Genomic DNA, 60,948 nt, shown 5'->3' with positions numbered 1-60,948 from the left:
TGCTGGCAACTGAACGCTAGCGTGCCATGTGCCCGTCGGGGGCCTCAGCGCACGACGCGACCATTTTATAAGCCTCCTGCGGAAAGCAGCACATCCCACTCGGCCATCCTTCCTCGGCCCAGTGCACTGGCAAACATATCCTGAGTCCTGCGTGTCTTCTCAATATGAAACCAGGCTGGTCAGTGGGAGGCAAAGTCCATACCTCCCCACAGAGGTACACGTGAAAATGATCCTGATTAAAACCTCTGGGGTACTCAGACAAGGGTGCTGAGGACCTAAGCACACATTTCCTAGAGCAAGTTTCTTTTCAGCAGGAGAAACCTAGTAAAAGCTTACTGAGGAAGAAACAATCCACAATAACCCCAGATCTAGAGACAATCTAAAAACAGAAGCTAATTTTAAATAAAATATAAATATTTTCAATTTAGGCAGGACTTGATATCTTTCGGAAGCTAAAGCATCTAAGAATACAACACTGTGACCCACACGAGGAATTTGGAGGAGGTGTTGCCAAGGGTCACAGGCAGAGAGAGTAAAGATTAAAAGCTCCAGCTCTGGAAGGCTGGTTTTTAACTACTAGGTAGGTCCAGGCACCTCCTGGAGACTTGAACAGGTTGGAGGAAACTGAGGTAAAATATCTGGGAGAGGTATGAGAAAGAGAGAGGCCCAGCCTTCCCACTCATTTAATCCAGGCCTGGGCCTGGAAAGGAGAAAACAGGAGGTGGGGGATGCTAAGATTTTTAAATAAAGTGAGCTGTGCAACAGGAATAATTGGGTGAGGTGGGTCAGAAGGAGGGAGGCAGGTAAGGGAGGAGACAGGATGAGGGAAAAGAGTTGCAAAGTTCTGGGTTAATGTAAGTACAAATGAACAGGGGTGGCCCTGCCACTAAGAGGGGCCTCTGCATATCTGCTACCCACTCTCTCCTGTGCCCTCAGCCCTACCTGGCCCAGGGCACCCAGCTGCCGGGTAGAGGGGCTCCTGGACAGCAACCTCGCCTTTCCCCAGAGCCCGGACCCTAGCTGAGGCTCTGGGGCCAGGGGCTGGGGAACACACAGGGGCGGGGCGGGCAGATCGCTATACAAAGGCACTGGTGGAGTTGATGAAGACAGGAGCACTGCTTGGCTGGATCAGCTCGTAGAGGGCCTCATACGTCCCCACCACAAAGCCCACGAAGCCCAGGATGCTGATCAGGGCGTCCTTGGCGATGGTGATGGGGCTCATGCCCTCCGAGTAGTAGGTGGTGATCTCCAGGAGGGGCGGGATGATGAGGGCCAGGGCGCTGCTGCTCACGGACCCCACCAGGGAGATGACCAGGTCCAGGCGGGGGATGAGGATGGCCAAGACGCCTGCAGGAGAGAGAGGACACGCCTGCTCAGGACTGCCCAGAGCCGGGAGAGACCTCCTCACTGCTGAGCAAATTTAGCACGAGTCCTTCTTCCAAAATGGAGAGCTCCGCAGAAACTTAGACATTGTCCCATCCAGTGTCTCTTTGCACAGATAAGAAAACAAATGGCCACAGGTGTGGCACAACCTGGGTCTCACTGCAAGGCTGGGACTGGAACTCAGATCTCCTGGCTTTCAGCTTTTCCCACTACAGCATACGACCTCCATCTTTCCGAAGCAAAGGAACCAAATTACACTCCTGGGCAGCCTGGTCCCTACCAGAGGAGGGAGGTGGACTGTTTCTGTGTGACTGGTCTTTTTCTTCTGCTGAGGGTACCTCCCCCACAAATATCTCACTTAACTGACAAGAAACAAAATCGGGGGGGGGGGGGGGGCGGTGGGGCCATCCTTCTGGAATGCTATCAGAATAAACCCCGTCTCACAGAGCATTTTCCTACAGGGAAAGCAGATGTAGCTCAGAGTGCAGGCTCACCTGAGGGGCAAGGCCCCACACGATGGCCTCGCGTCCGTGGCTCCCACACCAGGCGGAAGTGACGAAGAACCAACCGCAGGCTGCCTTAGGAAACCCCGTCAGCTTCCACCCCGTGGCAATGACAGTGCTGCTGTCACACCAGGGGGAGGAGGCCTCGCCGACCGCACTTACTCCAGTGCCCGTTGAGCCCGCCGTTCTCATCTGACTCAGTTTTCCGCCGGGGGCGAGGCGCGAAGGCCACTGCTCCACAAGTGCCCAGAGGACCGCGGGCTCTGGCATCGGTGACACGGGGGGAGGTGGGGGGGATGTTACCACTCCTTTCTATTCCCTGGTTTTCTTGTTGGCAAATGAGGATACAAATGGCTCCTATGTCACAGAGATACCCTGATGGCCCAACGGGGTTGCACAGGCACCTCACAAAAGGCCTGGGGTACAAGAGGCTCACGCTAGAGTTCAGAGCATCATTCTACTATATATGCTGCTGCCCATGCAACTGCATTACTGACTCATTACTGTCTTCCCCACGGCAGGCTCCAACCGGAGGTCCCCAGCATGGAGACCGTGCTCCAGAGCACATACCTCACTGGCTCCTACGAGTCACATCTTACATGGGGGGGGTTCAGTTCCCCCTTCATCTCACAAAGCAGTGTAGCCAAGTCGCTCTGAGCAAGGCATCACAGTGGTGAGACTGCCAGACAGACACCTCAGGCCGACGCACCCCATTTTACCCTCAGATCAATTTTACTCCTCAGATGGGACTGTCCGCATCGATGACTGTTTCTTTGGCTAAGCTACAGACAAATGGACTGGGTTGCATGTAGAAGCCAGGTTTTGTGAGACGCACTTGCTTTTAAGCTGGAATAGCACTCCCTGTAGTAAGAGAGGAGGCGATGTGGGATGGGGGCTTACCAGGAGAGGGACAGGTACACGTCTCCCGTCTCACACTTCCTCTGAAGCGATGTCAACTTAAACGAATCCAGTTCCTCATTCACAGCGGCCATATTTCAAGGACTTAACAGTTGCCTGTGCCTAATGGCTACCGTCCTGGACAGCACAGACCCAGAATACTCCCCTTGCGGCAGAACATCTAGCGTCTGATAGGCAGCACTGCGACGCAGACACTCGTTGGCAGAATCTGCCTTGGGTCCATGGGTATGTAACTTCACAACATGGTTACTGTCCCCAGGCAGATTCAATGATAGGAAGGGACAGAATGCAGGCCCTCAAGTGTCTGGTCACGTCACACACCTGACGATTAAGAACATACAGAACGACACCTGCAGGAGGGAGAACAGGGACGCTGGCTGATCACACAAAGAGCCTGTCTGTGAAGAACTGGGGGAGTCAGATGTCGGGCTAACTTTCCCAGGGACGCACTGCAATCATTTAGCAGAGAACCGGTATACAGTCAGCCCTGACCTCTCTCTGCTTTGCAAAGGAAGTAAGACAAGTGTTTTGAAGCCTGATAACAAAAGGGGGCACAAGGATACTGAGCCTCAGATCTGCTTCTAGCATCATTTTATAGCCCCGAGGCAATCCCTTCCTCTTTCCTTATTCTAGTGTTCAACCGTAATGGCAATTATCCGTCAACACCCTCGCTGTTCTGAAGCCTTCAGGAAGCCCATAAAAAGTGTAGGCTTTTAACTTGCACTGCAAGTTAAAAACAGTATGTTTCAGCCCTTAGCTATTTCTACATAGAGTTGGTGATATCCCTCAAATCTTCAGGGTTGAATTTGGAGGAAGGATAAAACTAAATTGTAAACTAGGGCGCCTGGGTGGCTTAGTCAGTTAAGCGTCCGACTTTGGCTCAGGTCATGGTCTCGCGGTTTGTGAGTTCGAGCCCCGCCTTGGGCACTGTGCTGACCGCTCAGAGCCCGGAGCCTGCTTCAGATTCTGTGTTTCCTTCTCTCTCTGCCCCTCCCCTGCTCATGCTCAGTCTCCCTCTGTCTCTTAATAAATAAACGTAAAAAAAAAAAAAAAAAAAAGACTAAATTGTAAGCTGATGACAAAATGGCGTTCTCATTACGGACAACTTTGCGCTCAACGAGAATTGATCTGCCGTGTGGTCCGTGCTGTGTGTTCCCTTCCCCTCTCTGGGGTCTGGGTCTACATCTGCCTAATGTCAACCTCACAGTGATGGCTCCCACGGTTCCAATGTGGGTGAGGGGTGTGGTGGCAATAGCACTGGGGCAGCAATCAGATCTGAACCCCGGGAGAGGCTGCTAAAGGAACGTGGTTGAGAGTGCAGGCTCTGAACTCAGAACCTGGACTCCAATCCCAGCTCCACCACTAACCAGCCAGCTACTTAACCTACCACTAAATAGGAATGGTCACATGAGACCGTTCACATCGAGATCTCAGAGCACTCAGAACTTAAGTGCACAATAAATGAAATGTGAGTTAATACAATCACCAGTCCCAGCACCAACGGGTTCACCATTTGGAGCCTCAGCTCGTTCACCCATGAGGTTAGGTGACCATACAAGCCCTGGATGAGGACTGAAGTCTCACCCACCTCTGACATCTTAAGGAACTGTACAAAGCAGGTTTAGTCACTTAGGAGTGTGTTGTGGGATCCTTCAACTCACTGTCAAGTGGGAAGCACCATGTCCTGCTCGACTGTGGCACAGCAGAGCAATGGGATTCCTCTCCTAGAACAGATGGGCATGCCCTAAACACAGCTTCCAGCCTGCCTGGTTTTGTGCCATTAAAGGGAGTGTGAGTTATTCTTCCGGTGCCAGCCCCTGATCTCCATGGATGCTCCACCCCACTCAAGAGAAGGGTGTCCCTTATCAGAGACAATAAGCCCGAGGAGGAAAGAAGTCAGATGACCTGCCTGCGCCCTCCCAGCTCTGAGTCTGACATCCCCTCTTCCTCTCTCACGTTAACCTGGGGGACATATGGTACATCGTGATAGGACTTAAGTGAGGTCAGATGTGCTCTACTCTATGATAAGCATTAGGTGGAAACAGTGACACAAGCTCCTGCGATTAGAATCTTTTCTCAGATTAGACAGAGATGTTCCACTTCAGCATGACATTTTAAAAGCAATCTAAAAACTTGCCCTTGTGTTTGCTACAAAGGATATACACAATAAGCGTGCCTAACAAAAATATCTCTAAATAGAGATTTTTTAAAGTGGCAAAACTTTTCTCTTAAGGCCAGGATCACAGGGCTATCCTAGCTGGACCAGATACCACAAGCGAACCCCAAATAAAGCCTGACATTGGAGAAAGATAATGAGGGGGGTGGGGAGAAGGCAAGAACAGTAAGCCTCACACTAATAATGCAGGGGGAAGGGGAAGACAAGAGGACCCAACCAAATTAGCACAAATAGCCCCAAGGGCTCAACAGCAGGGATGCCATCATGCAAAGTGTGGCCAGCTAGCTTCAGCTAATTCCAGACATGGGAATCATGTACTTAGGAAAGATGTGGGAGTAACCAAAACCTCTTCTAGCACTAAATGTCTTCACTCGGAATTAAAGCCCTCTGGAAAGAGAAACTCCAGAAGGTAGAGATCTCAAAGCAGCCAACCAGGAATATCCTCTCCCTTCTCTCTCCCTGCTCCCCCACAAGCGCACCCCATACAAAGAGGAACACTCCCACAGCGCACTCCCAAACAGCAAGGCAGCGCCCTCTGTAGCAGCTTGGCTGTGGCATGTGCAGAAATGGGGGACTGAGGACAACTCAGCTAGTCCACGTGATTAGTCAAGAGGGCTCCAACGGTATTACAAAACATGTTCCCTTTGGGTTAAGAGACACTAAAAATGTGACCTTTTGACTGCTGAAGCACCAGGGGGCAAACGACCATGTTCAGAGATGGAACTGACTGGGATTCTGGAGCCTGTGGTTTTAGACCGGCAACCGAAAGAGCTGACGTGTGCACAAGAGAAGACAAAGCACTTTAGAGAACACACACTTACAGAAATATGCTGGACACCTACAGCCAGCCCTATGTCTGGAAGCTCTTCCTGCTGTTTCGTTGTGCTCAATGCTGCTGCAGCCCACCTGTGTTACTCTGAATGTCTAGAAATGTACCTTTAAAATTAATACCAGCCTTGGACACAATATGTCATTTCATTTAGGGGGAGTATAAATTTAAAAAAATACAAAAGCAAGGAAAACAACTTACATGTCCCACACCAAAGGAGTAGTTTAGTAAATATGATCCACTAATATAATAGAATATTATATGGTCATGAAAATATTTATGAAGGACACGTATATTCATGACATAATATCAAATAAAAAGCAAAAGACAAAGTTTCCTGTGTATACTACGATTGCAGCTATTTTTAAAAGCACCTACGAGGATGAACACAGAAAATAAAATGCAAAAAAAAATTATTTTGTTAAGTCAGTGGGATATTTGGAATTTCTTCTTCAATCTAGACATTCTTGAAATGTTTCTACATTAACTTTTTTTTTTTTTGAGCAGTAGTTTGGTAGAAATTTCAAATCAGGCTCAAAGCACCTGTGCCAAATCACAGAAGTTTAGACTTGAAAGAAGTCTTCGCAATCTGGTACCCTGCACATCTATCTTCTGGCTGAGGAAACTGAGGCCTCGGGAGGGTTCCCCAGGGACCCACAGTGCACAGCTAATTAACACCACTGCCCCTTGTCATTGTAGCTGCAAGATGGAGGGATGGGAGGGAGCACAAGCTGCTGAGAAGCCACTCTGTTCGGACCTGGCAGCTTCATGCTTGACAGGGTTTGGCTGCTTGGAATGTTCCACAGCTACGCATTCCAGTCCAAACAGGCCTTTTAACTGATAAGGCTTTATGTTATTACATCTTCAACAATAGGTTTCTGAAATTTTCATATGTAACCGAAGGAAGATGCTTCACGTGGGAAATGGCACAGAGAATTAGTTCAAAGCACTGAAGGACAGGTTAATGCCTCATGGAACCCAAAGGAACTACTCTTTCTACACTTCTGAACTCCCTCTGACACCAGCCTCTTCCAGCCTCTCCTCCTTGCACATAGGTGACCTGCGAAGTCTGCAATTGAAACATAGGGGCTGGAAAGAAATACTGTTTCATATGAAATCGCAACACAATGAACACCATTCTCTGATGCATGTATTTTCCCTTCCCCTCCTGTCCAAGAGTCTGAAATTAAGCACCAAAGAGTAGACACAGAAGTCTTTGCAAAAAGGGGGAGAGTGGCGAGAAAGTCGAATTCCCAGTGCAAAAAAAATTGAGTCTGGACCAAATTCCCCTGCTTCCCTTGGTGGGTGGAGGGTAAGGAGGAGGAGGAAAAAAGACAAGAAAACACTATAAATAGCAATAAAATAAGCTGCTATTAAAATGTACGGGTGTAATAGAAAACAATCAGTTCCAGCAAAGTTCTAAAATCATACACCAAATAACCTTATGCAGCAAAGATCTGAAAGTACAGGAAAAAAACAAAAACAAAATAAAGTCACATAAATGCATTTAAGTTGGTGCTGCAGTGAAATGTCTCTCCTGAATCCCACAATCACTTCACAGTCTCCAGGGAAGGGAAAAGAAGCCCGGGTGTTCAGAGATGAAAAGGCTGCATCATTTAATAGGCTGACGATGCAATGCTAAGTCACAATAGATCACAGAAAGGGAAATAACTGAATGCACTTGCAGATCAAAAGCAGCTTGAGTCCTTTGAGCATCATGCTGTAGAAGGGAGATGAGACCCACAGACAGAGTCAGGAAAAGCAAAGCAAAATCCAGGAGACATCTAAGGATAGCATGAGGTCTATGAATCAGAGACTCCTGGCTCCTGCAGGGCGCGGTGGAAAGAAACCTGGCAGGAAGCAAGACATATGCTACCGGAGGCTAAGCCAGGTTTGAGAAGAAAATGGGGCCAGGACAGGAATCAGGCCCAACATCACCGCCCCAGCTCTCTGGGCAAGGAGAAGCTGGTGTCTAGGCAGTTAGAGCACATTTTGCCTAGACAGACCTACCTTTTCTAGAGAAACCACTTTGAAAAAAGCCAATTATTTGAACCATCCTATCCTTGCTTCCAGCACCCTTTGGATTCCAGAATCAGAACACTGAGAGTTGACATTATACACTGTGCACATGAAGGCTGGACTTCAATCCTTAGAGGTAACCATCCACAGAGGAACACACGTATCTGTGTTGAAGAATGAGAGTTGCAGGCAGAAGATAGGAACAAAATCCAGAGCATCTTAGTGCACATTAAGGCAAATTGCTAGAAAAGCAAAGATACACTACAATTGTTTCCTTTTCAGTTGCTCTAGGGCAGCAGTGGCCTGTAGGTAGCTCTGGGCACTGGATTAGCTGCTGAGTGGGCTTTTTCTATAGGCTGGACTACAGAGGTCCAGAAGGTCTGCCAAACAAAGGCTATAAGGAGAAGTCAGATTCTTGGCTGCCATCAACTTGCTAGGGTTGGCAAATGCAAGCAGTCCACTCGTTGCCTGGCTCTTCCCCAGCCCCACCCTGCAATAAATCCTCAGACAGAATATGCCCAACATTAAGTCAGAAGGTTTGGTTCCTCAGCTCTAGTGACCTCCTTCCATACAAAGATTCAGGACGCTGAGCTTCACCCACATCCTTGAAATGAAATGAGAAAGAGAACTGCAGGTGGCTTGAAGAAATCTGTTCCATGACAGGCATCAGTCTGTTCCCCTGAGACAGTTCACTCTGGGACAGGTACTAGTCTATTCTTTGAAGAGACATTCTAGGACAGGAGCCAGTCTATTCCTTGAGCAGATGAGTCTGAGATAGGCACTGTTCAGTTCCCTTGAGAAAGTCCTAGCTGGTAGAGCCACCAGTCTATTTCCTTGAAAGGTCCATTCTGGGATGGGCACTAGTCTATTTTTTGGAGAAGGACCATTCTAGGATAGGTACTAGCCTGTTCCCTAGGAAGCCCATTCTGTGGTAAGCAATGTCCGTTCTATTGAGAAGACCATTCTGGGGTTGGCACTTTCCTTAAAGAGGTCCTTTCTAGCACAGGCACTAGGCTGTCCCTTGAGGTCCTTTCTAGCACGGGCACCAGGCTGTCCCTTGAAGAAGCCCATTCTGGGATAGGCACTAAGTCGTTCCCTTGAGGAGGCCCATCTGGGATAGGTACTCATCTGTTCCGTGGAAGAAGCCCATTCTAGAATAGGCACTAGTCCGTTCCTTTGAAGAGGGTTTATTCTGGGATAGGCACTAGGCTGTTACCTTGAAAAAGTTCATTCTGAAATAGGCACTAGTCTGTCTCCTTGAGACTGGTGTCTCAAGTCCTTTCTAGGGTAAGAACTATTGGTCTTGCTGAGGAGACCATTCTGAGATAGGCACTAAGCTGTTCTCATGCGGAGGCTGATCCGGGATGGGCAGTAGTCCGTTCCCTAGAAGAAGTCTGTTCTTGGATAGGCACTAGACTGTTCTTCTGAGGAAGTTTATTCAGAAATACATACCAGAATGTTTCCTCAAGTAAGTCCATTTTGAGATAAGCACTATCAGCTCTATTGAGGAGACCATTCTGGGATGGGAAGTAGTCTGTTCCCTTAAAGAGGTCCATTCTAGGTAGGCACGATACTATTCCCTGAGGAGGTCCATTCTGGAATAGGCACTAGTCTGTCCCCCATGTCTAACCTCTACTGCCCTTCTCTTGTCAACAGTTAACCCATAACATCATTTCTGATCTTCCACACTATGAGTAAATGCTAGATAACTTTCACACCATTTATCCCTAAAACACTCCATTCTGGTTCAATTTAAAAATCATACAGGCCTATTTTTATTCCAAAGATAGAGCCTTGGACTGGATAATTTAAGAAGTTCCCAGGGAAGTCTCAATATAATAAGTCAAGATAATTCTTTTCCCAAAATAACACAATTTTTAAAAATAAAATAAAAAGCCCAACATAGCCAAAAAGTAACATCTAGATTCAAGTACTGTGATCTGGAAAGAAGTTGCAAATCTCCTAGAAATTTACATTAGGTATTATAGACCAATTTATTCAGGGGTTCTCTATTCTATCAACTCACAGAACCTACCAAAAAAGAAAAAAAAAAAGGAAAAATTGATTTTTATTTTAAAATGTACATCGGTTTCCACCAACAGCAAATAGAGTAATATCTTGTCTCTTAACTCACACTCCGGGGCGTGTGGTCAGGGAGGAGAAATAAAACACAAAGGTAAAAATCAAACACCTAGATTAATCAGTATACATTTTCTAAGAAACACATTTAGTAAACGTCTAGAAGGGTATCATATAGGCCCAACATGAAATCTAAGCAATAGATTGTCACACTGGAAAAGGATTATTTGAAAACACAAATAAACATGTAGTGGCTATCAAAGTAACCTATACTCATATGCATATGGTTTAAATGGCTCTCTTTTACACTGTTACCTTATTTTACCCCAAGGACATGGGATAGTAATTGTACATCTTTACTATGAATTCTGACCACCACTGTAGCATTTTACGCCATATCTACAAATAAACTTGTGTTCTCCTTCCCATGCCCTTTTGAGTACATATACAATCAATTCACTTCACCGTCTGGCTGGGCCTCAACTACGCACCTGAGACATCAGGCCATGTTCCCCGCTCACACACTACAACTGTTTCAGTACACCAGGCTCTCCCTCAAGAAAGCCCTGAGGACTGGGTGCCCTTTGGGGAGGAAAAAAAAAAAAAAAAAAAAACCAAAGCAATTATCTCGTCTTCTACTCACATGTCAGGCAGACCAGCACAGTGCGCACGAACAGGTCTACCACCAGCTCGCAGTGCTCGGGCACGCGGGACACGAAGAAGGGGATGATGATCTCGGCCGGGACGTAGAACTGGAGGGCGTAGGTGAAGAAGATGCCAATGGAGTAGAGCAGCTTGACCGACTGGTACAGCCTGCAGAGAGAGAGCCGAGACCCATTCCAAAGCCTGCTCTGTGCCACAGCACTAGCAGTGAGGGGGCAAGACGGTCTCGCCGTGGCCATGTCTATCCAAGTCACCAACGCGCATGTCCTTCAGACCCAGCAATTTCATGTCGAGGCATTTACCCTGCAGATACACTTGCACGTTGTGTAACATTTTTCACTCCAAGTATGTCACTGTCGCATTGTTTACGTATGGAAGGCTGAAAACAGTTGAAATGTTAGCCAGTGGGGAACTAGTTACATCATAGGGTCCCATACAGCTGTGAAAAAGTAGGAGGCAGAACTACAGGTGCTGATACGGAACCAGCGCCAGGATACGTAAGTGAAAAATGCATGAAGCAGGACAGTGCCTACAGTGTGCTACAAATTGTCCAAAAAAAGGAAAAAGAAGGAAAAAACACTCCCTCCCCCCCCCACACACACATGCATATGACATTCTTACATACTCTAACCATCCCCAAAAGGAAACACAAGAAATCGGGAATGTGGTTGCCTCTGAAATGGTAAACTGTAAAACTGGGGACTTGGGGAAGCAAATGGAAACAAACATATTCTGTCTACACTTTGAACAGCTGGAATCTTTACCATGGACATATAACCTTTCAAAAATCAAAACAATTAAAAATGCAATTAAAGCGTAACAGGCCTTTTTCTATCCTTCCCCTTCAATTCCCTGTTCCCTAGAATCAGAAGGGGACCACATGACCAAGAAGCAAGAGCAAAACCCATCTTCCCACACCACTGTGGCTGTCTTCCTACCATGTGTGGCTTCCTATCATGTGTGGCTCCTCAGGGAGACGATTAACTCACCAACAGATAGCTCTGTCTTATCTCTTGCCTAGAACTGTGCAGAGTAGAAAACAAGCCTGATCCATAAGTACTCATGGATCTGAAATGATCAGTCCAGGGAAGGCTACCCTGCCCCTTAGCAAAAGCTCCCCTTCAAGCAAGACCTTCATGCCTTCAGCAGCAAGAAACACTGGCCTCCCCCACCTTGTTGGAAATCTATTTAAAAGTGGTGATTGCATTGTGTATATTGTGCATGGAGTTTCTCTGTGGTTGAACTTAATGCCTAGAAGATGTTCTGATGCTATAAACAGGAGAACATCCTGGGAGAGACTGAGTTTGACAAAAGGTCTTACTTGCTCCAAGAATAGATAATAAAAACGCTTTGGAAAAATCAGCTGGTGCCTCTATAATTAAACTCGGTACAACACCAAAGCCTTCTGGAGTGCTGGGAAGTCTGGAAGCAGGATCGTCACCTGCAGGGACGGCTAAATAAATCGCGCCTGAATGGAGGCAGAAAGATGAGAGTAGCTGGGTTTGGAGTGTCAAAGGGACGATGACAGGTGCTCATCCACGGCTTTAGATTATGTGGGCTGCTTCTGCTGTTCCTGATCCATTCATCTTCAGTTATGCCAACCTACCACCTGGCTCTTGAAAGGGCAGGAACATTTGGAAACTTAAAAGCAGGCATCAGAGCGAAAGGGAAAGACTTTCTGAAAACAACAGCCCATTGCAGGACTGCCACTTGGCTGGCCACACCACAACCCTTGTCCCCAGACCCCTGCTGATTAAGGGCACCCTGGGCTAAACACTGACGACACAACCGAATAAACACTCTTCTCAATTTTTTCAACCTGCCTTTGTACAATGCCTCGCTGATCAGAGCTCTAACAACATGCACAGGCAGGTCAGCCAGGGCAGCCTGAAAGGTTCCCTGGTCCCCAGGGCACTCAACAAGCTTCTCAGTGTCTGCTCAGCTGCCCTCCACAATGAAATTTTCATCTTCAAAACAGAACTGTTGCTTCAGACACACCCTGCGACAGCTACCTTTTCAGGAAGCATTTCAGTATGTCTCAGTGTTTCCCTGCAAGATAGTAACCAAGAGTTAAGCAAAGTGAGATACAGAAGGGCTCCCCACAGCCCCAAGTCCACTGTGAGAGGCCTCCACCCACTCATCAAGCCGGTGACTGCCACGGGAGAGGCACAGCAGAAGCTGGGAACCCAGCCTATTCGCCCTCTTTTCTCCCTGTCTGGAATGCTTGAGGTGAACCGATGGGATGCTTGGCCCTTCCAGGTTCAGATTTCTAGGGAGAAATGGCATACTACCTGATCAACCAATCCATGTGGCATACGCCTCCAGAGGAGTCCCTCCTCTAAACAAAGAAGAAAGCTCAGGGCAGACTTCTCCTTCTGATCGTACCAGGAGAGTATGACGAAGCACTTTCTCACACATAGCATTTGGTCTTCCTGACAATCCTGGAAGAAATGACTACTCCTGGTTCCCCAAAGTGGGAGCTGAGGCAGTGAGCAGCTGTGACCTGTCCAAGGCCACAGAGGTGAACATGGAAGAACGCCCCTACCCTCTATGCCCCAGTTGCTCCCTGAAAACATCTCTTCACAACATGCCTCACAGTTCTAGCATTTAGTCCTCCTTTTTGTTCAAAAGGCACCTACTGGGTGATGATCGTGTGCCAGGTGTTGTGCTGGGGGCTGGGGTAGAATGCAGAGCTTACGGTGGAGGGAGATCACAGTGCAGGTAAACAGAACATTATAGCGCTTTGGAACAGGAATTAGGCTAGGGTCCAAATGGGATCCTGTAAGAACAGAGTGAAGGGGCATCTGACGTAGCCTGGAGGTTGTGGCGGGTGGAACAGCAGAGAAAGTTTCTCAGAAAGAGTGGCTCCTTGGCTAAGTCTTCCTCACGGACTAGGAAGGAGGTGCAGGCAGGGCTAGAGCCCGAGTGGTCCTGACAGGGACGTTGCAGATTTTTGTCTCTGCTGGAGGAGCAAAGGGAGGCCCCTGAGGACTCTCGCCAAGGGAATGCACCCATGACTGGAGTCCTGGCTCGTACAGGGAATGGGAGAACAGACCCGGAGAAGGATTAAGGCTAGGACAGGCAGATGGGTCAAAGGGCTCAGTGGGGGGCCAAGGAGGGACGGTGCTGGCTGGGGGCAGGGGCGGGGGTGAGTAGGGGGTGGCAGTGGTGGGCTAAAGTGAAGTAAGCTGATTTAAGGGGTGACTAGGAAGAAAATCCACGTTCTGACCCATGAATTTAAAAAAACATCCAGGGGTATCCAGGTGGCTCGGTCAGTTAAGCATCCGACTCTTGATCTCGGCTCAGGTCATGGTCTCACGGTTCGTGAGATCGAGCCTCACATCAGGCTCCGCACCGACAGCATGAAGCCTGCTTGGGATTCTTTCTCCCCCTCTCTTTCTCTCAAAATAGATAAGTAAACATTTTAAAAACTACAAACTAAATGAAACAAGTGTCCAGGGCTCCCATGCTTCCATCCTTCCCCACGTACCAACAATTGGGCAGGTTGAGGGTTATGCTGCCTTGGATGTTAGCTCCAAACTGCAGGTACCCCAGGCACCCCAGACTGATGTACAGGGCGGTGATGATGGCCATTCCCACGTACAGGATGACCGGAAATTTCTGAGGATCCTTCATTTTGTTTTCAAGGGGCAGAACCTATAAGAGTAGTGAGAAAGAAGAGAAAACACAGGAAAAAGGAACATTAATGGTGAAAAACAAAACTGTAATGGGCTCAGAAATAACTGCTTTAGCCCCAGGAGACAGAAACAAATCCAAGCTATTTCCTCAGAGCTGGAGGAGAGGCAGAGCCCACTGTGTGAGCCGGGAAGTGCGGGGAGGCGAGCGTGGGCCGGACTGGGATCAGGACCCCTGCCCAGGCCAGTGCTCTGCCTCCGGCTGCAGGAGCCCCATGGGCGGGGGGGGTGCTCTCTGCCCCTCAGCACAGCCGCACGGCCACCGGCAGCCCTCCCACCTCATGCCCACCCGGCACAATGGGGAAAAGACCTCGCCTGAGACCACAGTTCTGCTAACCTGTCCGAAGAATGCAAAACACAGGTCAGGGAACACTGCCACTCTAGTTCCCGGAAACTTCACAACCTGCTACCACCTGCACCTGGCCAGGCTCACAAGGCAGAGTGACAGTGTCGAGCTGTCCCACAAACCATCTTTGATCTTGTCATGACACTCATTTTCCTTGAACGCTTGCGGTCACGAGGCAGAGTGGGTCTGTGCCAGACATACCCCGGCGGGCAGGGAGGGCCTGCTGCAGGCCCGGCGCCGTGAGGGAGCCACAGCCCTGCACTTCCAACCGGCCCTCAACACCACCCCCCCTCCCCCACCAGCGCAGGGGGCCTCCAGCTTCGGCTGATCCACATCCGGTTAGAAACAGTTGCTAAGCTTGCTTCCGGTTACCTTTCGTGGACAGTCTAGAGAGCCAGAGGGCAGGCAGCCCATCTCCCCCATGTCTGCCAGGCCTGGGCCAGTGGCACAAACACAGAGCCTACCATGAACAAAGAGTGAGCAGGGGCCCTGCACCCACACACGCTCAACAGCCCTCAAATCCAAAGTAAGAGTCGAAACACAGAGAAATCTCAAGCAACAGATAATAATGATCACAGGATGACTCCACATCCAGGCCTTGGCTAATGAAAGGAAGCAAAGAACAACGTCTGCACTGTGCTGCCAGGGAAAACTGGTAAGTTCCGCACAATGCTCCTTCAGAACCAGGATCTCCAGGCAGCTTTCCACATTTACTCAATCTCTTCTTTCCAGTCCCAAGCACTTGAGAGCTCGTTTCTCACTGCTACAATACGGGGTTCTGTTTGTGTTTGTGAGTCAAGGTGAGACCATCTTCCTGGGCAGCGAGAAGCTCCAAGAAAGAGCAAAGGGAAAGGTGTAAAACCTCGGGACAACAACTTACACACTGATCCCTCAGAAAGTCTCCCCCGTGATGTTAGGGCCTTAACACATCGCACCAATCCCACCAGGGCAACTCCTTAGTATTTTGACGAAAGAATCGATCCAGCTTCTAGGTTTTCTTAAAAGTATATCAAGTGACAGGGAAACCAAATGGGGCTAAAAAGATATTCCATGAAAGGAAAAGTGTCTTCTTCCCTTTTCCTAAGCTGTTGGCCAACAGTACTACTAATTTTCTTCAAGGAAGAATTCTGGAACTTTATTATGAAAAAATATAAATAAAAATCAAATTAGGTGCAAATGAGTGGCAGATTCCTCTCTTTAGGAGAAGAACTTGGTGAAATCATAGCAATGGTGGGGGAAGCTAACTAGCAGTGAGAGCTAAGGCCATCTATCTACACACAAAAAAATATAGCACACCAATGTTCCAGGGCAGAGACATTATTTGTGCAGCTACTGATTTAATTCTAAAATCAACAGTATTATTAATAAAAATTATTAAATGCTTACTGTGTGTCAGGGGCTACGCAAAGCACTTTACACACATCTCATTGAATCCTAACAACTACTAATCATTAAGTTCACTTTTCAGAAGTGAACAACAAAGAAGTTAAGTCCTCACACAAGGTCACACAGCTGTTCTCTGGGAGAGCCAGGACTCACCCCCAGTCAGTCTGACTCTAGACCCTGCTCTCCCAATTGCCATGTATTATTGCTTATTGCCCACATAGGTGATAAATATGCAACAGAGAGGGTTTGAAGGCAAACATTCTCAAATCACATACAATTTGTTTCCAAAACCCCAGTGGAATCCCTGCATTGCTGTTCAGGAGCTGGCCGATAAGTTTCAGAAGATAATTTCTAACAGCATTTCCTCAGCCTTCCAAAGAGCAGACCTCAAGGACACCAAGGGCGACACAGAATCACAGCGAAACTCTTACCATCCCAATGCCTTCAAACGCAAAAATGGCCGTGCCAAAGAACAGAGGGTAGGTCTTCCAGGGAGCCACCAAGGGGAGGCGGCTGGGGTCTGGGATATTCTGAAAGAGAAAATAAAACAAAGCAAAGGCTATACAGAGATTCGAGATTTGAACTCCAACATCAGACAGGTCATAACCTTTTCCTAGATTCAAGATCCTCTAAAAGGAGAAAGTCTGACGCCTGACATGGTTCGGGGACATTTAGTCTTTGTATTTTTTTTCCCTTCAGGCTTAGAAAACCCCTATTTGCTTTGGGGAAAGACTATATCCCAGTGTACTATAAAAAACTCAAATGCTGGAGCTTGCATAAAAATAGTCACATTCTTTCATTAGGTAATCCCATCCCCAGAAATTGAATCCGAGTAGGGAAAAAAAATCAAAATATACATGCTTATTTATTTTTGAGAGACAGAGAGAGAGAGAGAGAGAGAGAACGTGAGCAGGGGAGGGGCAGAGAGAGAGGGAGACAGAGGATCTGAAGCAGACTCCAGACTCCGAGCTGTCAGCACAGAGCCCGACGTGGGGCTCAAACCCACGAACCGTGAGACAATGATCTGAGCCGCAGTCGGAAGCATAACCAACTGAGCCACACAGGCGACCTGATTATGCGCTATTTTTGAAGTAAAAATTGAGATAACTAAGAGCACATGAAAAACCACTTATGATAGTGAGAACATTCACTTTTAAAATTTGCACATTCACTATAATGCCACTACGTAAACACTCCACATGGATAAAGCTGCTTTTCTCTTTCTTTTAATTCTTATAAAAGAGTTTGAACACCTGAAAAATTTTATTGATACACATATGATAGGAGTATCGGAACATTAGGGATAAAATGGCAAAAAAAATAAAAAGCCATTTAAAATTATAGGCAGATGAAAACCATAGCACTTGTTAACTGCAGGTTAATGGAGGTGCAGACACAGAATCCTAGCTGGCTCACCACTGAACAACGGCCCCCAGTGACGGAGCATCAAAGGAACAGGACTCAACAGGGACAGGAGCTGTCCTTTCAGAATGCAGCTTTTGAAACCACGCGAATCCACGGCTTAAATATAAGAATTGCTTTTTAAGCTGCCTTTATAATGTTTTTTGTGGCACCTGGGTGGCTCAATCGGTTGAGCATCCGACTTCGGTTCAGGTCATGATCTCGCGGTCTGTGAGTTCAAGCCCCACGTCAGGCTCTGGGCTGACAGCTCAGAGCCTGGAGCCTCCTTCGGATTCTGTGTCTCCCTCTCTCTCTGCCCCTCCCCCACTCACGCTCTGTCTCTGTGTCAAAAATAAATAAACATTAAAAAAAAATTTTAAGCTGCCTTTATACTGTTTTAAAATTGATTTAACTATAGAGGTATTTAGACAAATATGGGGCATGCTCTAACAGTGTGACAGAATAGTACCAGTGAACAAAAGGAGATCTAACGTTAATCTCTATAATAGGCTTCTCTTTGAAAGTTTTCAAAGCAATTATACTATAGTTTCCCTAAAATATAATTTTAAAAATGCATTTTTTTTCCTTCCTGAGCTTCTTCTACTAATAAATTGCTCAGATCTCTTTATAAGAAGTATTTCAGTACCTGGAATGAAGACAGACTAATAAATATTTTTGCTCTACGATGAGACAAAGAGTGAAATTACAGTGCCTTGAAATTACTCCTGAGTCACGGTGTAACTTCTGGAAGCTTCCTGGAAACAGGAGCAATCTGTTGGTTAGCGGCTGACTGTTATCCAGGCTCATACATCAGATCTGGCTGAAGTATCAGAGAGGGAATTTCAGAATCCATGTCTGGGGATACTAGTGTGAATGAGACCAGCAGAAGGAATTTATAATTTTCCATACTTAATAATTGCTACTGACTTAAGAGACCAACCACTTAAGTGGAAAATGTTTAGGGGCACTTGGGTGGCTCAGTCAGTTGTATCTGACTCCTGACTTCAGCTCAGGTCATGATCTTGCGGTTCATGAGTTCAAGCCCCGCATCAGGCTCCGCACTGCTAGTGCTTGGAATTTTCTCTCTCTTCCCCTCTGTCTGCCCCTCCCCTGCTTGTGCGTGTTCTCTCTCTCTCTCTCTCAAAGTAAACAAATAAACTTTTAAAAAAATGGAAAAAGTTTAACGTGCAAAGAAACATACAAATTAAAATCAGCTCATTACCGACATATTACCTCCTCGGTTCTATGATATTATTAATTTCAGTGATAACAGCTTCCTGAGAAAATGCTGTTAAATGTACATAAGGATTGCAAGATCTACTCCAATTTTGGAAATATCCTAACTATGAAAAACATTGCATCTCAGAATTAAGGAAATGCAGCGATAAAAACATTTACTGGGAGCCCCCTCCGGGGGAGGCCCTCTGCTCAGAACCATGCCATCTGTCATTCCAGGTGGTGAAGATATGGGGAAGCCTGCACAGGTGGAGGATCTCAGTTGGCTTCCAAGATGGTGTTTGCACGAGGAGCAAGCGCACCGGTCACACACGTTCGGGACTGCGGAAGGGTTCGGAAACACCGGACAGCAGAAGACGCCAAGACAAGACAGCAGCAACACAGCCACAAAAACGACCCAAAGGGAGCATCTTGACCTATGCACATCAAAATGATGCTGCTCGACTCACAGCCACAGCACCGTTCTCCCAAGCCACCCCAGCGCTGAGAGCACTCTGTGACCACACACGCCTCCTGGCTAAGCCCAGAGGCAGGCTGACACTCACGCTCAAGAAATTGGCGGGGCTGCCTCATCTGCAAGGGTAAGTTTGCTCTACGCACAGACAACGCTCTAAACGGACATTGCCTTCCACTGGGGCGGAGACACTGTTGGAAGCCACGTTCCCATCCCGGCCCGCTGATCACGGTAACCACCGCAGTCCAATGACTAAATGCAGTGTGTGTGCACGTCTATGTGAGGTGGCCTCGCTCGCTTTAATGTCCACTGCGGTGTGTCCTAGGCACTGATTCAGATCTCTAATTACAACGTTAAATCATGCATTTATTTACCCTTCCTTGTTTTAACTTAATTTGCCAGAGGTAGAGAAGAAAACTCTCTGGAAATGGTCAATCATGCGTTCATGGGTCCTCCTTCCATGCTCATCAAAAATGGGACATATCCAGATAGCAGTTTATTTTGTTCTTAAAAAATAGTTCTGCGGAAGAAAAGTCAGTATCGGCCACCCATCTGACTCACTAAGACAGAAGAAAAACAGTAAATGCTCACTGAGTACAATGTTAATCTAAATTCATTATGTCATTTCCTCAGTAGAGGAAAACCTGTTTCACAATGTGCTGCTTTCCTAGAAACCGTATCAGTGAGTGACCTGGTCACTGTTAAGTAGACCGTGTGAAAATGAGTTAATGTTCACCTGTCAGATTGACTAATATTAAAAAGATTGATATGTCTAGTGATGGCTACTTACATACTATGGAAGGGAGCCTATATGAAATTGGTCAAAAGCTTTTGGAAAAAGCGACTTGGCAAAATAAAAATTCAAAAGTGCAGGGGCGCCTGGGTGGCGCAGTCAGTTAAGCGTCCGACTTCAGCCAGGTCACGATCTCACGGTCCGTGAGTTCGAGCCCCGCGTCAGGCTCTGGGCTGATGGCTCGGAGCCTGGAGCCTGTTTCCGATTCTGTGTCTCCCTCTCTCTCTGCCCCTCCCCCGTTCATGCTCTGTCTCTCTCTGTCCCAAAAATAAATAAAAAATGTTGAAAAAAAAAAATTAAAAAAAAAAAAAAAAAGTGCATACTCTTCAACAGCTACACCTCTAGAAAAATACCTTGGGGGAGTATTTCTACATGGCCACAAAAAGAAAGGCCTCAGAAAACTCACTGCCAGAATACTAAAGTAACACTAAAAAATTATAAACAACCTGACGGTCCACTGACTGGGGACTGGTTAAATAAACTAGGGCACATCTATTCTCTGAGATACTATGCAGCAATTAAAAAGGATGAGGTAAAACTACGTGTAACAACATGGAAAGCTCCCTGCCACGCTGGTGCTGTCCCGGAAACAAAAAAGCGAAGTAGAGGAACAGCACATCTAATAATTTTTAAAATCAGGTTAAACACAAAACAAAACATTCTTTTTTTTATATATTTCTCTACGTACTAGACACAATTCAAACCAGGATACTGTCTGTGTTATGCGTAGATGCATTCACAGGACCTAGACGGAGACAGACCAATCACACACAGTGAGTCTCTGAAAGAGCCTCGGGGTGGAGATGTGGTTTTCGATGCTCGTGTTGTCTGCATCTTAATGAGTATGCACTGATGAGTCCTTTGAGTAATTACATCTAAATACCTTTTTTTAAAGTTATGCTTTTATTCACCTGCTTTCATTCTCCTCTTTTTCTGGAGTGTTGGCAAAACACATTGTCTCGTCCATAGAGGGCCACGCTGTTTGAGGGCACATTTTTCTCGCCTCGTCTTCTACCCATTCACATACATCTTCTCTTGCACTGCCCCACAGACCTGCCCCCGTGGGCTAGGCAAGGGGAAGCAATACTGGATTTATAATTTTGACAAATAAATACATAACTGGAGTGGTAAGGAATTACTTTATCTGAATATCACGTTACAGGGGCCCCTGGGTGGCTCAGTCGGTAAAGCGTCCGACTCTTGATTTCGGCTCAGGTCGTGATCTCACAGTTCGTGGGAGGAAGCCCCATGTTGGGCTCTGTGCTGACAGCACGGAACCTGCTGGGGATTCTCTTTCTCCTTCTCTCTCTCCCCCTCCCCCTGCTTGTGCTCTCTCTCTTCTCTTTCTCAAAACAAACATGTAAAAATAAATAAATAAATAAATATCGAGTTAGAGAAGTTGATTTTTCTTTTCATCTTAATATTTGTCTATTTTCCCATTACACAATGATCCATATATTAACTATCCAGTTGAGGAAAAGTCTAAACCAGTGATCTCAATAGGGGTGACTTGGCACACGCATACCCACCCTCAGCACACTTTGCAATGTCTGGGGATATTTTTGGCTGGCCTAACTTGGGGAGTGGCTGCTACTAGCAGCTGGTGGGTAGAGGCCAGGGATGCTGCTAAAATCCCACAATGCACAGGACAGTCCCCACGACAGAAAGCTTATCTGGCCCAAAATGTCAACAGTGCCAAAGTTGAGAAGCCCTAATCGAAATATACCACACATAAGTAACATATCCCTATTTATGTTCCACTTACTTGTTTTGTTTGCTGCTTTGATTATATAACAGGCGGAGGGAGAGCCTGGGCTCTTACCTGGACAATGAACTGGTAGAGCATAACCAGGCTAACCAGCATGGTGATGTTGGCCAACAGAGAGAAGATGGACAGGGCTCGGAGGTTCCTGACAAAAACCAGCAGCACCAGGAAGGGCAGGAAGGTGAGCATGTAGAGTCGGGAGTCCATGGTGGGCGTCAGAATCACAGTCTCATTGTTGTGGCAGTTGTTGGTGGTCCCATTGGCCGCTTCGATCACCTAGAATGAGGGGAAGGAAAGCGACAGAAAAGTCTCTCAAATGACAGAGGTCGGTGGACCTCCCACCCAAAAGGGTTCCTAACTGGGGGCTCAGGAGGAAAACAACGCCATTCAGGAGTCTGTGGCTGGTGAACCATCTTCAGAGATCTTCATAACTGTCATCAGCAACCCAACTGTCTGAGCTGGGTTTGAGCACATCTTATCTAAAGACAGGAGGATAGACAAGGTACCTGGAAGTTTCTCAGTGTCATAGGTCTTTAGACAAAATTACACAAAAGACACCGTTCTACATAATGTGTTAAACTCTTAATTCTTTTGTTGACCAAAACTGGCTTAGAAGGAATCCTAAACTCAAAATCCACTTATCTCTTGCCATTCTCTCTCTCTCTGTCTTTTTTTTTTTTAAACCAGGGCCCTACCTGTTTAAAGTTGTCAGCCAGAAAGACAAAGTAGACACAGCAGAACCCCAGCTGCGTGACAATCAGGAAGAAGTCCACCAGGTGCCTGTAGAAGGGGAAGGAAAGAATACAAACATCATGAGAATGAAAAGCAAGAGAGTCCCGGAGACAGAGGTGTTCCAACAGTGCTTCTTCCCAGGCCGTCACAGCCCCTTCCCACCAGGTGACAAGGATGAGGGTGCCCTGACAAAAGGAGAAACCGTGCAAGGTGCCACCAGTCTGGAGCTTTGGAGGAGGGTGAAGACGACGCTGAGGTCCCCTTCCTCTGTCTTCTCTAGAATGCTGCGTGGGGTCGGGTGATCCCGAGATCAGAATGGCTAGAGTGGAGCACACACCCCAGGACCAATGACCAGCCCTTGGCCTCCCCCTCCCCGCGGCCTGCCTATCCTGTCTCACACTGTTTGTTCTAAAGCTACAGGGAGCGCTCAGCATAAAAGCCCAGGAGGTGGAGCCCTTTACGCTCGCTTTCTATAATATGGATCTAAGAAACAGCCTACTTTCACATAAGTACACAGAAACAGATGTACCAAAACAGACAACTGATGGAAGCCCTGAACAATAGCTGGCAACAACCTAAAGGATCATCAAAAGGAAAATGAGTAAATGCAAGACCATTCTTAAATGGAGAGGTATAAAAAAAAAACGTTGAAAAAAAAAAATTTAAAAAAAAAAAATAAATAAATAAATGGAGAGGTATACAGCAGGGAAAAAGAGTATGTTAAATCTATATGTGCTGATAGAGGTAGGTCCAGGACCTTTAACTGAAAAAACAAACAAACAAACAAAGAAAAAAACAGCTTCCAAATAGTACTTATAGTACTGTCAATTTGTGTAAAAAATGTTAAGAACATGTGTATGTTTGTATACGTACAGAAAATGCCAGAAGTCTACCCAAGCAAGTGTAACCAATAGATACTTTTATTTTTCACTTTATGAACGTGTATCTTGCTCAAAAAAAAAAAAAAATTTACCATGAACAGACATTAATTTCATTAAAGAAAGGAAGGGAGGAAATAAGGAAGGAGGGAGGAGAAATGGGGAGAGAGAGAGAGAAAGAGAAACAGAGAGAGAGGAGAGGAGAGAGAAGAAAGGAGGGAAGGGGGCGGGGACAAACAATCAACCAACTACCAGCCAACCAAATAACCAATGGTGGCCACTTGGCACGATGGCTTCTCCCAGTCACAAAAAATGATTCTGCTAAAAGAATCGCAAAATAAACCTGTATCACAGGAGGAAGCTATGTGTGAAACTATAAAACCTCCCTATGAACACAAAAAGGGAGTTTTCCTGGAGAACATAGATTTAATGCAGTTCCATTTAAAAAGAATTTAAAGGATTCAGCCTTTGATGTCAACTCTCTACTTCTAAATATACCATTTCCTCAAACAGGAAACAAAAATTAGAATATTTCTCTCCCGGCATCTGGAAACTTACCCTAAGGAGAAATTTCCAAACACTCCCCGCCCCCCTCCCCCCTTGAAATGTCTCTTTCCCCAACAAACCCATTTGTTCTAGCTCAGCTCATCTCTTCCTTAACGCCTTCCTTCTCCTGCCCGGTGCCCTGCCCTTAAAGCACATATCATGTGCACTTTGCATCTGGCACAGGTAACCGTCCTTAAATCTCCTCCCCGTCTGAGCCCCTAGGGTGCGCTTCTAGCTTCTGACACTGTTTCTACAGGTATAGACTATTCCTGATCTCTTGTCCTTGAGCCTTCCACATACCCTTCTCCTTACAGAGACTACAAGTCCGCAAAGGGCCAGGACCACACTATTCACCTCAGGGGGACCCCCTCCCTGTATCGAGAATTATTCTGCATGACTTATAAGAGAGTGCTTAAATATCTTTACTGAACAAATGAGTGAATAAAAAATAATCACTGGTCATAGATTTGGGAACAGCCAGGTTGGCCAATAAGGAAACTGAGGACCAGAGAAGAAAGGGGTCACACAGCCAAGGTCACCAGATGACTGCAGGCAGAGCTGAGCTAGGAGCCAAATCCACTGACCCAAACAATGTTCCTTCCACTGCTTATACCGTGTGCCGCGCCCCACCTCCCTGTCGGAGGGCCTCCACTCTGCGAGGCCACAGCTGCAACAAAGGAGGGAAGTGGTTACCTTCCCCAGTGCGCGTGGTTCCGGAGCCAGGAGCTGGGGCTGGATTCCAGTCCGTACATCACTGTGTCCCCATAGTCCACAAAGGGCTTGTTCAGTCTGGGAGGAGAGGGAGAGAGGGAAGGCAGAGTGTGTGGGTTCAACAAAGTGACAGAACACAGGTAGCTCCCTGAGACCTGGGCCAGTTCCCCACCTGTCACCCTAGAGAAACTACTGAGTCCTGCGTCTAATGTTTTCAAGGATCAGAAGTGTTAAATCAACAGGTCAGTTACTTCCATATAATTACCGACCATCTGGCAGAACCATTTCAGTGGGGTAAATACTACAAAGCACATAAAATGAGAATGCAGTGTCTGTCCACTGGACACAAGCAAATACGACAGATGACAACAAACTGAAAAAGAACACAAAAATAACCCGGGGAAGGGAGTTCTGCAATAATCAGCAGCCACCTGCAGCTAGCGCAGAGAATTTAGAGTGGCCTAAGTCCTCTCTTTCAGCGCGGCTAACAGAATCCCAAAGGACAACTTGGCATATCAGAGCGCTCACCTGCGGCAGAAGTGGTGAGCACATTTCACCAGGATACCCATGCAGTGCACAGCCACGATGCCTATCACCAGCAGGCTGAGGGGACCCATCTGGGGACAGGTGTTGCGGGCAAGAGAGAGAGAGACAAGCAGGTAGAATTAGGAGTGAACCCAATGGAGAGTGGATTTGCAAATGATCAAAACACTACTAAGGCACCTTCCAGTGACAGAACATCTGGCACAACATTCGAGATAGGAATGTGATCGTGGGGGTTAGCTCAGGGAGAAGGGCATGATCTGAACCTTAGCATGCTTTCAAAAGAGTTAACCTCATGGAGAAGAATGACACAGCACAAGGCTGTTCCAAAACAGCTTCAATTCAGCCGAACAGAAGGCTCCTATGTTCTGGGAAGAAGAGACAGGCAAGGGGTGGAGGGAAGGGGAAAGGTCTCGTTAGGGCAACGCCAGATCAGGAAAAGATGCCCTTAGCTAAGGGCAATCCACATCTCTGAGCTAGCTCCAACTCTAAGAGAAACCAAATGGCTTTAGATTGCAGTCTGTAGGGGATGAATCATAACAGAAAAAGTAAAATTCTCAGAGTTGGCCTCCTAGGAGTGGGACGTGGAAGGACCGTGGAAGAAACCAACAGATTTCTGTTACGAGTCCATTACTTAATATTATTGACAGAAACTCCCTGAGACATTTTAAGTACTCCTCCTCACCCCAGAGTAAGCTACATGAGGGCAAGAATCTCTCTTTTTTATTCACTGATAACGCTCAGAACCCAGAACAATGTCAAGCACACACAAGGCCCTAAATAAATATGTTTAAGTGAACGAACACCTGAATTTTGCTTTTTCTCAGCTGAATTAAAGAGAAAAGCTTTTCATTTTTAAGTGTTTTAAATGAAGCAAATTTAAAAAAACACACACACCATCTCCTAAAATTTGTCATGATACTCCCCCTGCCAATGCAGATCCTTACCAAGATGCCTGCATTCTTCACTGCCAGAGGCAGCCCCAGGAGGCCGGTGCCAATGTTGCCTTTTAGCAAGTGGACCAAAGTCTGGAACCATCTGAAGTGGAAAGAAGGTAGACAAGGGCATGTTAACAATAATGACAGCTAACATTTACTAAGCATGTAGCCCTGTGCTAAACACTTTCATGCATTATCTCATTCAATGTCTACAACAACCCTATGAGATAGATGTTAACTTTGTTTTATGGATGAGGAAGACACTTGCTCAAGGTCATATACCTAATAAAGAGTTCAGCCAGGATTCAAACCCAGGCAGTCTGACCCGCGAGCCCTCCCTTGCCTCTGTGCTATGAGCTCCATTCCCTGTGGGATCTCCAAGAACCCCATCTCTATGGCACATTAGACCAGAGGGACACCACGGCTCTCTGTAGATGCTTTATCTTTTCCTAGTGGGTCTGGTGTGGGTTTCACCATAACTGCCCACTACAGAGACTCGTATCCAAAACCACAATGGAGGATGACAAGCATTCAGTGTGAAGGACAAGACACTGGTGTAAGAGAAAAACGAGGGACGTAAAAAACAGAAGCCCAGAACCCTTAAAAGAAAACTGTATGCAAAGTGAACAGAGCAAAAGGAATATGGTACCACTAACAGCCAGTCCCTGGAATACTTTGTATTTAAAATTAAAAGTCGATGGGAATGCAAGCTCTGGAAAACAGTATGGAGGTTCCTCAAAAAACTAAAAAGAGAACTACCCTACGACCCAGCAATTGCACTACTAGGCATTTATCCACAGGATACAGGTGTGCTGTTTCGAAGGGACACATGCACCCCCATGTTTATAGCAGCACTCTCAACAATAGCCAAAATATGGAAAGAGCCCAAATGTCCATCAATGGATGAATGGATAAAGAAGATGTGGTATATATATATACAATGGAATGTCACTTGGCAATCAAAAAGAATGAAATCTTACCATTTGCAACTACGTGGATGGAACTGGAGGGTATTATGCGAAGTGAAATTAGTCAGAGAAAGACAAATATCATATGACTTCACTCATATGAGGACTTTAAGAGACAAAACAGATGAACATAAGGGAAGGGAAACAAAAATAATATAAAAACAGGGAGGGGGACAAAACATAAGAGACTCACAAATATGGAGAACAAACTGAGGGGTACTGGAGGGGCTGTGGGAGGGGTGATGGGCTAAATGGGTTAAGGGGCACTAAGGAATCCACTCCTGCAATCATTGCTGCACTCTATGCTAACTAATTGGGATGCAAATTATAAAAAAATTAAAATAAAAGAATCTGCATTTTCAAAAATAAATAAATAAATAATAAAACTAAAAGTCGGATTGGAGAAGCCCTCTTCAAACGTCACCTAGTTCATCATTCTGCCTTGAGGACAGATTTTCCCCTCACCTATTATAGACTGTCCATCTCACACTGTGATTATAAAGCCTATCCCACACCCTCATTCATTTTTTCACCCGGCAAATACCATCTGTTCTGTGTAAAACATTGTGCTCATACTGTGGTAGAAAGAAGTATGAATCAGATACGGACCTGGACCTCGGTCTCTAGAAATTAATAATGTTTCAATGAAAAAATAAGGCAGATACATTAATAACCACCCAGGTAGAGAGATGCCTTCTTAAGATGTGCCCGGGAACAGTGTTCAGGGAGGGGGAGGCAGGTGAGGGTCCCAGAGTGGAGATCTGAGCTGAGTCCGGGAGGACAGGCAGAGCTTGCAAGGGTGCCCCTGGGGAAGAAAGGCCTGGAAATACAAAGCTAGAGAGAGACAGGGGGCATCAGCACAGAGGAGTGTGTTTCCTCAAGGACTGATAGCAGAGGAATGTCCTCATCTGCCATATTTTCTATCCCGCTACCTCCAGAAGGATACAAAACAGGTCAAACATAGCCATCGCTTTGCCCCCAATACATAGACTCACTCAGGATTTGGCCTCTGGCACCATCTGGAAATTCTTCCGCACAAATACCCTAAATCCCTCCTAAATGATGTTTCCATATATTTCTTCAAATCAGCAATTCAGAAGAAACCAAAAGCAAATAACATATGTTCACTCGTAAAGACCATAATAAATATGACCTATCTCTACTCTCTGGAATGGAATTTTACTTTTGGTAAACTTTTTCCTTCTACCTCTAGGAAGAAGACCTCTCGACCTGCCTACTGTCCCCAAGTTTTTCAGGAAAGATCAAGAAAATGTCTTTGAATCTAAATGAGAAGAGGCTGAGCACTCTCCTGGACTATCCTGAGGAAACAGCCTAAGGACCACACGAGTACAGGGGTGACTGCTTAATTATCAGCAGCCAGGGACCAGAAGATTATAAGCAGGATGATAAGCGAAGCAAATGTCTACCTTAGCAAATGTTTAATCCACTCAAGGCAAAGGTAAGCATTGTAGCAGACCCACCTGCCTACCAGAGGCCTCCCCAAAATGCCTCTGAGCTGGGTTTTGTGGGAGACCAGGTCCCTATTAGCCCCGGTTCTGCCAGTAACTCTATACAATTCCCTTCCCTTGTCTGGACCTTAGTCTCAGCTGTAGAGTGAGGGGACTGGATAGGACAGCATCCTTTCCAAGGTCTCTTTAGCTCCGAAACACCAAGATTCTAAGCAACTGGCCAACATTACTCTCTTTAATCAATGGCCCCAAGCTGAGATTACCCAAAACCATGAGTATCACAAAATCAACTCCATGGACTGCAAAGTCTTAACTATGGGGAGTACAGGGAGGAAACCTTGCAAATCTCTGTAGTTCAGTTCATGTTCCAGATCAGTAGTTCTTACACTTTTTGGTCTCAGGAACCCTATATATACTTATAAAGTATTAAGGATACCAAATAGCTTTTGATTATATGGATTATGTCTGCTGATATATATTACAAATTAAAATTGGGAAATTTTAAAATATGTATTGATTAATTAATTAAAATAACATGTTAATAAAATAAGTAAATTCTATTTTAAATTAATTTACTTAAAATTAAATTAATTTAAAAATAAAATTATATGTTAATATAAATAACAAATTTTTAAATTTCTTTTTTCTTTTCTTTTTTTATTTGAGGGAGAGAGAGAGTGTGTGCAAGCAGAAGGGCAGAGGTAGAGGGAGGGAGAGAATCAAACAGGTTCTACGCTTAGCATGGAGCCCAACTGGAGGCTCCGTCCCATGACCATGAGATCAAGACCTGAGCTGAAAGCAACTTAACCAACTAAGGCACCCAGGCGTCGCTATAAATAACAGATTTTTTTTTAATGAAAAGTAATTCTATTTTCCAAAACGAAGACTGGTACTAATTTACGGGTTTTTTTGCAAACTTCTTTAATGTGTTGCTTGACAGCTTCACTATCTACTTCTGCATTAAATCTGTTGTGATAATGTTGTTTTGGTTGAAGTACACGAAGAAAATTTGTCCTCACAAAGACATGCAGTTGGAATGTGTTTTAGTAATCTCTTTAGACGATTATGGTAGTTCTCCTTTGATACTTGACATGTAGTTGTTTCTTAGAAGTTAGTTACAACATGGAGTCTGGCCTTTTCAATATCATATCAGATCAAAAATCTACTGGTGATCTTGCCCTTTGCATGAATCTTTCACCCACGCGCAATTTTCTAATATCAGGCTGGCCATTTGGAAGATACTGGTTCCCTGAGTTATGCAGATCTTCCGAGCACTGGCACATTTCACTACACAATATCAGAAAAACTCACATTTATTAATATCACTGAAGTTTTTTTTTTTTTTTTTTTTAAGGGAGAGAGCGAGCACAAGTTGGGGAGAGGTGCAGAGGGGGAGAGAGAATCTTAAGCAGGCTCCACACTCAGCATGGAGCCTCACATGGGGATCAATCATACGACCCTGGGATCATCAACTGAGACGAAATCAAGAGTCAGATGCTCAACCAACTGAGCCACCCAGGCACCCTACTAGCCTTTAAGTAGAGGGAAGCTGTCAAGGTCAGTGTTGGATACCAGGTTTTTTTCTAGTTTTGCTTGAAAACTTAAATTTTATTGTGGACCACAAATACCATTGTTTTTCATGAGGTTATGGTCTCATTATTTTCATTTTCAAGAAAATGTTTGCCAAGTCCTCAGGCCTGAATAACCTACAGCTTGTAGTTCAGAGGTAGTTGAGTTCAGTAACTCAATCACTCAAGGTCTTGTCCTTGAGACAGGTGTCATACTTTGGTATGCAATAGAGGTATTTCACATGTACTTCCCATTTTGTCACGCAGATTATTAAACCTGCACTGAAGGATTAAGTGATAAAATGAGTAATTTGACTGCTTCATCAAGGACCTGCTTACGTGAAACTGGCTTATTCTTTGTACACGTGTGGCAGAGAAAAATACGATGACTGGCATAAGTTGGTAGTATTGCCTTGATTTATGCTAACGCACCAGCAATTTTACCCGCTACTGCTGCTGAACCATCAGTGTAAATGCCAACACAGTGAAAAGGCATATAACATGTTAGCATTATTATGAAAATAGTTTCAGTCTCACAGACTTCTTGAAATGGTCTTGGGAACCCCAAAGAGTCACACTTTGCAAACAGCTGTTCTAGATAACCTAGAGCAGTCAACTGGTTTCTCAGCCTGCCGGCCTGGGGGAAAAGGACCCAAACTCAACCAACAGCTGGTATAATGTAACTCAACAGGGCAACAAGAAGAAAAATGCCCAACAGAGTAAAATGAGGCTGTTGTCAAAGCAGTCAACGGCTTGGCAACACCAAGTGTTAGGAAATAAACTCACTAAACACACCATTATGGAAGTGTCTGGGGTTCCGATCTGCACCCCTGATTAGGGATTTTTCTTGAGCCCTTAACCCTTAGAAGAGCCAGGTATATGCAAGCATGTACTTTATTCCTTGCGTTTTGTTCCTTGTACTTTGTTCCATGTTCTTTGCTCCTGGACAAAGCAGATAACAGGGTGGGGCAAGGCACAGTAGACAAGGACTCCAGCTCAAGAGCTTGTCTCTAACACCCTGATATGTGAGAGATCCACCTGAGCTAATGAGGTCTCCTGAATCAGCTTATATCTTAATGACACCTGGCATGCTTTCTACACCTAAATGCTCAGGTGGATCCAGCCTGAGTAACCAACTGGTTACTCAACCAACCCTCCCAGTCCCAAGGGAGTACTTTTCCCTCTCCCACTTGTGATACTGGACATCACTTGCAGATGCGCATTTCTGGTCACCTACCCTATAGCACAGTATCAGGGCAGGATAGGCCCTCACAACAAAGTATACCCAGGAAAACATCCCAGTACAAGCCCAAGGAAGGTATCTCCTGATTTTCTCAATTTCTAACAAGCAAGGAGAAATAGTTTTGGGTTGATACTAGTTATAACGCAATGTGAAAAAAAAAGATATTCAGAATAGCTAACGGGCACACATAACTTTCAATACATACAAAACTTGTAAGCTACCATCCTGAAGTTGCTAGTGGTTGGTTTTGAACTTCAGGGAGGTCCCTTTAAAAATGAAAATCTAGACCCCATATGACAAGCATTACACAGACAAGCTGATGCCTGATAACAAGAGCAAAAACTGGAAGAGAAACTATAGAGAGAGAAGCTTGGAAAAACAATTGCACAACGGCGTATGACTTCTGAAGGGAAGCTATCACATGTCAATGGCTGCATTTGGAGCTCCTTCTGCCTGGGGGGAAGCCAGCTGGGAGGATAGGTTAAGGAAAAGAGGGCAGGGATGGTCCTCACTGCCGCCAGTTGTTCTCTGCACAATCTTTCCCATCAGCTAGCACTGCAAGGAAATGGGGGAATCTACAAAAGCATGCCACATGAGACATAAGCTATAGAGACTGAATCTTTAGGAGCAGAAATCACCTAGTGGTAATGTGGACAGACCATATCTTCTGGTTCTATCCCAAGAGAAAATGCCCTGCCCCAGGAGAGCCTGCAGCCAAAGGGAGCTTCACCAGTAATGACCTCCAAGAGAAGCTTCAAGAGCCTCCTTGGGCAGTCACATGGGACAAGTCTAGCACATAAAGGATCCCTCAGTTAAGTCACACCCAACCCACAAAGGAACACAGAAAGGGTAACAGCTAAGCTTGAGGAATAAACAGAAGGGGTCAAAAAAGATGGAGAAAACATACTTGAGGTTCAGGACTGAGTATGAAAACTCAGTGGGGTAGAAAACCCTCTTCTGAACCTTCTAATTCAAGTGGGTAAGCACCAGACAGTCAGCATACCTTCACAGTGGGGTCCTCAACTTTCTCTTACATTTGGAGAAACTGAGGCCCAGAGAGGGCACTCAGATGAGCCTTGGGATTCAGTTTCCAGGAATAAAACTCAAGCCCTCCCTAGGCAATGCAAAGCAGACCTCCTTTCCTCAACCTCTTGAATTTTTCAAATGCAGGAGAAATTATTCCTTCCTCCCTCTTACCACTTCTTCAACCAAATGAACTGGCTGTTTCATGATGGGGACAGAAGTCTGGGCAAGACTCTGCAAAGGAAGCTTCCAATTGAGCCTAGAGGTATTTGAGGTTCTAAGACAGATGACCCATGCTTCTGAATTAAGAGAACGTTCTCTCTAGAAGTTTCTCTTACATTCAGCACCAGCGTTTGGGGACCAACGCAGCTGAAAGGAGCAAAGAATATAAAACAGATGGGAAGGTGGCTGGCAAGGAACTCAAATCTCAGCACTGTTACTCACCCAGTCTCTTTATATCTTCCTTCCATCTGTAAAGTGGGGAACTGATAAAAATGGGGGGACAAAAATACCTCTAAGGGAGACTACATTATGAATACAGAATGTAGAAACATGAATCCCACCCAGGAGGGTAAAGAAACTTACGTTGTGCTGTTGCTTTCCCCAAACCGCTGGTAAGAGCCAGGGGAAGAGAAGTTGTTTAGGCCTTCGGATGGGCTCTCCTCTGGGCTCACGTCCGTGGAGCTGTAGTCATTGTAATCCTCGTTCCGAAGTCTCTGCGTGGACATGGTAGCTGGAGGGACAGGGTCAGCGCTAAGACCTCCAGAGGCCGGGGCCTTTAGCTCCAAGCCTGTGGTGGGCTCTGGGGCAGGAGCAGCCATGGTCACAACAGCTCAGTGACAGCTGCTCTATGAATTAAGTACAGTGACAGTGCCTGATACCAAGGGAAATGGAAAAAGTGCAAAGTACACATGGGCGGGCTGAGCTCACTCAGCTTCTGTCTCCCAACCTTTCCAGTTAGTGCCCCACTCATAAATTTCTAAATTTGCCACCGCATACCTGGACAGAGCAAAGGTGAGGCACTGCCCGGGATGGGTGGGTAAGATGCAGACAGGTGCTTCCAGGAAGCCTTCCCCGTTCCTTAGGTTGGGAGTAACTATCCCCTCCTTTGAGCTAATTTCTTTGAACCTTGAACAACAGTTATATGGTATCTCTGCCCATCTTCCCCAGGAGCAAGCTCTCAGAGGATGGGAACCTGAATATCCCTCACTGCATCTTATTTTTCTTCTGCGTGCATTAGAAAAAGGACTCTGTTGCATTCAAGGAACCCCCTCCAAATCATCCAAGCCTGCTCAGATTCCCCACCAGGTTCCAGAGCCACAGCTGACTTCCTCTCCCTCTCCACCATGCCCTCTGGCCCGGCCTGTACTTTTTGGAGGTCACCGGCGACCCCCATCCCCTTTTCTTGCAACCAGCCTGAAATGCAAGCAGCTCAGAGGAAGAGCAGGAGCATGAGAGGGCTCTCCATTGGCCCTCATCTCAAGACCTTCCCTCCACAACTCCCCTTGTTTTTATTGTTACGGATTTGCCAATGTTTTAAAGATGGTGAAAGAAAAAACCCTTTGTGTTGTGTGTTGGGGAAAGATGGCAAGGGTATCGTCCCCAGGGTGGATTTTCTCAGTAATGCTACTACAGAAAAGAGAAAGAACAACGACTCCTCTGAGCTACACCAGAAGGATACATTTGGGCAGTGCCGGAAGCCTCCAGAATCCTAGGCGCTACACTAAAAGAGCCCTCAGAGGTCGCTCCACAAACTGTGCATTTGACAGATGCAGAATCAATCCCAGAACGATGAAGGAACCTGTCTGCTACAGCCAGGTAGCAGCAGAGCAGGAAACGTATATTGTGCTGCCCTGCCCGAACCTGGAAACATCTACTGAATGCACTGCCACTGGCAATGAGGGAATATTACAATGAAAGGAAGCCAACTTCCTGCCCTCCAAGAATCTGCAATCGAGTGAGGAAAGGAAGGTACACGTACATTGAAGATTACAAATAAAAATCCTTCTGACACTGGCAGACTGGCATACCTGCCTCCCTGTGAGTGGGCTCTTCCCCAGCCTAAGCCCCGGAGCCTGACGTGCTGTCTCAGATACCTGGTAAGGAGACAGGAATGACGGGCATCACGATACCATCTTGCCTAGCCCCCAACACTAGCTGCCAGAGGACAGCTCTGTGCTGAGTGTTCCCACAGGTCAAGTCCCAGGGGACTCTTTGGAAACTGGCCCTACTCTGGCACCTAAGAGATCCAGGGTGATCTCATTTTCTCCCAAGTGTAATGGAGAGAGGACCCACATAACCCCACAAGGAAAGCGCCTGGCAGAAAGCCAGTAAGGGCTGTGGAAGTCTCCCAGAGGATCCTGCCCAGCTTCACCACTAGGGCGACTTTGTTAAATACCTAAGAGGGCATCATTTACTCACAAGCCAGAGGGATTCAAAGAAGTCTTCTAGTTCTAGGGCAATTAAACTCATAAGAGGATCAGGGGGAGAAAATCTGTAAAATATCTTAACATGACAGTTGAAAGCTGCTATTTAGGCAAGAGCTAATAGGTGAGGTTCTATGTATGGCAGAAGGCCTGGGTTCTAAGCCTGCCTCTCTCGCCAGTTTCCTTACTAACTTGGAACAATTCTTTTATCCCAAATGTGCAGAAAGGGGTAGAGGGCAGTGAACTGAAAGATCTGTCAGCTTCTCTCTAGCTCCAGTATCCCCAAAATCAACTAATTATTTATGCAAACAGAAGAGAATTTCTTTTCCAACATACCAAGTGTCTGAGGAATAGAGCCATCCAGGTGACTCATGCATATTACTGAGGGAGAAGGGACAGAATACGGGGACTGACAAATCCCCCTACTCCTCCCCAACAACCAGGAAACTACTCTATTGATTACTTGGCACAGATGCTCAATTTATTTCAAATACTGCAAAGAGGTGTCTTTATGTTGTATATAAAAACTGAAGTTACCCACAGCACAATATTGGTAAGAAACTGCTCAAAAAAAGAAGCTGAAATCTATAGATCTGAAGTCTGAGAAACAACCACAGCACGTGGGAGATGTGGCTTGGCCACTGCATGCATGCTGAAAAGAAAAAATTAACACTATTTACGGGTTTTAGCTGATGATCAGCTCAACAGAAGTCAACGATTTAATAACAGATGCCAAATAAGCTAATTCTAGGTTGCACTAGGATGAGAGAGAACCCCCGGTAGTCGACAGCACTGTTTTTGCCACACACGATATTCTGTTCCAGGCAGTACACTATAAACAATGCTAAACTGTGGTATAGTGAGGGCTCACCACCAACAGGAGGAGGGAGTGGAAAACACCTAAATGAGGAACGACTAGAAGCAATGAGAAAGTTCAACCTGGAGAACTAGCAACTTGGGAGGTATAAAAACTGCTTCCAAAAGCTGTCCTATGGGTAACACTTGTCCTGTGGGACCTCAAAGATGAGTCAGAAAGAGGGTCAGGAGGTGGGAAGTAGAGGGAGGCAGGCCTGTGGCTAGACGTAAGGAAGAGCCTTTATCAGAAGGAGTTGTCCAATGGAACAGACCGCTCTGGGAGACAATGTGTTCCCCACCCCTGGGACAGTCCAAGCAGAAGACCTTTCTCACTCAGAGCGGTGAAGGAGGGGTCCAAGCGCTCTAGAGGGTGCGGGCAATCACTCCTCGGAGTTCCTTCTATCGCTCTTTCTGGCCATCAAGGCAGCCTCCTCTTGCTCTCTAGCTGTCCACACTGAGTGCTAGCCTCCAAGGCCACCCTGCCTCTGGGCTCCCTTTGATGAAACCTGGTTTCCAAGTCTATTGTGCAATTGAGATTTCTGCCCTGTGGGAGATTTTAATAGCACCTGTTAACTGTTTAAATGAGGGGCAAAATATGTGAGAATTCAAGACAAGCTTGTCCTTTATTTTAGGCTCTCGAGGACAAAGAAGAGAGTTTATACATTATATGTGGCCCATCAACACAAACTCAAAATCTTCATTAGATACCTATACGCAAAAGGGTGAACACTACAAAGTAAGAAAAGTCTACACGTGCGGTGGGAAAAAAAATTTTTTTTTTTTATTTTTAAAAAAAAATTTTTTTTTTCAACGTTTATTTATTTTTGGGACAGAGAGAGACAGAGCATGAACGGGGGAGGGGCAGAGAGAGAGGGAGACACAGAATGGGAAACAGGCTCCAGGCTCTGAGCCATCAGCCCAGAGCCCGACGCGGGGCTCGAACTCCCAGACCGCGAGATCGTGACCTGGCTGAAGTCGGACGCTTAACCGACTGCGCCACCCAGGCGGCCCAAAATTTTTTTTTCTTTAAATATACATTCAACCAAAATTGCAGTGAAATATCAACTATCTGTATAATCTTAATAAATTTTACTTTTTTTTCCTTACATAAACTATTTTTTAGTTAGCAATATTCTCATTATTTGAAGGTTTTCCCCCACTTATTTCATATCTACTATTCCCTGAATCCGTAAAGTACACACACTAATGATGTGTAGTTGCAATATAAGAGTCCATCATTACATTGATATAATAATTTGCTTCGCTAGCTCCCAACTGTTGGATATGAAGCTTATGCTTTCTTTCTTTTTTAAATCTCTTCCATCACATCTAATAGGAATTCATACACATAGTTTTTTTTAATTTTGGAGATACGCTTTTGGAGTAAAACTAGGTGAATACATTCATTTTTATGGTCCTTGCCACACAAATGATTGAATTAACCTATAGTGTCACTAGGAATATGACTGTCCTTCATAACTCTGCCAATGTTGGCTTTTATCATTTTTGTTCTTTTAAATGGATGGGTGGTCCCTTGTACTTGTTTTATTTTACATTTCTCTGATTTCCAGAAAAATAAAAACTGAGCATCTTTCATCCACCTATCGGCCTCATAGTAAGTCACTTTTGAAAATATGAAAATGTTCTCAAAATAACCAAATAAGAGTTTACTGGTTGGTTTCTATTCCAAATTCAGTACAATAAACAAGGCCAATTCCAACAAAGGAAGGAGAGTCCACCTATACATATTTATAGCTCTTCTTTGGGGCCTATGGGAAGGTAGGGGAGGGAAAAAAAGGAATGAAGGGACGGAGAGACAGTACTAAAGTGTTATTTATTTAGCTTCATTATCAAAAACTGAACAATACCTTTATGGGTGCCTTGTAAACACATAAAAATTATCCACTAAAAACTAGGACAATTAATAAGTTCAGCAAATTTGCAGGATACAAGGTCAATATACAAGCACTAGTTGTATTTCTATGCAATTGCAAGGAACAATCTGAAAATTAAGTTGAGAAAACAGTTCCGTTTACAATAGCATCAAAAAGAATAAAATTCTTAGGAATGAATTTAAACCAAGTAGGTATAAGGGTTGTACATGAGAACTATAAAATATTGTTGAAAGAAGTTAAAGGCCTAAAAAATTGAAAAAACATCCCAATGTTTATGGTTTAGAAGATTCAATGTTGTTAATATGGCAATATTTCCTAAACCGATCTGCAGATTCAGTGAAGTCCCTATCAAAATCCTAGTTGCCTTTCTGCAGAAATTGACAAGCTGATTCTAAAATTCGTATGGAAATCCAAAAGGCTCAGATTAGCCAAAACAATTTTGAAAAAGAAGAACAAAGTTGGAGGACTTCCCAATTTCAAAACTCAGTACAAAGCTACAGTAATCAAGACAATATGGTACTGGCATAAGGATAGACATACAGATCAATGGAACAGAACTGAGAGTCCAGAAAGGAACCTTCACATCTATGGTCAATTGATTTTTGACAGGGTGCCAAGATAAGTCAATGGAGAAAGAATCATCTTTTCAACAAATCGTGCTGGGACTACTGGATATCCACACTGGAACTCTACCTCACACCCTACGTACAAATTAACTCAAAATGGATCAAAGACCTAAACACAGGAGTGAATACTATAAAACTCTTAGAAGAAAACATAAGTGTAAATCTTCATGACCTCAGATGAGGTAGTGGTTTCTACATATGACAGCAAAATCACAAGCAAAAAATAATTGGTAAATTAGACATTATCAAAATTAAAAAACATTTGTGCCTCAAAGGACGCCATCAAGAAAGTGAAAAACAAGCCACACGGTGGGAGAAAACTTCTGCAAATCATATTTCTGATCAGAGACTTAAATCCAGAAAATACAAACACTGTTACAACTCAATAATAAAAAGACAATACAATTAAAAAATAGGCAAAGCATCTGAATAACTATTTTGCCGAAGAGGTGGAAATGGCCAATACCACCTGAAAAGATACTCAATATCACTAGCCACCAGGTAAATGCAAATCAAAAACCACAATGAGATACTACTTCACACCCACCAAGATGGCTAAAATCAAAGACAGATAATAATAAATACTGGTGAAGCTGTGGAGAAACTGGAATCCTCTAACACAGTTGGTGGGAATGTGAGATGGTGTAGCTACTTTGGACAAAAGTCTCACGGTTCCTCAAAAGGCTAAATGACCCAGCAATTCTACTCCTAGGTATATCCTGAAATGAAAATGTATGTCCACAGAAAAACTCGTACACAAATGGTGATCCCAGTATTATTCCTAACAGCCAAATGTGAAAATAAACCTGATGAATGGATAAATGAAATGTGCTGTATCCACACAATACTACTTAGCAATAAAAATAAATTAAATACTGACATAATACAAAATACAAAAATAAATTAAGTACTGACAAATACATGTGACAACACGGGTGAACCCTAAAAACATTCTAGTTGAAAAAAGTCAGTCACAGAGCACCATATATTATATGATTTTGTTCATATGAAAGTCTAGAACAGAAAATAGATTATTAGTTGCCTACGGTTTAGGGTAGGGAGTTAAGAGAAATTAGCAGTGACACCTAAGGGACAGAGTTTCTTTTGGAGCGATGAAAATGTTCTAAAATGGATTTTATGCACATCTCTGTGAATATACTAAAAGCCAGTGAATTGTACACTTTAAATGGCTGAAGTATATCCCATGCCATTTGAATTATATCTCAATAAAACTGCTTTAAAACACCAAACAGATTTCTGACCCCAGTCTGATTCAACATGAACAGTTTATTTTTAACCAGCTTCCTAGATGATCCTGATTACAGATGGATTCACACTAAGCACTAGAAAAATACATATGATGTTATTATGATAGGTGTACACCAGGCCTCACCTCCTACCAGAGTTCATGGATTGGTGATATTTGCAGACTAAAATTGCCACCCATTATTCCTAAACAATTACATTGGGTTAGACTTTGGAACCCAGAGAAACAGCGAATTCTCTAGACGCGTTTTCTTTTCTCTGTTGCTGGGATTCCAAAGTCATGAACAAGGACACAGATTGTGTTGCTATCTGTGATCTACAAGGAGGAAAGTGAAAATCTCTAACTTCCACGTGATCTGCTGTTTTTAAAGGGCATCAGATAAAACTCCATCTAACCTACCACAGAAGTGCATTCCATAATTTGACTCCTGCCTAAATGAGCCTGGTGAGAGGGCTGCTGACCTCAGCAGTCTCTGCCCAGGAGGGGCTAAAGACGCAAACATGCTCACTTTTTACCCACAGTCATAAAAACCACTAAACGTCAGAACCAGGCGTGACTTATAGAAGATAAAGCCCCAGCTTCTCATTCAAAGGTGAGAAAACCAAGGCCCCAGCTAGTTAAAGACTTGGGATTAGAATATAACCTTCCAGATTCTTAGTCAGTGTTTCTATCACACCATAAATTCCCTCTCCTCCCTGCCATCTTCCCTGGAACAAAACTGGGGCCAGGATTAGGTGTGCATGGGGAATTCTGCATAATAAAAGACACAACAAGCTCAGAGTTAGATGTGATTATCACCGCAGAGAAGTTCAAGAACAAGAAGTCAGAAAGGTCACTATGCACACCTATGGTTCTGCAGTTCTTTTCCATTCCATCACTCTTGGAATGAGTCCCCATTTTGGAAATGATGATCTATGTGCCATGAGCATCCCAGTAACCCAGATAGATTTCTGACTTCACGGAATAGGGAGGCACAGTGGAGTATTTTCTACTGGAGAGGGTCATTGAGAACTGGCCCTGGGTGTTAAGGCTTCCGAGAGAAATGTTTGGGAGATAAGAGATGGCACCAAATGCAATATGATGTAGTTTCTATTCTGGTACATTTAGAATGTCCCATCCACTGGACCCCACACCCATAAAACAGCTAGCTTTGTGTACTTAGACCCAATAAGGCCTGGCTTAAGGAAGGCGCCTCAGGATTCCTCCACGGCCCCGGACGAGGCAAAAAGACTCAGTGTGAGTTTCCTCTACGGGACAAAGAGAAAAGCTATCCTAGGTGTTAGTGGTTGTCAGCCAGTCACACACTTCTGGAAGGGGTTATCAGAGCCAGGCCAGCAAAAGTAGAACCCAAAGTCCATTTACTCAGCCCAGTTCTAGGACCTTGCTTTCAGGTCATGGTAGAAAGAAATGTATCATTAACAGCACAATGACTCTTCAGAATCCGACCTTGGGAGAGATATCAAGCATTTAAAGAATTGAGACACTCCCTGGGGAGGGAGGAGGAGGAATAATAAAAAAAAAAATTAAAATTAAAAAACCAGGAGGGGTACTTAACAGGAGATGAGACAAAGGGGAAAGTAACGTGTTCACAAAAGTGGCCATCTGTCCTACCCACCCTACTTCACATTCTCCATGCTAACAAGTTCAGTCCTAGAATTTCACAGAACCCCTGAGTTGGAAGAAAACCTAACACTCTATCTAGCCCAAAGCTCTACCCAATACAATAATCTAATCCATGACATTCCCACAAGTAATTGCCAAGGGACAATTATCTCCAGTGACAGGGAGCTCCATGCTCTGTGTTGCCACATGAAAGAGCACTTATTCTTAGAAAGTTCTTCTGCTCACCCAAAAACCACTTCCCTTTCGGCACTTGCATCCACTGGTCCTAGTTATAACCTCTGGAATACCGCAGAAGAAATGGAATCTGCCTTTAGAATAGACAAAGACAGCTCCAAGCCGGTCACGCTGCCACAGAGGTGACGCCGAATGAACGGCTACACGGTTTAAAGGGAAAATAAGGACTCAACGGCAGGTGATTATAAATGGCACCATCAGCAAACAAAGGAAAAGAGACTTAATACCATCATCGCAGCAGCCTCTTCTTCATACAGCCTCCACCCCACAGTCTCAAACTCAGTGCAAAAGATCCAGTCTTTTGTGTTCCCTTTACTTCTTGACAACAAAAAAATCTTTAAAGAAAACATACTCTAAGTGCACATGTGAACGACTATAGACTAGGCCCTTGACAAAGAGTCAAAGAGGGGCTTGATCATGTTTAAAGTGATTAAAGACCGTCAAAATGACTTTCAGCGGTCAGCATTTATCTTGGACATAATACAGAGATAAGAAGAAAGAGGAGGATTTCATGGCAACCCAGAAATAACTGAAGTAGGGAACCGCTTCCTGGACAACTGGATTAATCTTTGTTGCACAGTGGTAGTACTACACACAGGGGAAAACCCTCTCTGATTAGAAAACAAACAGACCCCGATGCACCGAATGTCAGAGCAGACGAGGTCCTTAGGGATTCAACTTCATCACTGTACAGGCTGGGAAACCTACACCCACTCCAGGATGGGAGTCACCCAAGGTTGCAAAGCAAGTGTCAGAGCTAGAACACAGTCTCTCAATTCCCCAATCTCGGCTCTTTCCGTTACACCATGCCGCTATGTTATTTTAGCAAGCCTCAAACGACTGCAAGCAAGTAACCAGTATTCCCCAAATGACACAAGCTACAGAAAACATAAAGCAAAGGCCTTTGCATTCTTCGAGTTAATGGCCAGGGTGTTCCACAGCCCCAGCTACGAGCCACCTTCTGCAATTCTTATTTCATATCTCAGTATGATTTACACAAAATTGCAGGACGGTTAGAAGCAAAGCCTCCAGAATGATGAGTCTGCAGAAAAACCGTGAACACTGAAACAGGGAACCACACCCAGAGCCAAGCCAATCCGGGAGATGGAGACCGTAGAGCTAAAAAGGCAGAGCTAGAAGAGAAGAGGACAGGAAGAGGGTGCCTTTCCACATGTCAAGTTTTCCGCAGGAGGCAGTGTGGGGAAAGGCGAACAGCCGCTGGAGGTTGGGGCGCAGGTCTGCCACTAACTCACTGGGTGACCTTAGGCAAGCCCCAACCCCTTCCAGATCCTCCATTTCTTCAACTGTCCTAGAATGGGGTTGCACCAAGTGATTTCCCAGGATCCCAGTTCTGGTATTCTATGACCCAAAGACCCACTATTAGCAAGTCCCCGGCAGGGCTCCCACAGGGCCGGTCACTTGTCCCAGGCGACAGGACCCCCTTGGGAAGCGTGGAAGAAGCCCTGGCTGGTAGGTAGGGTGACCTTTCTCATCTGGGCACCTCAGTTTCCCCACCTGTCAAACGGCAGGGGGAGGTCAAGGGATAGAGCGCGAGGGAAAAGGGATTCTCCAGTTGGCCTCATCCTGGGAGGGGTGCCCGCATCTTACCGCGGCTGAGGCGGGGGAGCCGAGGAGATTCGGACCTGCACCCCAAGCCGATCGGTGCCTGACCCGGAGCATCCGCTGAGCCCCAGAGGAAGGCGAGGTGGGTCCTGCAGGAGGCGGTGACGCGCCGTCAGCCCCGGCCCATCAGCGCGCGGACGCACCGCTCGGGCTCCGGCTCAGGCTCGGTTCCGGCTCTGGCTCCCTCTTCAGCTCAGCCCACCGGTCCCCGCCTCAGCTCGGAGCCCCAGCCATTCCCCCCCTCCCACCTTTGCTGCCGGGGCAGCCGCTTCCGGGCCCCGTCACGTGATCCCGGCTCCCCAGCCGGAGACCCGGGTCACGTGTTCCAGCGCGTGGCAGCTCCCCTCCACCGGGGAAGCTCCGGAGCCCGGCTCCGCAGCACCACCTGGCGACCTGTTGCTGACACGGCAGGCAGGGCCGGGGGCCCGGCAGAACTGGGCGGGGCTTTGAGCTCGGAGCGTGGCTGGCGAGTCCCCAGAGCTCTGTCCCCTGAGCCATGCGCTCATTTCTGCACATGGTGTGCTTTCCTTAACACGTTTCGGGGAGCGTATGTTGCTTTTATAATTAAAAAAAATACATCTTTTTAAAAATCCTCTTGTGCTATTTTTCGAAGCTTACACAAACTCATTTGTGGTTGCTCCTGGAAATGGGACTGTGAGGTAAGGCAACGTTATCTTTTTAACATATTTAAATTTTTAAGTAATATTCTTAAATGGATGGCAACATCTCAGTATGTTTGAGGTGTATGTGTTACCTAGCCTTCTCTTTCCTCCTTCTCCCTGAATTTTTCCTTTAAAAATTATGTAACTAACAAATTAATTAATTAATTTGAAATTATGTAACCATACACACACACACACACACACACACACACACACACACACACACAAGGAATAAACTCTTGATAGAGCTACAAAATGGATAAATCTTAAAATAATTCTGCTGAGTAAAAGAAGTCAGAAAAAATATTCCATTTACCTAATGTTCTAGAAAATGTTAAATAGTCTCCAGTGACAGAAAACCTGTCAGTGGTTGCCTGGAGTGGGTGGGAAGGTCAGGACCGGAGAGATTATAAAGGGGCATAAGAAAACTTTCAAGGTGACAAATATTTTCACTACCTTGATTGTGCTTATGGTTTCATAAGTGAATATGGATTTTAAGTTATCAAATTATACACATTCAATACATGCAGTTTAAAAATAAATTTTAAAAATATGTGCAGTTTATTGTTATGTAAATTATACCTCCATAAAACTGTTAAGATAGTAGAAATTATATATTAATAGATTGTTATTATTAGAAATGTTAGACAATATATAGATATATAAACAGTGAAAATTTCCCTGCTCCCAAATTCACGCTTTTCCTCCAAAGACTTACAGTTGCCAGCATGTGAGTATTGTTCTCCATACACTATACTATGCGTTTATAGAAATATTTATACAGAGAGACATATACAGATTTGTGGCATTAAAATCTAGAATCATGAATAACAGTACTTACTGTTTTGCTTAAGACTCTTACTCTTAACTATCTATATATACTGTCTCAATTATTTCATAAACATATATTACTTTATATATATATTTAAAGCCTTTGTATGTTCTATGACCCATATATATATTTTTAATGTTTATTTATTTATTTTGAGAGAGAGAGAGAAAGAATGCACAAGCTAGGGAGGGGCAGAGAGAGAGGGAGAGAGAAAGAATCCCAAGAAGCCTTTGTGTTGACATGGGACTTGATCTCACAAACCAGGAGATCATGACCTGAGCCAAAAGCAAGAGTCAGTCACTTAACCAACTGAGCCACCCAGGCACCTCACCATATTTTTTTAATTTATTTATTTATTTATTTTTACATTTATTTATTTTTGAGAGACAGAAAGAGACAGAGCACAAGTGGGGAATGGCCAGAGAGAGAGGGAGACACAGAATCTGAAGCAGGCTCCAGGCTCTGAGCTGTCAGCACACAGCCAGACATGGGGCTTGAACTCACAAACCATGAGATCATGACCTGAGCTGAAGTCGGATGCTTAACCAACTAAGCCACCCAGGTGCCCCTCACCCCACCATATTTTTTAAAATATCTACCCCAGTTGGTTCATTTCACCAGGGAAAGAGAAAAGAATGCAGGTTCATGCTCAATTCAAAATAGCAAGGCCAGTGAGTTCATCTCATCCCTGGAAGAACCCAGCAATTTATTGACTGATCAGTGCCAGAAACTGTGCTTGGAATGCTTCTGAGCCCAGGTTACCTCCAGGTCTTGAATTTCATTGATTCTATGGCTCCTTCTGATGTCATGGTCAAGAAAGCCCGATCTTAAGAGAACCAAAGAGCTCCCTGTTGGAATTACTGATGCAAGGGGGACTTTGCCTTCCCCAATTGGCTCCTGGGAGGCACTGACTATAATAAGGATTCTTTCTTATATCTGGCCACCACACTCTTATTAGAAAGACCTTTGCATCATTTTCAGATACTGTTAGGATTCTATCAAGCTTATCATTATGCAGTCATAATTAGAAATTAACACAGTTATGGGGCGCCTGGGTGGCTCAGTCGGTTAAGCGTCTGACTTAGCTCAGGTCATGATCTCATGGCTCATGAGTTCAAGCCCCGCGTTGGGTTCTGTGCTGACAGCTCAGAGCCTGGAGCCCGTTTCAAATTCTGTGTCTCCCTCTCTCTGCCCCTCCCCTGCTTGTGCTCTCTCTCGCTCTCTCTCTCAAAAATAAACACTTAAAAAATATTTTTAAAAATATATGGAAGTATACATAAAAAAGCACTTTGACTCTTTTACTCCTCGAAAACTATGCAAAAGCAAAACGTAAAAACTCTGAAAACTCTATTTTCAGCAAAGGGAGAAGATAGAATCCACAGATCCTGAAATATGTGTAAGGGCTAACAAAAGCGCTGAGATCAGACAGAAGCTATAAAGGAAATGGAAAAGAAATTCAAAGAGAAGCAAAGGGACCCAGTGGGGACAGATCTCAGGAATGCAACAGTGAAAACGCTCTTCCTGAAGAGGAAGAGCTCACTTAGAGCTGCTCGGCTCTATTTGTTTTGTTTGCAACAATGGGTGTGGAAACAGTTCAGCAAGACTCAACAAAAGCTCTCCTGAATCTGGTTTGGATCCGGGAAGCCAGGAAGATAAAGATAACAGCAAGAAGCACAGGGATGAGCCATATTTGCAGGAAGCAATTGGTCTATGGCAATGAAACAGAAACGACTGGAAATACACTTGTTGTTGAGGATGTAAAGCAACTGGAAGTTTCATCCACTGCTGGGGGGAGTGGACAGTGATGCAACCGCTTCGGAAAGTTGTTTTGATGGTTTTTTATGAAGTTAAACACATATCCTGTGATCCAGCAATTCCACTCCTAGGTATTGACCCAGGGAGAATAAAAGTGTTTATCCACACCAGGGCCTCGACTAGGGGGAGGCAAGCAAGGTGCCTCAGATGGGACATTTAAAGAGGCACTCGCTTTTAGGATTGTACAGGCGCAGGGTTGGCACTTACATGAACACAAGAGCGGGTGCCTCCTTAAATTTTGTGACCTAGGCTTCCTGTCTTGCCTCACCCGGGTCCAGGCTGTGGTCCCCACAGACTTGTATTCAAATTTTCACAGCAGATACCTTAATAAAGCTAAATCAGTGACAATCCAAACACTTATCAACAGGTGAATTGGTAAACAAACTGTGGCATATAGAGCAGAAAGGAGCTATTGATACATGCAAAAAATGTGGATGAATCTCATTATGGCTAAGTGGAAGAAGCCATACACACAAAACTGCATACTATATGATTCGGCTTATATAAATGTAAAGAATGGGCAAAACCAAATCTAGTGACAGAAAGCTGAACAATGGTTTCTTGACATGTGTCAAAGAAACGTGGGGATTGGCTGCAAAGGGACACAGCTTTCTGGAGTAATGCTAACATTCTGTATATTGATTGGGATGCTGGTTATGTGGGTTTATTTTTTTACTTATTAAATTAAATACTTATTAAATGCAGGGCTCGATCTCACAAACTGTGAGATCATGACCTGGGCCAAAGTCAGACATTTAACCAACTGAGCCACATGCGCCAGGAGGGTGGGGGGTGGGGGTGGGGAGGGAACCTAAAATACGTTAACCTGATTGTATATAAATTGTACTCCTAAAGGTTCATTTAAAAATTGTAAAGAGATTACAAGACATCTGGGAAAACCTCCAAGACAAAAGAATAACCAAATGCACAAACACATGAAGCCTTTTGGAGGAGACCATGCAAAAAACAAACACGCAGACAAATATCCTCAGAGAGACAAGATGTTGCCATCATGACATAACAACGATAGCAACAACAAAAATACTGCTTTTAAAAAATATTGTTAGGGGAAAAAAACAGCTCTTGGAAATTAAGAATGTAATAACAAAAATGAAGAATCAAATAGAAGAGTAAGAAGATGAAAATAAAGAAGAAATTGGTTCTTTTTCATTAATGAATATTTATTATATGTGCCAGGCACTGGGCCTAAAACAGTGAACACAATAGACAAAAATCCCTGCCCTTGTGAAACATTTTAGGGAGGGAAGAGAACAAAAATAAATAAGTAATATCCATGTCATGTCAGCGGGTGTACCTGCTGGGGAGTCTAGAGGCAGAGAGGAGGGATTGAAGCCTTTTTAAATAGTCAGGAATATACTACTGAGAGGTGATATCTCCACAAAGTCCTAAAATAGGGGAGGAAACAATCCCTGTGGACTTCTTTGAGAAGAGCATTCTGGGCAGGGGGAATAGCATGTTCTAGGGGCCCAGGAGGGAATGTGCCTAGCCTATTTGAAGAATTAAAAGGTAGTCAGTGTGTGCATGATACTGTATGTAGAAAACCCTAAAAACTCCATCAAAAAGCTACTAGAACTGATAGGTGAATTCAGTAAGGCCTATTCATTCAGACAGGTGAATTCAGTAAGGATACAAAATCAATCTGCAGAAATCTGTTACTAATAATGAAGTAGCAGAAAGAGAAGATAAGAAAGCAATCCCATTTACAATTGTGCCAAAAATAATAAAGTAGCTGGGAATAAGCTTGACTGAGGACGTAAAAGAACTCTGACAATTATAAAGCACTGATGAAAGAAATTGAAGATGGCAATAAACAAATGGAAAGATATTCCATGCTAATGGATTGGGAAAACAGATATTGCTAATATGTTCGTGCTACCCAAAGCAATCTACAGATTTAATGCAGTTCCTATCAAAATGCCAACAGCATTTTTCACAGAACTAGAACAGCATTTTTCACAGAAGTAATCCTAAAATGTGTATGGAATCACAAAAGACCCCTAATGGCCAAACAACCTTGAAAAAGAAGAACAAAACCTGAGGTAACACAATCCCGGATTTCAAGATTCATTGCAAAGCTGTGGTCATCAAGACAGTATGGTAGTGACACAAAAACAGACACACAGACAAATGGAACAGAGTAAAGAGCCCAGAGGGGCGCCTGGGTGGCTCAGTTGGTTAAGCGTCCGACTTCGGCTCAGGTCACGATCTCGCGGTCCGTGAGTTCGAGCCCCGCATCGGGCCCCTGTGCTGACAGCTCAGAGCCCGGAGCCTGTTTCAGAGTCTGTGTCTCCCTCTCTCTGACCCTCCCCCGTTCATGCTCAGTCTCTCTCTGTCTCAAAAATAAATAAATGTTAAAAAAAAAAAAAATTAAAAAAAAAAAAAAGGAATCCCACCCAAATTCAAAATTTCACAAAGTATGTCATAATAGCCAGACTGATGCTCAGAAGGGCACAGTGAATTGTGCTACACTATAACTTCCATACGGCAGCCACTTTGGCTGGGACACAGAAGTGCCCACCTGGTCCTTCTGTGAGAATACAGAGAGAAATGCCCTGGTCACATGGCACTTGTGTGAGAGGTCTGAGTAGTTATTAGCCGTAGCGTGAGCATTCATCATTAGTATAATTTAAAACATTCTGTAAGCCATAACGATACAAGTCAAGGATTCATTAAGCGGCACAAGTGCTGAAAAATGAATTTTAAAATCCTCAGTTTGGGCATGGGTATTGGAAGACATAATATTCCTATAATGAAGGCTGAACACCATCATGACACCATGTGCTGAGGACTAGGGAGAGTGCATCCTGGAAAATAAATTAGGAACAGAGTGGAAATGAAAAGCAGCAATTTAAAGCAAAGACCCTGCTAAGGAAACAAATACCGGCTCAAGTACATAGGAAAAGTGCTGGTGCCAGATCGACCCATTATAATGTGCCTCTTGGCCAAGCTGTTGTGATTTTTATAATGATCTGAAAGGCAGTGATAATGATAAGATGTTTTACCACGAGTATTTCTGCAGTAAATGGAGTACATTTAGAGAAACAAGAGTATGTTACAAAGCTAAGACACTTAAGCACTCTGGAGTCCCTGAGAAAAAAATGTACGAGTGCTTCAAAAGCCCCTCCTGTGAATCCAGGACGAGTGCTGTGCCACCAATATTGGCATTCTGATGCCTGGGAGAGTGTGTGAGGGACAGAAGATTCTGCAGACACAGAACTGGGAGGCGCAGGTGAAAAGATGGCAAGGGGTGCATCAGTCCGACAACCTGCACTAGCCCCCAGGATTACAATGACAGGAGCGTCAATGCACGTGTGTGAGACCCTTAGAACCAAAGGCTGCTCACACAGGAGGGCATCACAAGAACACGCTTTAAACGTGTTATACTGCTTTAATGGAAGGAAGACTTTCCCAGTGCTGTGTGATGGCCAATGGGGTATCACAGATGGGTTATGGGGTGCTGAGGTATTGATACTCTTGCCCCTTGAAGCAGCCAGGCAGGTCCCAAAGTGGCTAGAGCTCCTGAGACAGTTAGCTCTAACCATAAACAGGCTTTGTTCTTTCATCCTGAGGACCTAGAAAATGTTATTTTCTACATGTTATGATATAAAAAAGACGGGGAAACGCTGGATAAGTAGAGTATCGATATAATTTCAAATGGAGACACTTTTGAGAATGAAAGGGGCCTTGTTAATATTTGCATCAGGACAATCGGCATAGAGTGGGACTGCTCCAGGTAAACTGGGATGTATGATGGAGTAGGCAGAGTAATGGTCTCCAGAGATGTCCACATCCTTATCCCCGCAACGCTTAGACAGCAAAAGGGACTTTGCAGATGTGATTAAAGTAAGGGTTCTGAGATGAGGAGATTATCCTGGATTATCCGGATGGACCTGGTGACATCGCAAGGGCTCTTACGGGAGGGAGGCCAGAAGGTCAGGGAAGAGACAAGATGCTATTCTACTGGCTTTGGAGATGGAAGGAGGAGCTGCATGCCAAGGGAATGTGGGAGGCTCTAGAAGCTGGGAGAAAAAGGAAGCCGATACTCCCTAGAGCCTCCTGAAAGAACAGTTTTGCTAACATCTTGATTTTAGGACTTCTGACTTCCAGAACTGTACGAGAATGTTTGTGTTCTTTTACTCCACTGTGCTTGTGGTAATTTGTTGCAACAGCAATAGAAAAGCAGTACAAATATTTGTAACTGACAATAAATTTATCTCTATGCTTATATAATTTTAAGCTATAAAGGTAATAACTAAAACAGGTATAAATTTGCACTAACATTGTATTAATAAGTTGAAAACTCATTATATTGTATAGAGAGATGGAAAACTAGAGAACTGAAAAAACAGATGTTAAAAAAGCTTAGCCACAGAAAGAGGGACTTTTCATGGAGAAGGTTATATGAGAAGACTCCAGTTTTTATTATAAATCCTCTGGTTAAAATATTAATAGTCTAAACCTGGGCGTGTATGTTTTATTTTGAGTATTAGTTTTTAAAGTAAGGTTGTGTGGGGGGAAGTTTCCAAGAGCTTATTGGGCTCAGGTTCTCCAAAGCTATAGCCCCCGCCCTACCTGAAACCTGCTTACAGATTCCCCCTCATCCACAGAACTTCTCCTAACCTTTTACTCAGCCAACAGCTTCCTTGGCACAAGATAAGGCCAACTGGTAGGTCCTCCTGAAATAAGGCAGGAAGAGGAACCATTGGACAAGGAATATTCCCAGGATTGGACCCAGGCAAGGGTCCAAGAGATCTGGAGCAAACCCCCAAAGCCCCATCTGTAGGGTGGGCAGACCTTGACTTTACCTCACAATGCTAACAAAGGGCCTGGGAGAGCTGAGAAGAGAGAAGGGCCTCCTGTTGCCACTGAAAAAGCACTGACACAGGAGCACAAAGGAAAGGGCTGAGGCCAGCTCTACCATTGACTTAGCAAATCCCTTTCAGTCTGGGCTTCCGCCCCTAGCTGCTGAAATGAATAGGGGAAGGAAGCTCACCTCCCAAATCTTCCTCCTTCCAAAGATGACTGGACAGGCCCAAGGTCAGCCAGAGAATCATTATGTATCACACCTCAGAGTTTCTCTGAGATGGTCTGCTGCAACCCATTCATTTACACATGGGAAACAGCCTCTGCGAGACAAAGGTGTTCATTCAAGGTCATACTTGGTAACTTCCAATGACCTTCACTTAGACCCTAGGGTTCTATGGTTACCATTTGCATATGAAGACACAGAATAGTACCCGTTTGATAAGCAAATAAATTGTATCTGAGTCTTTAAAAAATCCAATGTAAGATGCCATTATGGAAAAAACATAGCAACGACCTCATATAAAAGATAAGCAGTTATATCAGCTTTCTATTGCTGTGTAATAAATTACCACAAGCTTAGTGCTTTAAAACAACACACTTTTATTGTCTCATGGTTTCTGTGGGTCAGGGGTGGCTTAACTGGGTCCTCTGCTTACAGGAACTCACAAGGCTGTAGTCAGGTGTTAGCTGGGTTGTGTTCTCATTTGGAAGCACAACTGCCAAAGAATCTTCCTCCAAGCTCACTTGGGTTGTTGGTACATTTACTTGCTATTGTAGGACTGAAATCCTCAGCTTCTCACTGGCAGTTGGCTTCTTGTTGGCCCTCAGCTCCTAGCCATGTGAGCCTTCCAACATGCCACTTCTCCAAAGCCAGCTGAGCTTTGAGGACTCTAGAGAGAGTCTGCTGGTTATATAAATTCTTAGATGACATAATGTAATCATGAAAGTGACATCCCATCACCTTTGCCACATTCTGTTAGTCAGAAGCAAGCATGGGCCCCACCCACACTCAAGGGGAGGGGATATACAAGAGCACGAATACCGTGAATATCAACAGAGGTGGCACCTTACAGTCTATCCACCGCTGTGGTGAAAACTGTAAGTGTAAAAAGACTGAAATCTCTACTCCAGCTAAGACAAGATGAGAACTCAGGTTTAGCCACTGGATTTTGGAATGCAAGGCATTGTTACCCTTGACAAGAATAGTTTCAATGAAGTAATAAGGATCAAAGTCTACTGGAATAGATTCAAGAGAATGGAAAGTGAGAAATTGGAGAGAGTGAGTAGAGACACCTCTTTCAAGGAGTTGTGCTATGAAAGAGAACAGAGAGATGAGAGAACAGTTACTCTATTATGTTTATATGTTCATTGGAACAAGGCAGTAGGAAGGGGAATTTTGATGGTCCAAGAGAGAAGGAAGGATCATTGCAAGAGCAAAACTCTTGGTTAAGTAAAGGGAAGGGGAGGAGATCAGTGTGCAAGATAAAGGAACTTAACGACAGGTGAGGACAGTTTACCTATTTTTGTGGGAGAAAAGCCTGGTATATGATTCAGACACAGGTCAGTGGGTAGATTTCATGGGTGGAGGATAAGGAAGTTCTTTTCTGATTGCTTCTATTTCCTCAATGAAATAAAAACAATGACATCAGCTGAGAGTGAAAAGGGGAGAATACTGGAGGTTTGAATCAAGAGAAGAGATAAGAAATAGTCCTCCTGAAGAATGGGAAAGCAACAGAAACAAGATAGGTCATAGATCTGCCCAACAGTGCTGGGACCCACCTGAGGGTCGTGTTCATAAATTTAAGATGCAACCAGTTGGCAAATCTGTGTATATTTCTCAACCCATATTCAACTGCTTGGGTGTAGTCTCAAAGTAGAGGCAAAGTTGCATCTACCCAGTATTATGGCTTTGAAAGTTGGACACAATACAAGGAAAGGGATAAGACGGATAAGAGTGAGTGGCAGGGGTGACTGCAATGACTGTCTAATAGCTGGGTTAAGATGGCAGTGAGGGTATGAGGGGACGAGCAGTAGATAGGGAGCAGAGTAGCACTGGTAGACTGGGGGCCCTGATGTCAAAGATCTGGTGCGGTCTGCAAACTCATGGATAGAAGATGGACCGATAGGAGTTGGTAAGCCATCTAGAGAATAGGATGTTTGCAGTAGAGATTTTGAAGGTGGTGTAGTCTCCGGTGATGACAAGGCCTAGGCTATGATGGGGGGAGTGGGTGTCTAAGGTGGGGTGAAGGGCAAACTATCTGGAAGCAGTGACCTGCAGAGAAAATGGTGACCTCAGGGGAGCCACATTTTAATTAGAGCAAGGAGGTGAAAAGAACATTGCCACGCAGAGGACTTCCCTCTTCCTCGGGAAAACCTTTGCTGACCTCGTTGCAAGAGCCAACTGCTCTTATTACACTCAAGTGTTCAGAGCACTTATCACAGTTGAAACTTTTACTTATTTATGAGAAACCCAGAGTAATATTCATGGCGTCCAACTAAGCTCCTGGAAAACAGGCACCACACTGCCTGGGACCGGGGGATCCTCAGCACCCAGAAAAGTTCCTGGCACGTGGGCATTCAATCAGTACTGGTAGAAGGAAAAGAACAGACTCTCAGAGCAGTGGTGAGAAGTCTCTGTGGGAATGGAGGAAAAGCGCATTCATCCACTCATTCGTGCTTTTGGTCTTTTGTTCTTCCTGAGGATCAGAGCCTGCATCACTCCAGGCCAGTGGGGTGGAGCTGTACTGAAGTTCCTGAGGCTTCTAAGGCTCAAGCAGCTGAGAGCTGGGCCTTGCAGCTCCTACATGCCAAGGCTGTTCTTGCTCAAGCTTTTGCCAAACGATGGAGGCTCTCCACCCCTCACACACAGTGTTTGGAGCTGAAGAGTGAGGTATCCACCTGCCTGGGGCTGGGGGCACCTCTGCCAGCAGCCAGTCCCTGAATGGTGCAGCCCAAGGAATGTCCCAGGGGCTCCCAGGCAGGGCTCAGCAACTCTCCCACCAGGGCTCCTGCTGTCTAAGGAGGCCAGTGGGATCTTGCAAATGTCCTTTCCTCCCCAACAGTAGTTCCTGCGTCTAGGATCTTGTACCTTGAGACTTTTGTGGGAATTCTTTCCTTCTTTTCAATAGCTCAAATAGCTAAATCTGGGCTCTTCTCCATTTTTGACAGGCAAAGAGAGGTGTAGAGACGGGCAACAATAATGTACCTTGAAGATAATGCTTTTGACATAAGCATAACTTTTTAGGGATCCTTTCAACATTATTGAGGACCCAGTCATAATGGGGCTACAATAATGAACATGAGATACGATCCTCTAAGGCTCTCACAACTCACAGAGGAAGGTATGTACACACATAGCTGAAATCCCAGACAGAATGGCATGAGTGAAATCAAGGATCCAGAAGAGAAAGGTATTTTTTCCAGATGGTCAAAGCAGGGAAGGCTTGCATTAGAGGTAGCGTCTGAGCTACTCTTTGGAGAAATGGTGTTGCCAGTGAGGACACCTATAAAGCATTATCTGCCTCTACTGAAGAAGACAGGCCAAGTCTTTGCCAGCAGAATCAAAGAATCCCAGGTTTGACATTAACCTGGGTCAGTAGAACACTGTGGAAATGAGCACTGGTTTTGGCATCAGATGGAACTGACTGCAAATCCCAGCTCTGCCACTTACTAGCTATATAACCTGCAACAAGTTACTCAACCTGTCTTAGCCTCAATGTTCTCATCTGTCAAATGGGGATAATAATAGTTTCTACTTCAGATGATTGTTGTTAAGGACCAATTAAGTTGAGTCATGCAAAGCACTTAACATGGTGCCTGTCAAATAGCAATTATTTGCTGAAAAGGTTAGCTAATTCTAGCATGGATCAGACTCGCTGTTCAGACCTTGAGCAGTCTGAGGACAATGACCAGGCCTCATTTACCTCTGCATCCTCCCAAGCCTATCACTGGGCACAAGGAGCCAGTATAGGTTTGCAAAATAAATGATCGGACAGAGGCGACATCCTCTTTATCAATCTCTTCAATTGCAGGTAAGGGAAGATTTTTAGGGGAATGAGTACTGTTGAATCCTAGAAGGAGTTTTAAAGAAGGTTGCGTTATGGACAGAGATTTTTTAGGAAGATAAATTATCATCTGTCCTTGAAGGTTTAAGGGGCCAGTCTGCTTGAGGTTTGCCTATAGAGGGGGACTGTAGTAGGACAATTGAAGCATTGTATGTGAGGGGAGAGAATATTGAAACGAATGACTTTCTGAGGTTCCAGGATGCCCTGTGTAAGACCACAGGAAAATGCACTCACCCCCATCCTGTCTCTGCTATTCCCACCATAGCTGTGTGACCTTGGGCCAACTGTCCCATCTCTGAGCCATAGGTAGCATTGTGAGAATAAATCCTATTGCTTTCTGAGGCATTGAGAGGGTTGCATGAGGCACTTCTCCCTCAGAGCCTGTGCAGGGCAGGTCTGAGCCTGGTGCTGGCATCCCGTGGGTCTTCTGTCACAACCTGACCCATTTTATGAGAAGCTTTGTCCTCAAGAGATCACGAGAAAGGCAGAGGAAATGCTCTCTATCGCTTGTCCCCAGAACACCCCTAAGTTAAGGTCAGGCTTCCTGTCCTGGAACCCTGAGTACAATTAGATCTAGAGTTAGCAGCTGTGCCAAGGGAACAAGGATGAACGACAGATCCAGGAGGGTCACTGCAGCATACCGAACTCACTTCTGCTTGTGCCAGCCAGGGCCCGGAGACACAGCCTGGAGACTGAGGAGGGCGCTAGCCACCCCCTGTGCCCACTAGCATCACCTCGTCTGCCTCAGGAAACCAGAGGCGATGCCACGATGGAGACCAGGCAACTGAGTTCCCAAGTCAGGGTCTGTTCCATTGCCCCACAAGCCAGGGGGCAGGGGGTGGGGGGAGGGGAGGGTTACAGATCACACTCACACACACACACACACACACACACACACACACGCTTTTTTTTATTAGCATAATTTTATCAGCAGCACAAATACATACAGCCACCTAGTACGAGTCTCTAGTGTTCTGATAGAGCCCATGACAGGAGGGGTTAGGGCCACTCCTTTTTCTTGTCCCTCCTTTACTCATGGCCACTTACTTCTCTGGTCTGCTCTCTGTAAGGTCTTATTGTCTGTCCATGTGAGACTGACTAGTTATATACTTATATCAATAATATCAAACTGCAGAGTTCATGATCCCCCTGTCCACGTTTCTTAAATATTCAGGTGTTTTGTTTTGTTTTGTTTTGTTTTGTTTTGTTTTGTTTTGTTTTGTTTTGTTTTAATAGACTTTATTTTTTTCGAGCAGTCTTAGGTTCACAGCGGTATTGGGCAGAAAGTACAGAGTTCCTGTATACCTCCTACCATAACACACTCACGTCTCTCCACTATCAACATCCCCCACCAGAGTGGTACGTGCGTCACAATCAATGAATCCACACTGACACATCATCGTCACCCAAAATCCATAGTTTATGTTAGGGTTCGCTCGTGGTAGTGTGTGTTCTGTGAGCTTGAACAAATACATGACAGGTATTCACCACTGTGGTATCATACAGAATAGTATCACTGTCTTAGAAACCCACTGTGATCTGCCTAACCCTCTCTCACCTCACCCCAGGCAAACACTGATCTTTTTATTATCCCCATAGCTTAGCCTTTTCCAGAATGCCGTATAGTTGGAATCAGTCAGTAATAGCCTTTTCATACCAGCTTGATTTCACTTGGTAATATGCATTTAAGTTTCTCCCGTGTCTTTTATGGTTTGATAGCTCATTTCTTACTAGTGCTGAATAATATTCCACTATCCACATGTATCATAGTTTATCTAGTCACCTACTGAAGGACATCATGGTCGCTTCTAAGTTTTGGCCATTATGAGCAAAGCTGCTCTAAGTATTCATGTATAGATCTTTGTGTTGACATAAGTTTGCAACTCATTTGAGTAAATACCAAGGAACATTATTGCTGAACCTGTCTTCCAAAGTGGCTGTGCTGTTTGGCGTTCCCACCAGCAGAGAGTGAGGGTTCCTGTTGCCCCACATCCTTGCCAGCATTTGATGTTGTCAGGGTGGTGGATTTTGACCATTCTAACAGGTGTGTAGTGTTTTAATTTGCAATTCCCTGATGATATATGATGTGGAGCATGTTTTCATATGCTTTTTCACCTGCTGTGTGTCTTCCTTGGTGAGGTGTCTGTTCAAGTCTTTTGCCTTTTTAATTAGGTTGCTTTTTTTTTATTGTTGAATGTTAACGTAGGTAACGGTCCTTCTTCAGTGATGTCTTTTGCAAATATTTTCTCCCAATCTATGGCTTGTCTTCCCATTCTCTTGTCCAATCCATTTTTGTCCTGTATTTTCATCCTAACATACCTGCTTAACTCTCTTCCTTCTGACCACATCCCCATCTCTGGCTGGGTCCTCTCAGTCTGCTGGTGATACGCTTCGTGGCCATGCACTGTGTGGGTGTCCTGGTGAACTGTGCCCACCACTTCTTTTTATCTTATTTTATCTTATTCATTTTAGAGAGAGTGCATGCAAGCAGGGGGGGAGGGGCAGAGGGAGAGGAGAGAGAAAATCTTAAGCAGATTCCATGCTCATCGAGGAGCCCCAAGCAGGGCTGAAGCCCACAACCCTGGAATCATGACCTGAGACAAAATCAAGAGTCGGACACTCAACCTACTGAGCCCCCCAAGCGCCCCTGTGCCCACTACTTCTGCTACAGGGAGAGCCTTCAAGCCTCCTTGCAAACAAGGCTTGCTTTGCTTTAGTTCCACTGCCATGGTTTGCCCTGTTTCCTGCCACCTTTCTTTACGCACATCCCAGAACAAGGCCTCTCAGTCATGCCCCATCAGCCAAGAGCTTATTCAGTTTTTGTCTCTGCAGTTTCTTTCTTTTTTTTTTTTTTTCAACGTTTATTTATTTTTTTTGGGACAGAGAGAGACAGAGCATGAACGGGCTAGGGGCAGAGAGAGAGGGAGACACAGAATCGGAAACAGGCTCCAGGCTCTGAGCCATCAGCCCAGAGCCCGACGCGGGGCTCGAACTCACGGACCGCGAGATCGTGACCTGGCTGAAGTCGGACGCTTAACCGACTGCGCCACCCAGGCGCCCCTGTCTCTGCAGTTTCTATCACAAAAGCAGCGTCCACTTTTCACCTTACACACACAATTTAAAAAATACTATTATATATGCTTTGCCCCAGCTCTACCATACCCTTAATGCAGAATGGCTTTAGCCAGTTTATTTAAGAGCTGTTTGGCAGAGATGGACGATACTCACAACACTGGGCTCAACACTGGAATGAAGAAACCTGCTAAACCACTGGGACATAGTGTAGGGCACAATGCAATGGGAATCATTTGGAGGCAAAAGGGCTGGGTTTGAGATCTAGCTTTGTTTCTTGGGTGTTGTGGTTCACTGGGCAATTCCCTCAATTTCTATGAGCACCGGTTTTCTTGTAGAAAAACTGTCGTAAGACATTCAGTTGAGTCTACCTCATAGGATAGCTTTGAGGATTAAGTAAAAAATCTATATGGTATTCATTTGTAAATTGTAAAGGACCTTATGGTGTGTTTTATTTATGTTAACTTGTGCCAGAATTTGGTCTGAAGGGTGGTGTGGTAGCCGAAGTTTTACCAAGAATACCTCCATTTTCAGAAGAAATGAAGGTATATTTGAAATCTAAAAAAAATAAATATATTATACATATATGATTTTAAAACTCACTTTTAAGTGCCTGCTTATATATACAATGTTTATAAATTAGTGTGCATAATGTTTACAAATGCATAGAAAAGGTCTGGACGTGAGCACACCACACTGTGAAAAGTAGCTACTTTTGAGGAAAGAAGGAAGAGAATGAAACTGGAATGAGGCAGGGGAGGATATAAATAGGGATGTTCCTTTTATCTGTATATACTTCTAGACCCTTTGACCTTTTTATAATAGGCATTCATCACCGCTGTATTTTTTTAATTAAATGGCAAAGAAGTCACATTCCTTGTTATATTTCCCTGAAATTCTGATGAGCCCAGAGGAGCATGAGTCCCTACGCTCCTGGTAAAAATCGTTGCAACAAGGGGTAGCGTGCATGATTATCTTCATTGCTACCGCAAAGACCAGCAAGTTATGCGGTCTCAGGGAAGCAGCAGCGTAAAAGAGGAAAATCACTGTGGTGGGAGCCAGGAGACCAGAGGTCAGCTCGCTGTGTGACTTTGGACAAGTGCCCTGCCCCCTCTGGGCCTGAGTGTCTGTCACCATGCGTTCAGTGAGTACATGCGACTTGTTAATCTGCTTAGCAGACGGCTCCAGGAGGAAGGGGCCCTGCCTCTCTTATTCAATAATATGTACCCTAGTGCCTTGCACAGCTGCAAACACTCAGTAGGCACTCACTAAATGTTTAGTGAGTTGTAGATGATTTTGGAGACCCTTCAGGGAAGTGAGGAGGCAGAGTGGGCACCAGTGGGCATTAGCACCTAGCATTTCTGCCATACATCTACCTTTCATCTTTCCATGCAGCCTTGTGCTAACGGCCTGCCTTGCTTTCATCCCACGATATGCTGCTAAACCCAACAAAGGCCCATTTCCTGTGCCCTCTCCCTTAGACTTAATGGGCCCTTTATGAACCATGGGGATATGATGACGCAGCCCTGGCGGCCAGCCCCTATACCTGGCTCTGGGACCATGCCCCCTGGAGGGCGACCTTGTCCTCTCCTTGCCTGGAACAGAGTAGGATGGTGAGTCCCACTGAGGTCTCAGACAGCCTCTAGTCCAATGTTGATATCTGTCCCTCAAAAACACATACCTAATTAATATCAACACTTTTGAGTGTCCTAAAGTAGTTCTCAAAGTTGGTCTCCAGTCCAGGTGCATCAGTGTCACCTGGGAACTTGTTAGAAATGCACATTTTGGGGGTCCCATCCCAGAGCAAGTGAATCAGAAACTCTGGGGATGGGCCCCAGCAATCTGTCTTTTAACAAGATATCCGGATGATTGTGATGCGTATGAAAGTTTGAGAAACAACCTTACACTGTTGACTATAGAAGTGGCCTCTGGGGGGCGCCTGGGTGGCGCAGTGGTTAAGCGCCCGACTTCAGCCAGGTCACGATCTCGCGGTCCGTGAGTTCGAGCCCCGCGTCGGGCTCTGGGCTGATGGCTCAGAGCCTGGAGCCTGTTTCCGATTCTGTGTCTCCCTCTCTCTCTGACCCTCCCCCGTTCATGCTCTGTCTCTCTCTGTCCCAAAAATAAATAAACGTTGAAAAAAAAAATTAAAAAAAAAAAGAAGTGGCCTCTGGGAGCAAACAAATATATATATATATATATATATATATATATATATAAAATTGACATTTCCTGTGCTTAACGGGAGGGTTTTCTTTAACCCTGAAAGGAAGACAGCAACGGAACGATAGCCAAGACTCAAGCCTTGCATATGGGCCAAGACGGACTCTCACAGGGTCAGAGCCAGGAGTTTCTAGAACGCAGCCCCCTAAAAGTGCAGACGGGGAAAGTGAACCTTCAAAACAGGGAACAACTCGCCCAAAGTCACACAGTGAATCATAACAGGCCAAAAACCACAACTCTGGGGAAACATGTGATCTAAATGCACTTAGCTCCTAGTTCTCCCGGGAAAGAACAACTGCTAGTTACTCTGGGTGTGGATTAGCTGATTCTGGGTGGCTAGAGTCTGGAGTCCCCTCTCCCTGCAGTCGGGGGACATTCTGACAGCAGAGCTGTGGGGGGGGGGGGGGGTGTGTTTTGGTTGTTGGTTTTTTTGTGTCAGCTCTTCTTCCTCTCTGTCCCCCCACTGCCCACTATTCCGTAGTCATTGGAATTCAAAAGATTAAATAATGAGGCTACTGGATACTGCTTTCACAGTGTGAAATAAATCACTCTTAATTCAATGGGTGTCATGCTGGGGTTGAACCTTTACCGGCAATCATTAATAAATACCTTTTGAGATCACATTTTGCCATAAGTGTGATT

The 60,948-nt window shown here is 45.0% G+C and overlaps 1 protein-coding gene across 2 annotated transcripts; it reads right to left on the bottom strand.

Moving 5' to 3' along the window:
- Positions 1 to 380: 380 nt before the first annotated feature.
- Positions 381 to 43,046, bottom strand: SLC36A1 (solute carrier family 36 member 1). Of its 2 annotated transcripts, XM_086698651.1 has the most exons (11): positions 42,800 to 43,046; positions 32,851 to 32,998; positions 26,004 to 26,094; positions 25,042 to 25,130; positions 24,496 to 24,591; positions 22,342 to 22,426; positions 21,704 to 21,922; positions 16,429 to 16,527; positions 14,061 to 14,227; positions 10,551 to 10,720; positions 381 to 1,347 (listed from the first exon to the last, which is right to left on the bottom strand). In XM_086698651.1, exons 2-11 carry the CDS (start codon positions 32,991 to 32,993, stop codon positions 1,076 to 1,078), a joined length of 1,431 nt encoding a protein of 476 aa, XP_086554777.1. In that variant the 5' UTR covers positions 32,994 to 32,998; positions 42,800 to 43,046; the 3' UTR covers positions 381 to 1,075. The 2 variants fall into 2 exon arrangements, with proteins under 2 accessions (XP_086554777.1, XP_025779476.2); XM_025923691.2 differs by lacking the exon at positions 42,800 to 43,046 and having other exon boundaries at positions 32,851 to 33,117.
- Positions 43,047 to 60,948: the final 17,902 nt, after the last annotated feature.

This window comes from Puma concolor, chromosome A1 (genome assembly GCF_028749965.1).
Source record: "Puma concolor isolate L17-30 chromosome A1, mPumCon1.1.hap2, whole genome shotgun sequence".
Lineage (NCBI taxonomy): Eukaryota > Metazoa > Chordata > Mammalia > Carnivora > Felidae > Puma > Puma concolor.
Note: the sequence above shows the minus strand (reverse complement) of the source record. Positions and strands in the feature narration are given on the sequence as shown.

What these genes read in the sequence shown, in the direction of transcription:
- SLC36A1 (XM_025923691.2), bottom strand. Translation starts at nt 33,086, where the DNA reads ATGGCTGCTCCTGCCCCAGAGCCCACCACAGGCTTGGAGCTAAAGGCC. An exon ending in TGAAGAATGCAGGCATCTTG is followed by an intron (nt 25,131 to 26,003) that starts GTAAGGATCTGC and finishes ACCTGTCCCCAG; the next exon opens with ATGGGTCCCCTCAGCCTGCT. An exon ending in AACCACGCGCACTGGGGAAG is followed by an intron (nt 22,427 to 24,495) that starts GTAACCACTTCC and finishes CCCCTTCTACAG; the next exon opens with GCACCTGGTGGACTTCTTCC.